Below are 60,948 nucleotides of genomic sequence, written 5' to 3' on the forward strand. Positions count from 1 at the left end.
CATTGCGCTGGGTGATGAAGAGAGGGTGAGGACCATCCTAACCACCTAGAGAGAGTGAGGCCAATTATCCTATCTTATATCTCCCAATGACAGGGCCAACACTTCGACAGCTGCGCCACTCAGAAGCCTTTACTCACAGTCTCTTAATTGAGTACAGGTCAGACCTCTGCCACCTTTCTGCCAATTTTCTGATGACTCTGGTGGTTGGGTGCATGAGGGATGTACAGGAAGGAGAAAAAAGAAACCTTGTGGAAATCTTTGTTGAGTGGTGTGCGAGGAACCACCTGCTCCTCAATGTGACCAAGACCAAATATATAGTGGTGGATTTTAGTAGGAAGAGGACCACAATCAGTCCCGTTACCTTAATGGGTCACAACATCGAGCAGGCAGACACCCACAAATACCTGGGTGTCCTGCTTGACAACAAACTGGACTGGAGGGCTGTGTACAAAGGGGGAATGAGCAGACTCTACTTTCTGAGTAGGCTCAGGTCTTTTAATGTGTGTAGCAATATGGTGGCAATCTTCTACCAGTCTGTTGTTGCGGGTGCTGTCTTCTTTGCAGCAGTCTGCTGGGGAGGCAGCATCAGAGGGGGAAATGCAAAAAAGCTCACCAAACTGATTAAGAAGGCTGGCTGAGTCTTAGGCTGCTCACTGGATGGTTTTGTGGTGGTGGTGGAAAGGAGATCACTTAATAAACTCACTGCTATCCTGGACAATACATCGCACCCCTCCATGACCTACCAGTCCAGGGATTGGGAACATGCAGCTCTTTTACTGCCCTGTTGTGGCTCCACAGCAGAATTAGATTAGTAGGTAAAAATAAAATAATCCTCCTTTACAGTAAAATAAAGCTCTGCTGATCGTTCAACACAGTTTTAACAATAAATGATCTTAAACACTGCAGTTAATGTAGAACTGCAACTCAACAGTTTCGCCTTGCTAGCAGCTAACAAAAAGGCAAACAGAAAGAAAGATTTATGAACATGGTAAAATGCATATAAAATGTTCTGGTTCTCAAGGTAGTTTGATGTTTGTTGCAAGGACAAAATGGCTCTTCTCAACATTTGGGTTCCCGACCCCTGAGACAGCGGAGCACCTTTAGCAACAGACCCATTCAGCTGCTTCTAGTATGGAACGGTACCGGAAATAGTTTGTACAGCACCTCATCACTGTGCTGGGACATTATTGTATGCTGAGCACCAGCTGGACATTATATCTTTCGACTTATATTACTATGCACTGTCATTTTGTTAATACATTTATATATATTTCTTATTGTACTACCACTTTGTTTATACAAAAATAAATATTGTAATATATTGTAGCCATAGTCTGTCTGTCTGTCTATCTATCTATCTATCTATCTATCTATCTATCTATCTATCTATCTATCTGTCTGTCGTGCCAGTAGGATCTTATAGATTCAATATGCATTATCCAGCACATGTTATGAATAGTTATGAAAAGGTTACAATTAGGTGAAATAGGTGAGCAGTTTTTGTGTTTGAAAGTGCTTTTGCTTCATATGAATTCTTTCGGGTAGATACTACAGGGGTCCGTCTTATTGCCGGCCTTGAAACCCATGATATCAGCTTCAGGCATCTACATAATCTGGTGTCCTGCTGTGCAGAGGCATTGAGCACTGAGAGTAAACAACATGATGTGCGAAGCTTCAGACACATCTAAAGGTTCTGCACTTTATTTTTATTGGAAGGAGACAGGTTATCAAAAATCTGCTAACAGTTTCTCTTATCATAAATCTGTCTATGTGTCTTATCAGTCCACTGCAGCTACTCAGAGCTGTTACTTACATCATAGAACCTGTCCAGTGGACAGCACTATGTACCTTACAGAATCATATATGAAATAAAATATTAAAAACATCACACCAGTGATTAGCCTTAAGCTAATGAGGAATGTGTAATTCAAAACTGAGGAATGTGTAATTCAAATAGACACTATCCTGATCATCTGGAGGGTGGTGCTGTTTTTATTTCATTTCCAAAGCTGAAAAGGTTTTGGAAGGTTCGGGGAAGCCCAATCACAGCTCAGAGTCAAAGCAATTAACAGGCAGATTTAGGCTGGTTGTAAGGTGAGCCAAACTTTATCTGGGTTACTGTACTTGCTGACAGTCATTTTAATAAGATATATTATGATAAATAACATTAGACTATGAAACTTTCATGCAACTTTAGTTGCTTGGAGAGGGGTATGCGTCTGAATTCGGCAGGTAGCCTTTTCCGTCTGAGTGGAGAAAAAAAGAATATCCTCTGTCTCTAACAATTTCACAAAATAAGGTATAAGTTTTGCCATTGGTATTTGCTTTTTTAAGTTGACTTTTGACTTTTTCATTGGACCAAATTACAGTTAAATATTTTGTCTCCTCTCCTCATGTGCTTCCGTGGTTCATTTTTACTTCTCTCCTGGTTCTTTTTCTTCTTCTATTGTTTAATGGGTGGCGATAGCCTGCCTCAACTTCCTGTAACTGGTCCAAAAGTCCGATCCATCCAAAAAAAAGTGTCTTCATACTGCAAATGAACTGAACCATGGTTCAGTTTGATCCACACCAACACCACCTCTTTCGGTTGGACCAAATTTTGGTCCTTTGCTCCAGTCCATGGCCTGAGGCACCTTTTACAAGTGCTATTTTGGTTCAAAACCAAACTGTGAAACCACCTCTTCAGTTTGGTCCGAACCAAACAAGATAGGTGTGAAAGCACCAAGTATTTGAGTTGAGTCCTGCAGCTCATTTGAAACTCAACCGCAATAGTTGCATCTCAACTCTGTGAAGGTTTTACCAAAACACTAGCAATGCATCACGTAGAAAGACATGGTTTCAAACTGTTCTTCTCCAGCTTCATGGACAAAAAGATGGTGTATTAGATAGTTGATAAGGTGACCACTCTGCCCTTCTACTGACTCAACTTCAGTAGTTTTTCTTTGTCAGTTTCCTAAGCCATGACAACAAGTGTGAGTTTCTCAAAAGCTAATGTATCTGTAAGCCTCTGCGTTAACCAGCCAGCTAACGCAAGCAGCTTTATAAAGGAATGCTTGCGGCTGTGTTTATTTTTCTTAGTCAGCTGTTATCATGATCTGCATAGCTAGACTCGGGACTAGGGATGTGGGAAGGTGCTTTAAGTTGACGATGCTGAAATTTTAAGCAGCATATTCATGACGTGAACATCATACTAAATTAATAAACTTTTTCCATTTGAATTTTTTCCAATACTTTACATGAAACATACTGTGTCGAACTGCCCTAAAATGAGGTGAGAGATGAAAAAACGTACATATAACTCACCCATCAGACCGCTGACGCACATCCTTACTCTGCTCTCTCATTCTGGACAAACATCGGGAATGCTGCAGCCCCCTCAGCACCCCCTTCCTGCGACCCTGTTTTCTCCCATTTTTTCTCGTCAAGTCATCTCCATTTTTGCGATTTTTATTTTTCTGTGTAATTTGAGCTCAGCAGCTGTCCTTTACATTTTGTTAAAATTTTCATGATGATTGGATCAATTGAAACACTCCAAAATTGCTTTGAATAAAATATCTTTACATTAACTTTCATTATAAATAAATAAGGTCTTTGCCCTCTCCTGTAAAGTTACCGTTTTGAAGATACTTGTTTTAATTTGGACAGCGATGATATAGTAAAAAACCCTAGATGGATAAGTAAAAGACAGACATAGAACCAAAGACTGACACCTGGAAAAAAATATACAAAGATAACAAGAATGCTTCAAATATATAAATTACACCTCAAGGATGACTTTATAGTGAGTCCCTTAAAAAAATATGAGCTGCTAATTTGGCTAACTAGTGGAGCAATTAAATGTATTTCAGGCAACTTTTTGATTGTTTTTGAATTGCTTTGTGAAGCTGTCAAGTTGAACAGAAATTATGTTGCAGGCAACTAGTTGTATGAAATGAAATGAATGTTTTCACTGTGTGAAGCCAGCCGTACAGCACAGATCAGTTAGCTAGTTAAGTTAGTTAACTTAGCTGTTGACAGTTTGATAAATGAGTTGGATTAAACACGACTGCATTCGTGATGAAAACCAAATGTTCCATCCTTTGCATTACTATCACTGAGTTTTTGCTAAAAGGCCTTGTGTAGTTTGTCCTCCTTATCATATAACATTGCACTGACTACCTTCAGTGTTATCTTTAGTGTTAGCTCATTAGAAGGGTCAACTCTGTCACTCAAACCTCCTCCTCAGTGTAAAGGCAGAGTAGTCATTCAGAGTGGTTTGGTGTGAAACGCTCTGTTTTAGAGAAACTTACCAAGTCAGAATTGCTCACAGTGGTGGTGATAGGAACCAGATGTCCACCTCTAAAAGCTCCCTCACAGAAAGTTACTACATGAAACGGTTATGAATTCACTGCCTGATACTTTATTTGATGATAGTTTTGAGAAGATTTTGGCTTTAAAATTATTATTTTTTAAAAAATCCATTCATGGCAGAAAGGTAAAGCAGGGTGTTAAAAGACAAATTAGTACATAAAAAAAACTTTTTTTTTAGTTTTATTTTACCATTTTTGACATGTAAAAAATGAAATTAATGGTTCACTGATGGTTTAGATGTTAAAAAAAATAGCTATATTTGTGTTGTTGTCATGGCAACCCCTGGTTCCTATCACCACCACAATATTTTTTGGTGTACTGCTTCTAAATTCTTTTTGTTTTTACTGAGGTTCAAAGTCCATTAGCACAAGTGCTATGTTTGCTACCAGGCCACTTTGTTCTGAGCTGCAGCTAAAAAAGACAGGACTTGTCTGAATGTGTGTAAGCATTTAATTACCAAGACTGGGCTAAAGGAGTATAGGCATGTCCAGTCATGGACAATCATCTGATGATGTGCATCTGCAGGTAGCCTGCTGGACTGGATGATGCCATCTATAAATAAGTGTTTGCTCAAGTGACCTCGAGCAGGCCTCAGGCCATGAAATGATAATGCATTCCTGCAGCCAAGAAAAGCAGTAGGGCACTAATGAGGGATAACCCAGGCTCATAAGGATGCATAGAAAGCTCTTCTCCTTCCTATGTATATTGTGTCCTTTTCCCTCAAGCATCACATCTGGATTAGCTGATCTTCTTTTGCTACTTTAGGCTACATTTCGTAGTTTGTCTTTTTCACATGTAGGTTAAAAACTCAGAGTGGATATGACAGTAATAGTGGAGTTTGGCTGCTTTCTGGTTGTCCAAGAAACCTGAGGAGCCTTCTTTGAGTGCCATTATCAGCCTAACTCATTCAGTCTATGCCCTCAACTGATAATTCTAGAAGAATAAACCCACTCTTACGCCAGCAATGTGGGCTGAAGGCTTCAATGGCCTTTTCAAAAGAAAACCTCACTGAGATCCAGTCCGTGAAGGCCAGCACACTGCTGAATCAAGTGTTTTCCTCAATTTAGCCACCATTTAAATAATATTCTCCACAGCTACTAGAGGCAACATTACGTTGCTTTGCAATTGTCATTCTGGAGGTGAAGCCACATTTTTATATTAGTTTTTATCTTTAATTTACGTAATTATTAGGATAATTCCTGAAGATTGTAAGCTTAGATTATCATGTTTTTTTTTCAACTTCAACCACCTTGCAGTGGTAAATGCTGGTTATCATACTGGACAGGGTTGCCAGGTTCAGCAAAAATCTCCCGTCCCAAGCTTGCTCAAAATCCGCTCAACAGAAGCTGAAATTTTACAGTTTTCTTACTCAACTGCATTTGCAAACTAGCCCAGTTTTGGTGGGAGGACCTGGCAACCCTGACAATAGGTATACACGCTGTACCAAAGACTCCACAGCAATGGAAAGCACTCGAGTATACATAATCATGGCTTCTATAGGTGCGCGTGCCTTGCCCTAATCGGAACCTTTTGTTTGTCATGATCTCCTGTAGTGTGTACATCTCACACGGATGGACGGAATAAAAATAACATTAATAGACATCAAGTCCTCAGCGATATCACGTTAGCACAAAAGGAATGGAAGGTGGGGGTGGACGTTTTACAAGGGGTGAGCATTTAAAGGGATGGCATCCCCTTACAACCCCCACTTAAATTAAGCACTCCTAGTATTGCGTTTCGTTGCCTTGTACTTGTACTGAGCAATGACAATAAAGTTATATCTATCTATCTATATCCACTTCAACACATACCCACAATAACACAGCAGTAATGAGAGCAAAAGTAGCTTATTCAGACTGAACTGGTGCCAACCACAACCTGTTTCCATTCCCTCTCAACAACCCATCCAATTTCCCTCATCTATACTGCGTTAGCTCTCAGAAATGCTGTAATAAGCCAAACCAATCCTCTATCTCTGCACAGCCAGCATACCCTCGAGCTACTCTCTAAACCTCCAGACCAGATTCAGCCTCTCTTGTGCCGTCATTAACATTTTTAGCTGTTTCTAGAGGATGATTGGACTATTTTTTCAGAGAGAATAAAATCATTACTATGCTGGCAGTGTCTGCAAGTCTGAGAGGTGTAATTTGACTTCTGTGCTCATTTTAGTCCATTTTTTTTAGGTAACTATGCTGAAGCACACACCCACATCTGTCAGAGAGCTTTAAATTGAACTGTCTTCAAATTGTTACTCTTTCCTGAGGCTATTTTTTCTTGTTTAGTGTCATAATTTGACACATCGTTGTTGTGTTTTTTTAATACTTTATTTATTGCTAACAATTTGGAAACATTCCTCTTTTTTCACATGCTCCAAATTGACAGACATTTTGGCCATTGACAAACAAATGAAAGGATATGATATCCATCTGCAATAATATATTTCATATATTGATATTTGTTTCATAGCTTTTAGAATGGTTACATATTCATTTCAAAACAGGATCATCAATATTTCCACCAAGAAAATGTCATGCGATGCAACCCCACATTCATAAAAGACATATTTTAATGTTATTTAAAACCACTGAAAATGTGTCTAACATAGTCTTTGTATTTGGACACTCATACAAATGTTGTCCTTCATTATACATACATTTTTATAATCATGCATTTTCATGATTTCCCTGTGGTCACACCACTGGACCTAACCAGGCTTCAAAGATGACAATGGGTTTTGAAGACTTGAATCGTTTTAAAGCTGCCTTATCTTGCAACGTGTTACGATGATAAACATTTCACACATAAATTATGCTAAAATGTATAAATTAGGATTTTATATGACTCAATTACCTAGTCAAAACAGCCATCAGGTAGTTATTCGTTTTTCAGTGGAAAACAGTAGAAAACACATATTTAACAGAAAATTACACAGAAGTCTCAACAACTGAATATACTATCACATTTTTCAATATTTAGTGTGTCCACACTTTGCTTTTATTACAGCTTCCATTCTGTTCTGCAGACTCGTGTTTAGTTTTTCAACCAAGGTTCAGTGTTAGAAGTTTGCATTTTTTGCTTTCTCCTCTCTCTCAAAGCTTTAAGTACTGTTTATCTGATGGGGATGGTTTTGGTGGTTGGTGGTTTGGTGGTTGCATTCAGCTCTGACAAACTATAATAAAAACAATCTCGTGTGTTACTCAAGTATTGCAACTATGGTAGCTGAGAAGGCCATTCTTGGCGTTCTTTTTGAAGAACATTTGGGGCCTAATCAATTGGGTTCCATTAAAGCAATAAGCCACAAGAGGCCATGCATTACTGCAATTTTAACACGGGAAGGGTGTCCTCAAAGCCCCAAAACTCACTTCTCTGTGATAAAATCGCAGTAACACACAGTGGCTTATTGCTTTTATAAAAAGGCAGCCAACATAAAATATGATAAAATACACACTTTTTTAGAAAATAATTAATTATTAATAATAATCAACATAAACAAAAACGGGTTCTTACTTCATCAGTACACTTGGTGGTCCCTGTGAGCAGCATGAGAATCAAAGATTATTCCATTAACAACACAAGGGTTGTTTTTGTGCCATGGAGTAATGATACACAATTCAGTTGTTGTGAGGCATCATAGAAGTGGGTAGTTAGTGGATGTTACAATGTATTCGAACATGGCTCAGCCAATCAGATTTTAGGACCGAAGCTATCTGTTTTATAATATGTGTTTAATATTACAAAAGACGTCTTCTAACATCTTCAATTGTTGCGTACACCAAGCTGCAGCGGTCACATTTCACATCCTTCCTGCGCGCTGCCTTTTTTATACCTTGGGGTTTATAAACAGGTTGATTGGGTAGCATGTCTGATGCCCATCAAGCAAGAGAAAACAGACCTCAACAACCCTTGAGATTGACCATGTCCCAGGCCTTCAGGTGGTTGTTAGGAGTCCCGTTTCTCTGTATATCTGCTTTGAACTCTTTTATTTTGCTTTCCCTTCCTTACAAAAGTGAATTATCCTGTATTAAATCTCTTCAGAAATAATATAAAACTAAAATAACTTGTCTTTAATGGCCGTTGTCATGGTTTCCCTTTGTTCCTGTGTCTGTTTTGTAGCCATGTGCTTTCTGCCATGTGCTTGTGTTTTTGTTTTGGTTCTTGTGCTCCGTCCGTTATTAAAGTCTGCTCGCACTTCTATTCAGCCTCCCTGCTCATTCCATACATGACAGCCGTGTTGACTGGAAATTAAATAAATGAAGGACAGTCAGTTCTGTAAATGGTTGGAGGTTTTAGACTTTGCCAAAGATTAATTTTATTCTGAGGCACTGAAAAAGTATTCACGAGAAAGAATTGTATTGTAAAATGTATTGAAAGTAAATTATTGAATTATTGATTGTAGAATAAAGCATTTATTAAACCACACTAGAAAATAATGGACTTAAACGTCCTATTATCGACCCGTTTGGCGTTAGTATTAAAATAGTGGTGAACTCTTACACGTTGCTCATCTTGTTTAGAGCTGACTCAATTAACAGCATGACCCCTCCCATTATTTATTAGCGTTTCCATGGTGACGGCTGGCTCCTCCTCCACGCGCGTGACTGTTGGCGCCAAAGCTCTGATTTCTCTCAGGGAGCAGTGAAGCACGCGCTCTCTCTCAGAGCCGTTAGCTCCTCAGAGCTGAGGGAGGAATAAACTGAAGAAAACGATACAGAAGGACGACAAAACAACGATATTTTTTCACCGACTCCTCTTCAAAAAAGACAGTTCTGTGTCAGTTCTTCTTCTTTTTTCTCTCAGGGTGAATGAAAAGGGAGTTATTTTCGCCGAGGAGCTCAAAGTAAGTGGCTTTAATCGATAACAGCGTCTGAGAGAAAGTTGAGTCGTGTTTCTCTGAAAACTCGAGCATAAAGTTGCTAAAATGGCTGAAATACGTCTGGATAAAAGGATAAAACTTCACTTCTCATGTGTATTTTTACTGCTGTCTACCAGCCACTCTTTGTGTTAGTCAGTTTAGTCAGGAATTCGCCTTTTTGTGATAAAAACCCAACAAATAATACTAATTAGAGCGAGATTTTATCTTTTTGCACTTTGTTTGAGTGACATAGTATAAAGACATTGTGCACTGTGAACTACCTTGTTTCAACACTCATTGCCTATTTTATCAGCTCCACTTACCATACACTCTGAAAAAAGATGGTTCTTCAAGGGTTCTTTAGTAAAGAAAATGGTTCTATATAGAGCAGTGAACACTCCGAGAACCCTTTGGCATGATTAAAGCGTTCTTCTGATTGACCCCTTGTGTTAATTGAGATAAAACACATTTGCCGTCAATCTGAAGAACCTTTTAAGGATGCAACGAACCCTTTAATCATACAAAGAGTTCTTTGAGAGTTCATGGTTCTGTATAGAATCATTTTCTTTACTAAAGAACTCTTAAAGAACCATCTTTTAAGAGTGTACACCTACTTTGTTTCCACACTCATTGTCCATTATATCAGCTCCATTTACTATACACTCTTGAAAAAGATGGTTATTCAAGGGTTCTTTAGTAAGGAAAATGGTTCTATATAGAACCGTGAACACGCAAATAACTAGTTGCATGATTAAAGTGTTCTTCAGATTGATGGAGAATATGCTCTGTTTTGAAAAGGGTTCTTCTGTTGTTACGATGTCAAGCCTGTAACAATAGAAGAACCCTTTTGATGCTATACAGAACCCTTTTCAAAAACGTACTGTATTGAACCATATAAACACATTCTCCATTAGTCTGAAGAATGCTTTAAGGATGCAGAGAGCCCTTTAATCATGCAAAGGGTTCTGTGAGTGTACATGGTTCTATATAGAACCCTTGAAGAACCATCTTTTTAAATGTGTACACCTGCCCTTGTTTCTACACTCTGTCCATTTTATCAGCTCGACTTACCGTACACTGTTGAAAAAGATGGTTCTTCAAGGGTTCTTTAGTAAAGAAAATGGTTCTATATAGAACAATGAACACTCATAGAACCCTTTGCATGATCAAACCGTTCTTGAGATTGACCCCTTGTGTTGATTAATATAAAACACATTTGCCATCAATCTGAAGAAACTGTTACGGACGCAAAGAACCCTTTAATCATGCAGAGAGTTCTTTAAGAGTTCATGGTTCTGTATAGAATCATTTTCTTTACTAAAGAACCTTTTCAGTCTTTTAAGTGTGTAAATGTTTTTTCCGCACTCATTGTCCATTATATCAGCTCCACTTACCATACACTCTTAAAAAAGATGGTTCTTCAAGGGTTCTTTAGTAAGGAAAATAGTTCTATATAGAACCATGAACACAAAGAACTAGTTGCATGATTAAGGGGTTCTTCAGATTGATGGAGAATATGCTGTGTTTTGAAAAGGGTTCTATAGCAGCAAAAAGGGTTCTATCATTAAGATGTCAAGCCTGTAACAATAGAAGAACTCTTTTGGTGCTATATAGAACCCTTTTCAAAAAAGGTTCTATTGAGAAATGTCCACAGCATATTCTCCATCAATCTGAAGAACGCTTTAATGACGTAAAGAACACTTTAGTCATACAAAAGCGTTCTTTTGAGTGTTTATATTTCTATATAGAACCATTTTCTGTACTAAAGAACCCTAGAAGAACCATCTTTTTTTAAGTGTGTATAGGAGCACTTTGTAGTTCTACAGTTACAGACTGTAGTCCATCTGTTTCTCTGCATGCTTTGCTGCCCTGTTCTTCAGTGGTCAGGACCCCCATGGACCCTCACAGAGCAGGTACTATTTGGGTGGTGGATCATTCTCAGCACTGCAGTTAATGAATAAGGTATAGAGGGCTTACAGAAACTGTAACTACAGTCAGTAATTGTAGAACTACACTCTTAAAAAAGATGGTTCTTTAAGGGTTCTTTAGTAAAGACAACGGTTCTACAAACAACCATGAGCTCCCAAATAACTTAAATGCTTAAATAGTTTGTTGCATGGCGAAATGTTTTTTTCAGATTGATGGAGAAGGTGTTGTATATGGTTCTCTGTAGAACCTTTTTGAAAATGGTACTATATAATACCAATAAGCATTCTGCTATTGGTACAAGCTTGGTTGCTAAAAGCTGAGCTGTAACATTTTGTATTTTGAAGTGCTGTTCTCTGGAATCGTTAAAGGAGTTGGAACAGAGAAGCAAGTAACTATTGTTCATAGCGACCCTGATCACTTTCCAGATAACGTTTACACTTTTAAACACTGCATCAACGCTTTAACGTCGAGGCCACCGGTGCGTTCAAATTCAGCGAACACAGGAGAGCGTTTCCAAACGCTGGCCACCACTCGCTAACAGTTTAGGTAGCTGGATAAAGGGTTACCGTTGAAATAAAGCGTTTACACAAAATCGTTCAAATTTAACTGTTCATAGAGAAGTTTGCCACAACATTCGCCACGTTATCATCTGCTCTATCAGAGCACATCTTCTCTGCTGAGGGGAGTATCTGCTCTCAGAGGAGAGCGAGTCTCTCACAGGAGCACGCAGAGATGCTGACTTTCCTTCGTTTCAGTAAAGACCTGTGATTGTAGAAGTTAGTTGCATTTAGTTTAGATAGACAGCAGAATGCACAGAGCACAGACTGCACTGTATAAATTTAACATTTAAATTTAGATTTTTTATTTACTTGATTAAAGAAAAACTGATTTTAGTTTTATTTTATTGCTGCTACTTTGCACATCTTTGGCTATAAATTTTGACAGGAAAAACACATTGGAGATTGATAGATTATTCGACTATCAAATTAATCGTTTGTTGCAGCCCTATTCTACTATGACAAGCTTGACATTGCAACAATAGCAGAACCTTTTTTTGGTGCTATATAGAACCCTTTTCAAAAAGGTTCTAAATGGAACCATCTACAGCACATTCACCATCAATCTGAAGAATCATTTCAGGGTGCAGTGAACCCTGTAATCGTGCAAGGAGTTCCTTGAGTGTTTATGGTTCTATATAGAACCATTTTCTTTACTAAAGAACCCTTGAAGAACTGTCTTTTTTAAGAGTGTAGGTGTACCTAATGAAGTGAGCAGTGAGTGTATTTACAATGCCAATATATGAGCTTTGTGAATGTAAAAAAAAGATCAGTAAATGAAAAATACGTTAGATTTGTAAGCTAAAACAGACTCCTAATTGCTTTTTAAATTTTATAATGTAGGCTCAGTCCCATTTCTTATTTTTACCTCATCCCCTTATTTTCAAGTGTCACCCTAACCCCTTTGAACTGAGTTACAGGGTAGTGGTTGAAATCTTCCCTCTGAAATGGGACCCTCAAATAAAAAGAGCATCACTTCATTAACAGCTACCAGCGCTGCTCTGTAGGCGACGCTGCCAGTCTGCAGTGACAGCAGAGGAGGGTAAAGTTCAGCTCCTCACTGCTGGGCTTTAGTTACATTTAGGGACTCATATGCCTTCAAAGAGGGGGGCAATTATTTATTATCACCCACCCCTAATTCTTCAGTGATATGAAGCTGAAGTCTGTTCCACCTTAAATGGAGCAGCAGTTACATTCTGGCGCCTCAGACTATTTAAGGTGGAACGGGAAATTTAGCTAACTAGCTACTGTAACATCAGCTACTAGTAATTTTTATGCTTGTTGTGAAGAAAAGGACCGTAATACATTGAAGTGACATTAAACTAAGATAATACAATGATTGTCATATTTTTAACGAGGAAAATTCTCACATCTGTGGGTTTCTTTGGTCGCTTGTTCAGCCGTCTTGCTGTTTTTCCTTTTTTTTCTCATAACGCTCTGTTTGGAGTCTCTGAAAAACCTCCGTTTGGAGGGTCATGTAGCCCTGACACTTTGCCCTCCCCCTCTATCTCAACAAGAATCAGGGCACCCTACCCCTAGACGTGAAGGGCTAAGTGGTAGGGGCGAGGGTTGAAATGGGATTGGGCCCTAGTGTACGTTAGTGTTTGGATCTTCTGCCCTCTATAATATTAAAATATAAGAGTTGATTAGCAATTAGTGTGATCAAAGCTGTCACATAGCCAAGATTGTCAGATTGTCATAGGTTTGGTTTCCCAGACCCAAATTAAGCCTAAGCCTGTGAAACACCACTGACATAGCAGTTTAGTCCAAGACTAGGCTGGAAACTGGACCATAGAGTTTATGTTATCAAACATTTTGCGATCAAAATACAAATTGTATGGTGCTGCAGGACTGAAGTATTGAAATAGTTTTTTTTTAGAAGAATATTTTAAATTTGTCTTCATGCATGTCATTAAACCGAAATACTGAGGTCAGTATCTGAGAGCATTAGTCACACAGAAGGAAGATGATGCCTCCAACTGGCTCAATTTGCATTCCCTACCTTTCAACAACCTTAATCCCTCAACTCAAATTCCCTAAACCCATTTCCCGCCTCTCCTCATCCAATATTCCCCAAAACTGTGCTTTATAGCTTCAGGTCTGAAAGTCAAATGTGTGATTTTTAAGTGTTGGATTGAAGGTGATTGGCAGCTGTGTCAGTACTGCAGTTTATGTCAGAGCGGCTAGAATTTTAAAAACTTTAACCAAACTCTTAAAAAGATGGTGCTTCAAGAGTTCTTTGGTAAAGAAAATGGTTCTAGATAGAGCCATGAACACTCAAAGAACGCTTTGCATAATTATGGTTCTATATAGCACCAAAAAGGATTGTTCTACTATGATAAGCTTGACATCGTAACAATAGAGAACCCTATTTGGTGCTGAAATAGAATCATATACAGCGCTTTCTCCATCAATCTGAAAAATTATTTCATGATGCAGTGAACCCTTTAATCATGCAAGGAGTTCATGTGTTCATGGAACAACCCTTGAAGCACCATCTTTTTTAAGTGTAGGGGTGCATGATCAGATTTGGCCATTGTTGCTCCAAACATGCAATCTGCAATCAGCCAATGTATTATTTTTTGATTTGAGCTGATCTGTGTTGTAGTTTTATAAGGTAAATAACTTGAGGCAGGTGATTACACTCACACGTACTTGCTGCTGCTACATCTGCGTCTTGTAGCATACATGACTCATTGCGCTAAATAGCCAGTCGCCTCCTGCTTTCAGTGTAGCACTTAATTTGTGTTTGTATTATTTAAATAGGCAACTGATTTTCCGTATATGAATTTGAAGCTGCAGTATCTTCAAATACGTGTTTTTTTTTGTTAAAACCAATAGAAGTAGGCGACATGGCCAACATATAACATCAGAATACTTCAGGAGGTTTTTACGATGCACAATATGTCATGATTAGGGATGGGCAGTGTCTACATAACTGGGAAAACAACGATGTCTACAATGGACAATTACATTGCTGGCTGGGAGGGTGATCTCACTAGGGGGCGTTTTACGAAAACTTCTAAAGTGTGAAATATTATTTTGTCTGCTCAGTCACCATGACAACTTTAGTTAGGACTGGATTCAGGACAGTAGCTATTATAGAACAACAGTTCTTAAATTCATAATCTTATCTATTACCTCCAGATAAGAAAACAGTGTTACAGAAACATCCTAACTAGATAAAACAACTCCAGAGCTGTCTTAACTTCTGTTTACCTTCTATTTCTGTCATTTCATGCAGTGACAGGTGGCACAGTTCTCTATGACTAACCTAGAATGATGATGTTACACTTATCTACATTGAAAATGGTGCTTTGACTTATGAGTTTTTTTCTAACTGCATTTCAAAGATCTTAGACGTGATCTCTCTTGATGAAAACTCATCAGATAAAATATTACAGTGATGGTGGTGAATAATGGGGAGACAGAGTTGAATGCATTGCTATTTATTAGGAGGAATAATGTTAGCGCACTCAGCTAAAGCGTTTGGGAAACTGAAACTGAAACTGCAGCGTTGCGATGCTCTGCTAAACAGCCCAAAGCGCGGTCATAGTATTCTAAACTTTAAGTTTATAGCGTTTGGTTTTGTTTGACCTGTTTTACATTAGTGACAGTAGTTAGTCTGGCTAACTAACTTCATTATATTGATCAAATGATTACAAATTTAGCTGTGCGTGTATGGTTGGTTGCTAGGCAACAGACATTAGTTGATTGTTGACTTCACTAGAGTAGGTTAAGATTTCCTAACTTGAGATAAGATGCTGTAAGATAAGATTTGCTTCTGTAATACAAATTTGTTAAATCTTAACTTGATCTCTCAGATCTCAAGTTAAGACAGAAAGATAGGAAGTTTCTGTAATATGGCTCCTGGTATTTCCTTTCTGTCTTTCCTCCATATCTGGCTTATTTGTCATGTGACCACTGTTTTGCGATTATGGCTGACATATTTCCGTTAGAGAAAGGAAGTGTTGCTCGTTACCGATTGTAGCAAAGTCAAAGAAAGTGTGTTTATTTTTTATTTTCTCCTATTAAAGGTCTCTGAGGCACCAAGCAAAAATGAAATTATAGCAAAAACAGCAATGTTACAAGCATAAACAGCACAGAGCTTTAGTAGACATGACACTGTGGCTTCATAGTGACTCAGTAACAAAGCTGTTAGTGTTGAAATTTGTGACTATTTAATGCAATTAGATGATGACCTTCCATCACTGTTTACACTGTTCAAACTTTACTGTTTATCCCTAACAGACTCGCTTTAACTTTTTTACCCATTATATTCTCTTTATAACTGGCTGTATTCTGCCCTCAATAACAGGCTGGACAGGCAGCAGAAAGCACTACAATAGGAAAAGACACCCTACAAGTTTAAGCCTGCAAATAAAATGTTTAAAAAAAGGAGACATGAAAGTAAACAATGTTATTTTTGAGCTAAAAATGTTAATATTTAAACTAGAGCTGTCATAAAAACCCATGATGCTGGCTCAACATTGTGATGTCTGTCAGATATTGATGAAGAACGATGGCATTATGGATTACATGCACTTAATAATCCGATAACTGCAGAAAATCAGATTTTGTCAGTAATCTGATCAACGCGTTTACATGCACTTGAGTAATCAGATATTGGAGAAACTCCAGGTCTACATGAGTCAGACATTAATCGGATTTCTGCTTTGAAACCGACCAACAAAAGTTGTGATGTAAACGTAACGTAAAACTCAATGCGGCTTTTGTTTTAATACATTGCGCCACTTTACCTGAAAATATGAACATACATCATCTAGAAGATGAAGAATATTTAAATCTTTCATTTAGTCAAGAATGTATTTGGTTTCAGCGTCGCTTCAAAAGTGCTGCCATCTACAGCACTGTTTTCACACATGCAGACTGAGAAATCTGAAAGAAAAGTTTACATGCACTGAGAAATCTTTCAGATTTCTAGAATCTATCAGATCTATCAGATTCTATCAGAATCTGATTCTATAGAATCTTTCAGAATCTATGAGATTTCTTAATCAGATTTCTAGACCTTACTTCGATCTAAGAAAAAAAGAGTGTGCTGTTTACATGACCGTTTGAATAATCAAAAAGCTGTAGAAATGCGATTGTGTTTGGATTATTGAGTGCATGTAAATGCACTCGGCCCAGCCCTAGTCATGATATTTATTTTTTCAGTTTTTTTTTATTTGATAACTTGGAGCAGACAAAGCAGTTCCACATTTTAAAAATGCTGTTATATATTTGGGGTGGGGGGAAAAATCGAGTCTTAGATGCATCACGATGCAGACGTGGACGATTCTGAATCGTTTCACAAATGAAAAAACAATTTTGTACATTTTTGTAAATTACGTAATGTTGACGGAACGCCAAAGGTGGAACTTAGAAGTGCGGAAGTGCAGCGCCCGGACAGTCTGTGGCGCACACTACATTAAAAGCTAGTGCAGGGGTCACAATCCAAATGTTTGTAAGAGTCATTTTGCCCTTTCATCAAAAATCAAACCACCTTGGGAGACACTACATTTTATGTCCATTTTACCATCTTAAGATTCGTTTCTCCAAACAAATAACTTTTGTTTTGTTCTTAACATTCAGTCAAGTTAATGTGTCAAGATTTTATTCATTTTGGACTTTGGAGAAATAAAGTAACAAAATAAAATTATTTATTAGTCAATTAATATAATACAAATAATATAGAAATATAGAAATAATAAGCATAATACAAATTAATGGACTTGTTAGTGTGTTCCATGCGTTCATTTAGCCAACACAGCGATAGCTTCGAGTTTAAATGGATAATAAAAATCGGCCATTGACCAATTTGACTGTCAAGAAATTGTCCATAGAAATTATTGATCTGTACACCTTTAGCTTTTTTTCTTAGTAGGGTTGTTTACATTTCTGGATAAATGCAATTATAGCATTATGAACCAAAGTGTTAATTATCCAGTTTGATGATACTGTTGTAGGGGTTAAGGGAGCGATTCCTAGTTCCCCCCCAGCTCTCCTGATCTAGTGTCTCTAACCATCAGGTGTATTAGAACAAAGAAAGAATTCAGCATTTGAGTCCAGAACAATACAACCAATTACTACAAAATTGTGAATAAAATAGTCAGTGGAGAATCTTTGGTATTAAAGCCCAGATTTAGTCGAGAGCTTTAATTCGTCTCTGGGAAACTGTTCACTGTGTGACGTGTACTGTGGGGTAAAAATGCTGTGCTCAAACAAACACCTAATGGTGCTTGAAAGCTCCCGAGAATACAGCCTCTTGTACAGCATAGCACACATGAGTCATGAGCCAATTTAGCCAAGTAGCACCACAGTGAGCTCAAGGGGACCAGTAGGATATTGCCTTAAGCCTTTCCTGCCATTTTGTTATTCCTACAGGTGTCTTATGGCTTTTTAGCAAGACCCTAAACATGGGGGGGATGTGCTGCCTCATTAAAGCAAAGATGCTTTGAGAAAGGCTTGTTTCTTCAGCTTTGCATTCACACTCATTGTGGTGGGTCTGCATTCAGAGATGAGCTTATCCTTCCAGTGTCTCAGCTTTCAGTTGCAGCTCTAAAGATGTTTTCAGCCCAGTTTATTCACAGCTCCAGCTACGCAAATCCATGCAAATGGAAAAACAAACGCGTGTTACAGTGTCACCTGTAAGTGAGGACGAAATCAGTCAGAGTGAACCCGACTGGTCTCGGGTCTTTCTTAACAGGCTGTCCTCCTTTTCAATTTGCATCTGATTTCATGGACGTGGGTCTTTTGTGGCAGTCATGCAAACTTCTTTAATTTAATTGGTTAAGCATAGAATCATGCTTGAGTGTTGGGCATGATGACCAAAGCTGTATTAAGACTCTGTCTGGAAAAGTGTCGGAACAGCAGTGGAAATTATATCAGTAATAAACCTTAGTGCCGTTTTCTTGTTCTGATTAGAGCTTGAATAATTAGTCGAACAATTAGTGAGTTTCCATCGATTGTAATTGTCAGTTTCATGCCAGTACAATTTACAATTTCAGTGCGCAATTTCAATGCCAGCTAGTGCTCTATGATTAACAATCAGGGCTTTAATATAAGAAAGGTAGTCATAATTTCATTTAATGTCTACTCCATGTTCTTAATCATCCCTGATACACTGTCTGTCCTCAGAACACTTTATAGCAGTGCGAGGCAGCACTTTTTAATTAGTCTTGCTTGTTAATTTAATGAAGTTGTGCTTCAGCTTTTCATATACAGAAAGCCTTCCTTCACAATACAGGGCACAATGGCATTAACAACTTGACAGTGATGGTGTGGTTACATCAAACTTAATAAAAACTAAGACAACAAGACAAAGCCTATTATTATTTGTGATAGAATAACAATAGTAGTAATAATAATAGTATGCTGCCCACAGTGGAAGTAGCATTTAGGCTTCTTTACACAGTGAGTTTCAGCCATTTGATGATTTTAACAAGGAATGATTTACAGGGTGTAAACATAAAATTTTTAAAGGAATTAAAATATTGATATCTTTTGATAGGTGGACTTGTTTAGAGTCTAAATTTTGCAAACAAATGCTAGAACTCAGTAGTCACCTAAATAGCCCAAATACATCACCAAAACTTCTCTCAACCTGCACCCAGGTCTTCATTAAGGCTTCACAGACTTGCTGATGTGGTTTAGAGCACAGTGTGACTTACTGTAAGCTGCTAAAATGAAGAAAACCTCTGTTACAGGCAGCCATTTCATACAACACCAGGGCTGATATCCACAAAGCAGGACTGATCTGGGATCAGATTCTTCTGTAATTATGACAGTCATTATTAAAAATACAGATTCTAGATCAGCACTCCTGCTCCTGAGGTGGTTTGTGAGTATATAGTCCCTGTTGTCTAAAGTGGCTGCCTACATTGTTATTAGGGGTCGACCGATATGGTTTTTCAGGGCCGATGCCAGCACCTTTTATTAGTAATCAAGGATACGGATAACCAGTATTTGGGGCTAATATTCATTTTCCATAAATTTGATGATGGCAGTGTGAAAATTTACAAGAAGGCAACTCTTAACCACAACTTACATGAATGAACATAATTAATTAATATTAGAACATTACATAAAATAAAGTGCTTTGAGCTTTAGGCAGTATAAGGTTTGCAAAAATATTTACTTTAATATTTAATAACTCTCTTAAAATAACAGAAATATCTTGCCTATGCATCAAGAATGGCAACCACTCTATCAGCATCTCCTCAGTAGATAAATTTGCATAAATTTACTTTTAAAGAAAAAAAAACTCAACTTCCAGTGTCAAATATCAGCACACATTCTCTGTACTTTGTGAGAATAGTCTTTTTTGCACCTGCATTTAAAATACATGCTGTTTGTCTTCAAATACAATTTTTGTACAAAAAAAAACTCAATCTTATAAGGAAATAAATATTTTTCTCTAATTGTGGGCCACAATTATTGGCACCCCTTTGTTTAATACTTTGTGCAGCCTCCCTTTGTAAAGAGAACATCTCTGAGACTCCTATAATGCTTAATGAGACTGGAGAACACATGGCAAATGACCTAAGACCATTCCTCCACACAGAACCTTTCCAGCTCCTGTAGATTTTGAGGTCAACACTGTGGACTATCCTCTGCAGCTCATCCCACAAGTTTTCTATGAGGGTTTAGGTCAGGGGGCTGGGATGGCCATGGGAATACCTTGATTCCGTGGTCACTGAGCCATTTTTGTGTTGATTTGGAGGTAGAGCTGGGTGATATGGCCAAAAATCTTATTACAATAAAAAAAAAGCAAAGTTATATCACTAATTATTACTATCATTTTATCACCCAGCCCTATTTGGAGGTGTGCTTTGGAACATTGTCCTGCTGGAAGATCCAGTTTAAGCTTCTTGGCTGAGATGGTCAGGTTTTGATTTTATTTAAGACTTCATTTAAAAACATATAAATGCAAATGTATTTCAGTTAGATTTCACTCTTAAGATTTTGTAGGGGTGCAAACAGTGTGGCACAGACAGATTTAAGAAGAATATTTCATGACAAGATTTGATTAATTTAATTATTTATATGAATTATTTAATTATACCTCAGATAAAGCTTGGATTTTTGTTAATATATTGCATGAAAGTTCAAAATGCTAAATAATAAAGAGATTCCAGGATTCCAGTATTTGCAGAAGGCACTCTCCAGTGGTGATGGACGTCCACGCAGCACGTTACAGCTATTCTACCCGTTTTCTTTAGTGATTTTATAACTTCGGTTTTGGTCTCGTAGAGACGGGGAGGATCGCTGTGTCAGTAAAGTATGTTTGAGATGGGACGTGTGCAACATAGCGCGAGAGCCCTGTTTCGCCACGACTGAGAACCGCCGTGCAGACTGCAGGTCACGTAGCAGCGATGCGTTATTCGCGTTTATAAGCAGCGCAGTTGGTTTCCTGGTACGTTAAATCTGCAACGAGAGACTGTCACACACTAAAAAGTGGCGAAGTTGAAGTCACTTCTCTTTCGAATTCTGCTGTTCCACCTTAAATGGTGCCGCATTTACATTCGGCGCTTCAGTTAGAATTTAAGGTGGAACGGGTAAACTCGAACAAGAAGCTGGAGAATAAGAAGCGACTTCAGCCTCATAAAGCAGTTGAACGATGAGAGACATTTAACCGATCTACTTCTGAGGAAAGGTTTTCTGGTGGAGATGGGAGGAAAGCGGCTAAAGCTGAGCTAAAGCTTGAAGCAGAGCGAAGTAAATCTGCGTTTTCGTTTATATTGTTTAGCCTAAACTAGGACATTAACACATACTGAGACATACTGGACATTAAACGTTGTGGCTCCCAAGGTGGTTTGATTTTTGTTGAAAGGACAAAATGGCTCTTCTTAACATTTGTGTTGAGACTCCTGACCTAACCTGGCTTTAATGCAGAGGGATTTCTCACTCATCCAGTAGTGTTTTGTTATGTGCCGCCACAGACTGTCCGGGTGCTGCACTTACCCACTTCCAAGTTCCGCCTTTTGCGTTCCGTCAACATTACGTTATAATTTAAATATTTAGAAAATCGATTTTTGACATTTGTGAATCGATTCAGAATCGTTCACGTCCGCATCGCGATGCATCTAAGAATCAATTTTTTTTTTTTCCCGCACGCCTAATACATATACATATATATGTATGATACAATGTGTTTAGTATGAGTCACTGATGTTGAAAGGCCACACATCAGGGGTGGACCTTGCCTTTTCAGTGTATGGGTGCAAGTAAAAAAGCCTAGATAGAGATTACAAAAATTATATAGCCTACACTAACCAAATAAGTAGAAATTTAATATTGGTATAAAAAAGTTACAGTAAACATCTGAGCAACAATGCAGTAAAAAAGTCCCTACTTTTATGTTGTCTTTCAACCAAAAATATATTTCATGTGATAACAAGGTTCTCAAAAATGTGCTGCATGATTCCATAGAACTGGTTTAGTGTAAGCCAGCGGTGTCCAAACTTTTTTCCAAGAGGGCCAGATTGCACTGTGTTAAAAAGGGCCGACATATTATTCACAAATGATTCAAAACATGAAGTTTTCAAAATATCTTTCTGTGAGCTACCCTGTTTCCTATTGCTGAATAAAAGATGCACGAGGCTTCTTTCATTGTTGTATTGCTCATTCAGAACAGTTTGGATCGATAAGCGCTTATAATAATTAACTGAACTGTAACTGAAGTTGTACCAATACAACTTGTCTAATGTATTAATCATGTTCCTATTCAAGTGTTTAATTGTTGAAAAATAAAAGAAGAACTACAACATACTGCCTGGCAGGCCACTTATAATACACTGTACAATAGAAGCTGGGGGTCCATTAAAATCTGTCCGTAGGCTGCATTTGGCCCTGGGGTTTCGACTTTGGACACTCCTGGCCTAAGCAGAGTGCTAGAATCTTTGAAAGCAGTAAGTTAGCAGCTGCCTGTTGGTTTAACGAGTGAAAAAGAAATGTAAATGACCAGAAATTGTGGTTCACTTATTTAAATGTAAAACGATAAGTTATGGCTTTCTAGAAGCTTGATTGCACAGTTGGCCATAAGTACACGGCACCCTTTGAAGCTCCATTACAGGCACACATACTCTGAATGCGTTCAACCTAAAGAAGCAGTATGGATCTGCATGTGTTTGCTCCCATGCACAGAAACCTCACTCTCACCAAACAAATGCGATGTTTCAGGCAGGGCTCAAGCTGCAGGCACGACTCCTGTTTGTTTGGCTAGAGTGCACTTGTGCATTGGAACAAGTACTGTGTGAAAAGTATACTGACAGTCATCATCTCAAGGACTGTGTGTGTGTGAGAGTAAGCGAGTGAAGTAAATGACTAAGTGATCCATTCGTACCAGCACAACACACACTAACACACCACCGCCACGTCGGTGTTACTGCAGTGCTGAGAATGATCCCCCACTCTAATAGTACCTGCTCTGTGAGGGTCCATGGGGGTCCTGACCACTGAAGAACAGGGTAAAAGGGGGCTAACAAAGTATCAGAGAAACAGATGGACTACAGTCTGTAACTGTAGAACTACAAAGTGCTCCTATATAGTAAGTGGAGCTGATAAAATGGACGATGAGTGTAGAAACAAGGAGGTGGTCATAATGTTATGCCTGATCAGTGTATAATCCCAGATTTTGCTAATCTCACTGCAATCCCAAACATATCGCTGTTGTCGGAACAAAACCTTGTATCTCCAAAATGGTAACTTTACAGGAGAAGGAAAAAACTTTACTTTTCAGTCAATGGAACCAGACTTTTTTATTAGTCATTTTGGGCCATTTCTTATGTCAAAAACTAAAAAAAGTCAAAAATGGAGATACAAGATTTTCCTCCAACAACAGTGATGTGCAGAAAAGTGTCAAAAGAATCGGCGTTACAAACAGCACAATAAGGTCTGGGAACCGTGCCCATTTTGTGTCTTAATTATGGTGTGGATTAGGCTCTATGTATACATTTAAAATCAATTAATTGATGAGCGAGATTCTTCCAGGTAACAATCAGGTTAGACCATATCCGATCCCACATAGGACGTAATCCAAGCTGGTTCAGTTCCCTTTCCCACTTAAATGTTATTTCTAATGTAGAATAAGATTTATCTAATATAGCGCTGTAGATAGGTGATACTAATCTCTGTTTACAAACTTGATGGTTAAACCATTCAGACATGAGGTAATTTAACTGTCCCAGGGTACTCGGTACACCTTCAGGGCAGATCTGAGTCTAAGATACAGAAAGTAAGAAGTGATGGAGATAAATTTTTCTTTTACCTTTCCTTTTGCTTTTTGAAGCGAATGCAGGTTCTGCTTCATTCCCACATTTCTCACAAACACCGGAAAGTACGTTTGACTGGATTTACTCGACATATCGTCCACATTTCTGCCACATTTCTAGCGCTGCTGGTGGGATGTAGAAACAGACTACTGTGTGGATGCATCTTCCACAGTGCAAGTAATCCCAGTAGTGCTGTGGGTGGGACATTGGGCCAGAGTACAGAAGTGTGGTTGCGTCATATATGCACATACATAACAAAAAAGGCTTTTATCGGCAAGGAAACAAGTTCAAGTGCCGATTCTGAACATCAAAAAGGCTTAATGTTGGTTCTGATTATTGGTCAGGCTGATAAACGATTTTTATAGTTCAAAGTAAGTCACAGTAATTGAGTCACAGTGTTCTCTGAACCACATTGACCAGTCTGCCATGTCCTCAATCAGCCCTGATATGTTGTCTGGCTTCTGAGCGCTCTGTAGCAGTGCAAAGCAGCACTTTTTAATTTGCTTGATTAACTAATATACATCACGAACACTTCTCTTTATTATTGACTTCTAATGTTTGTTACACCCGTAATTCCAGTTTAAACTAAAGAAAGAAAATCCAGACTCATGTCTAGGCTGATATACTACATCTAGTGAAAGTGGAAAACTGTGTAAGTACCACTTTAAAATAAGTCTACCCTTATAAGTGGTTCATTAGTGGTTTAAAATGAGTTTATTAATGGTTATTAATTAGGTCATAAACGTCCATAAAAGTCATTAGTAAACAGTTGTAACACATTAATAAAGGAAAAAACATGAGCTGTTATATCTGATGAAGCTGACAGTTTTAATGCTGACTGATGGAGAAGACAGTCAGATAAGCAACCAGCAAGAGTTGCGGCTTAATTGCACACTTAAAAATGATGGTTCTCCAAGGTTCTTTAGTAAAGAAAATGGTTCGACATATAACCTTGAACACTCAAAGAACCCTTTGCATGATTAAAAGATTCTTTGCATCATATAATGGTTCTTTAGATTGATGGAGAAAATAACCTTTTTGAAAAGGGTTCTATATAGCACCAAAAAAAGAGTTTACTGTAACAAGCCTGACATCATAACAATAGAGGAACCTATTTTGGTGCTAGGTAGAACCCTTTTCAAAAAGCTTCTATATAGAACCAGCACATTCTCCGTCCATCTGAAGAACTCTTTCACAATGCAATGAACCCTTTAATCATGCAAAGGGTTCTGTGAGTGTTCATGGTTCTATATAGAACCATTTTCTTTATTAAAGAACCCTTGAAGAACCATCATTTTAAGTGTATATAAATTAATGTGGATTTACTATTAGGCAAATAACATCACTGTTACCCTTTTTATTTGTGTGTTATAACTGCATATTAATGATTTTTAAGGTGTTTATGGCCTAATGAATATCCATTAACAAGCTCATAAACACTTTATAAGGGTAGTCTTATTCTAAAGTGGTACCCTGTGTAAAGTTTATTTTGTGTTAAACTATTCTTTAAAATCTACAGCAAGTACTACCGAAACATACTACAAGCTACCAAACTGTTAAAAAAAAAATCTTTAATCATGCAAAAGGTTCTTTGAATGTTCATGGTTCTAAATAAAACCTTTTTTTTCTACTGAAAAACCTTTTGAAGAACCATCCTTTTTGGGAGTGTATCATTAGGGGTAAGAAAAAAATCAATATGCTATAAAATAGCAATATTCCTTTCCTTATGTTTTCCATATTTTCTAATGTTTCCATCTGTATGTAACCCACCCTGACAAACCAATTCTTTGAATTTGCAGGTGTTGGTAAAGCGCCGTCAAGATGAATTGTGAGATACAACCTCTAAGCTGTTCAATGTCCGTCCTTCATATTTTCACCTGGACTTGGAATGAGTAAATCATTACATCTCCACACCAAAGTTTTCAACCAAAGAGGCGTCAGTCTCTGCAAACATGAATCTTACCTCTCAGCTCCTAGACCTGATGCTGGAGGCATCTAACCTCTCTCGGTGGCAGTTCATCCAGCAGTACTCCATCCCTCCTCTCGTGGCAGTGCCCAGGCTCCCAGGGACCTTGCTGCCAGTATTTGGCCTGCTCTATGTGCTCATCTTTGGCCTTGCTGTGGTGGGAAACGGGGCTGTGCTGGTTATTCTGTGCCGTAAGAAGGCTCTGCAGTCCCCCAGCACTTTCTTCATCTGCTCCTTGGCACTCAGCGACCTCCTTATTGCCATTGTGTGTGTGCCTGCCTCCATGCTGCAGCACTTCTTCACCAACTGGCTGGCAGGTAAGCTGAGCTGCCAGAACATAAACATAAACTGCAATTATAAGATACTATAACATATTAGCTGTCATGGCATGATTAGTCAGCATGTGTTTTCATGGCGTAGACCAACATGAACAAACACAAAAGCTAACCCCTTTATGCAGATCCAAGTTTAAGCCAATTTTCAAACAGTTTGTACTACTACAGTAGTTGTCTTAAGTTGTGCAAATAGCACTGATCATTCAGGGCTTAAATTGAAGTAGACTTTTGGGCCAAGGCATTCATTCACCTCCAGGCTTTTATTTCCATCATTCAGGTTCCATTTGAGAACATCAAATCCAGAAGAGAACTTCACATTACGTGGTTGCTAAGAGCTTGAATATTACTTACCGATTACTATGGAAATGAAAGCATGTTTTGTAAAAAGGGGTGAGCAAGCAAATAAACTTTACTGACATTTCACATGCTGTTCAACAGTTTCATGCAGTTGCTTGGATGGTATGTGAACTTTCTATGACAAAATCTGAAGTTATCTTACATCCTAAGCATATTTTTAAAAGGAGTGTTTGGGGAAGCGTGCTCCACGTGTAAACAGTTAGGAAAGACAGGGTGTGTTCAGTATGAGATTTCTGGTGAACGGTTACATGAATATGGCTGAAAATTGGTATGTGGGTAGTTAAACTAATTCTGAGAAATTTGAGTTGGTGTGTTGGACAGTGTTTTAAGAATATTCAATGCTATCAGATTCTCTGTTAGATAGCTAGAACAGGCCTGACGGGCACTTCTGCACAAACAGGTCAACCCACAAATGAGTTAATGAAGATACATGAAACCCTTGAGGTTGGAAAGTTGTGGTTGTCGCAATGTGTATTAAGGCTAGTAGACCAAAAGTGGCACAGTACAGAATAATATTGCAATATGTTAGGTTTAAAATTAGTATCAATACACAGAGGCTCAAGTATCAATATTAAATGATTTAATTATTAAATATATTAAAATGTGTAAAGCCCATTGTTAGAATAATAGATCAAAATGCATTTCTGTCTTAATCCACAAAATGGTTTCTTTCTGGTGAGACCAAGGTTCCTGTCACTGGCTGTGTTTACATGCAAAGATTTTGGCCAATCTGATTGAATTCATTCCGATTATAGATTAAGACGGAGGTGTTTATATTCTCACTCTACTCAACAGTCTGATGAGAATCTCTGTTTACATGCTCACTACAAGTAATCAGATCCAAAACTATGCGCATGCATAGAGAACCACTTAGTGTAGACGTTACCATGACAACCAGCATCATGTGAGTCCAGTCAGAGTGAGATGAGCAGCAGTGAGCAGCGCTTGTGTTTTTAATTACTTTAAAATGATGTCAGACTCAGTAAAACGTCCTTCACATGTCCTTATTAAAGAAGGCCGAGAGAAAGACGTCGTGTTCTGAGACACATAAGCTGGACGTCCGTCCCACCGCCGTCTTTTAAAGATCAGAGCATGAACTTCGTCTCCTCTGCAGACCAGTTTCTGCTCCGCCATGTTGAACGGTATAAACTTTCACTATGACACGACGCACATGATCAGAACGTACTTAAACTTAATCAGATACAGGCGTTTACACGGATATTATTCTTCTATTTAACTGATTATTTACAGGATTACCCACCTCGTACAGTCGGATAGAAACTGTATTCTGAATGGCCTCAATCAGACTAGACTATTCTGATCGAGGTGTGTAAATGGACGTATTCCATTCTGATTGAGCTATTAGTCAAGTTATTAACGGATTATTAGGCTGCATGTAAACATGGCTTATGTAGTAATAACGAGCAGTTAGGTAGTGTAGTGGATGCTCACCTCACATACGCAAGAAGGAGCTTCAACTCCACTGTAGAAACAGGAATCATAAACACTACTGTAAAATACCAATGACAGTCATTAGTGTAATGTGTGAAACCTTGAATAAAAAACCAATGCGCGCATTATTTCGGATAGCAGTGTTTAAATATGGTACTACTAGAGTTTTTTTGTCATTTATCAGAAAAGCATTGTGATGTTTTATGAAAATGTCTTCAAGTATTGCAATATTATGTTTGCCATATCGCCCATCTCTACGGTAGCACACAGAAAGCTCCACATGTTGTACCTTTTACTATGTGCAGTCTAAAAATGCCCGCGTCATATCTTTTTACAATGGCAATTCATTCGTGGTTCTTCACTTTAGTCCAAGACTAGGCTTAATCCATGCCTGGAACACCAGCCCTGTATGTAGATCCACACTTAAACTCTCCTAACATAACTCACATATTGGTTTCATAGTATTTTCTTTTAGAATATTAATATTGAGATTGATAACAGAATAATAAGCCTTTAGGGTTCAAGTCTCAGGCTCAGAGTTTTAATAACAATACTCTCCGAACTTTTCTGCTATTGGACAGACTTCAGACTTGTTTTCTATTAGAAATACGAGGATGGACAGCTGTACACTGGGTTGTTTGTGCAAAAACAGTCATCAGTCACCAGTCAACCAATCATCCTTTTTTTAGGTCCAACATTCATTTCTTTCTTCATTACTTTTCTGTAAGTTGTCTACTCACTAAAACCTCTGACAGAAAAACAAAACTCAGTGCCTGTTACCAACATTATCCTTCAGTTGTTAGTGTGTATTTACAGTAATTATTGTAACTTTTTGTTTAGTACATTGCCCCGGTACATGTGATCTTGAGCCATTAGCATTACTTTGTTATTTTCCTATGCCTATTTTCCCTGCCTGACATTTTGCTCTCATACAAACTCAAGATCTCTACTTTAATAGTGTATTTGTTGGAGTCTGCAGTAGGGCTGGGCGATAAAACGATAACGATAAGTACTGCAATATAACTTTTCCTTGATAGAGCGATAAGACAGGTTCGATAAATGTTCGATATAAAACACCATTCTCACACTTCCACGTTTTAGCGAAAGCCCTGGTGGCGTTTTCTAGTGCAAGGAAAGCGACACTACTCTGCTGTTGCCAGGAGAGGGCGCACTTCCCAGTTTTTCGACTTGATTAGAGCGGGAGGGGGCCCTAAAAAAAGGGTCGCCAAATATACTTTAGAAACGGCTGAAACGCGGATTTATACAGTCCCTGTTTGAGCGGAGCGACCGGCGATCTGTTCTCCTGTGACCGAGTGTGAGTGACGAGGTCAGTGGTGTAACTGTACTGTCCTACAGCGAACTCACCTCTTTCCGTGCCTCCTAACACCTTTAGCGGTGTTAAATCACGTCTGCAGCGCCGTGTTACAGCGCCAAACCGTCATATTTTAGTATTAGTGCGTTCTCGAGCAACGAAAGTGAAAGAAAGAGGTGGGTTCATGTTTGAAAGTAAACTGAGGAAGCTGTGAGGCATTGGAGAGCAGGAGAGCGCTGTCTTTCCAGGCTAGCTGTTTTTAGCTGCTGGCTAACTTGAATCAGCGCTTCGGCACAACACGGAGAGCTGATGATACGGTAGATCAAACAAGACACAAAATCACCGCTTTCTGTTTAAACATGCCTAAAAGGAGGACTCTGTGACTGGTGTGAGAGATTCACACTGCAGATAATGCTTTTACACAGCAAACGTCAGATATACTGCGGTTCACCCCTTAAACTACTACGGTAGCATAGAGAAAACCAGTCGTCTAGCTGGTGTCTGAGTACTGTGATCTGCTCTGACATGGATGTGGTAGGAGTGACCGCAGTGACCTACCGAACCGAGTTGACGATGTTGAGAAACTAAAGAGTTTAGCCCTGTTGTTGGCCACTTGTTTAGCATTTGTAGCGGGGTAGCCGAGCGCTCGTCACCAGACAGATAAAATAATCTGTTTTTTTTCTTAAATCATGACTATTACAAAAATTGCAGCTGTGCTTTTCAAGCTGATAAAAACAGCTCAGAAACTTTCTCCAACTCTTCCATGACAGATTAGTGAAATGTTCCACTGTTTACCAAGTGTTTGTCATGATCGGACCATAAGTGATAGTTTAAAACCACAATTAACCACCCAGGAGCAAAATCAGCCTTCAAACGTGAAAGAAATCATGATTTGACATTTACCGCGATATGTATCGATATCGAACAATATGAATTTTGTTTATCGTGATAACGTTTTTGGCCATATCGCCCAGCTCTACTTGAGCCATTAGCATTACTTTATTTTCCCATCGCTATTTTCCCTGCTTGACATTTTGCTCTCATACAAACTCAGGATCACCACTTTAATAGTGTATTTGTTGGAGTCTGCAGCCATAATTACCCTTGAAGCTCTATTGAGTATTCGGCATCATATTGCCTTGTTTTTTAAGGTTTGTGATTTTGTGTGTGTGTGTTTTGAAGGTATGGCAGAAAAAAATAATCAATCAATTTGAAAGACTACAATTTATTTTAGAAATTCTTCACAGAAAAAGAGCAAAGGACAAGGAATCTGAGGTTGAAATAATATCACAATTTTTTTCTGTAGGTAAACATTGAAAATGGGTCCCACAGACTCGAACACCACACACGGGTTATTGCGTGTTTTGCTTTTTTAGCATCATCTGCTATGATGATACTGAATTCTATTCATTTGCTATTTGTTTAGCTTCTAACCATAGTTAAAGAATACCTCTTTTTTTCGTGAACCAGGACTAAGGTCACTATTGATTACATGTGAAGTTGTTATTCCAGGTCCAACATGAATTTTAAATAAACACAAACTAAAAGACCTCACTTAATTCAAATTCATCTGAGCTGGATTAGCACAATAGGATGCATGGCAGCGTCATGGTGAAAGACACTTAACATACATTGAAATCTCATTATTTGCTGCATGCTTCTTGAGCTGAAGTAGCTGTTTTACCTGGGAAATAATGCGCAGGAACACTGTTGTATGTGATGCTGCTTTAATGACCTGGTCTACCAGTCTTGGAATAACGTGAAATTCTGAAGTGCAATTATAGAATAACAGATAATTGAAGGAGTTCTTTTCTTTCTCTCCAGTATGGCAAAGAGCAATAACAGTAGATGGTTGTGACGCACATGTATTAACAAGGTTATTAGATTATGAAGATTGTCTCATATCTGCTCCATATACAAAATATGTTCATGATTCAAGTGCTGTTCATCTCATCACTTTATGAAGAACGAAATGGAGATTAGAAAACCACTAAATGAAACGTGACATTTTCCATTGTGACATTTTTATATCTACCCTTTAAAAGTGTGCAAAGCGAACTTGTTTCATCTGAAATTTAAACAGCTGGTCTCCAACTGCTAGTTGACAGTTTAAATGCTAATGTCTTGGGGCTGCTTTTCAACAGAAGCAAACGTTCTCAAACTCTTACATGACGGCATTTAAGTTCACTCAGTGTACTTTATCTACGTACTGTTTGGCTTGACTTTGTGTGTGAGACTTTTCTTGTCTGCCAACCTCTCTTAGCAGCGAACAGTGAAAGTGCAAGAACAGCATGGGCCTTTGCATGAATTGATAAAACATTTCAGTTAGTCAAATCAATTAGTTGCCTGATATTTCATGTAACTACCATAATAAGACAAGTGATTGACAAATTGTGCCATGCCCTGATTACATTATTGCTACTATTATCAGGACGACAAAGCCTTCGCAAGCCTGCCAGCTGAAATCACATGACTTATGGTATTTCGAAGTTCATCCTTTCATTTGACATTTAAAAGGTCATCTGACCTTTTCCTGTAATGACCCAGACTGAGCCAAACACCTAATTTGTGCTTCATTTTCATCAGTAAGAGAAGACTGTCCTTTGTGAAAAGCACTATAGAGCTCATGACTGATGGATGCTATGAATCACTAGGCTGGAAATGAGAAATTAGTACCAGTTGCTCTGAGTTCTGGGCTTTGAGCTGGTAGAGGTCAACGACTAAGTACAGCCCCATTTACAAAAACGTTGCAACGCTGTGCAAAATGTATATAAAAATGCAATGATGTGCAAATCATTTCAACCCTATATTTAATTGAAAATAGTACAAAGACAAAATATCAAATGTTGAAACTGAAAAATATATGGCCATTTTGAATTTGATGCCAACAACACGTTTCAAAAAAAGTTGGGACGGGGCAACAAAAGGCTGGTAAAGTTGTGTAATGCTAAAAACACCTGGTGGTTAATTGGCAACAGGTCAGCAACATTATTGGGTATAAAAGAGCATCTCAGAGAGGCGGAGTCTTTCAGAAGTAAAGATGAGGAGGGGCTCACCACTTCTGCTTTTCATCGTCTGTGTAGCATAATATCATTAAAACATTTAGAGAATCTGGAGAAATCTCTGTATGTGAGGGACAAGGCCAAAAACCAGTATTTGCTGGCCGTGATTTTTGGGCCCTCAGGCGACACTGCATTAAAAACAGTCATGATTCTGTAGTGGAAAATCACTGCATGGGCTCAGAAACACTTCTGAAAACCACTGTCTGTGAAAACAGTTCATCACTGCATCCACAAATGCAAGTTATAACTCTAAAACGCAAAGAAGAAAGTGTACATAAACAGGATCCAGAAGCGCTGCCACCTTCTCTGGGCCCGAGCTCATTTAAAATGGACTGAGGCGAAGTGGAAATCATGGACACTGTGTCCTCCGGGCTAAAAACCACTCAGCTTATTATCAGTTCACAGTTCAAAAGCCAGTATTCATGATGGTATAGGAGGCATTAGTGCACATGGCATGGGTGACGTGCACATCTGTGAAGGCACCATTAATGCTGAATGATATACATGTTTTGGCAACATATGCTGCCATCCAGACGACGTCTTTTTCAGGGAAGGCCTTGATTATTTCAGCAAGACAATGTAAAACCACATTCTGCATGTATTACAGCAGCATTGCTCCATATTAATAGAGTCCGGGTGCTAAACTGACCTGCCTGCAGTGCAGATCTGTCACCACTGATAACATGTGGTGAATCATGAAATTAAAAATACGACAAAGGAGACCCAGAACTGTTGAGCAGCTGAAATCCTGTGTCAAACAAGAATGGAAAACATTTCACTTTCAGAACTACAGCAGTGTCTCCTCAGTTCCCAAACAGAGTGTTGTTAAAGAAGAGGTGATGAAACACAGTGGTAAACAGGCCCCCGTCCCAACTTTTTGAAACGTGTTGTTGCCATCAAATTCAAAATGGGCAAATATTTTTCAAAAAACAATAAAATTTCTTAGTTTCAACATCTAATATGTTGTCTTTGTACTATTTTCAGTGAAATATAGGGTTTAAATGATTTGCACTTCATTGCAGTTTATTTTTATTTACGTTCCCAACTTTTTTGGAAATGGGATTGTTGGGAATATTGTTGTTGTGTGTTTTTTAGTATTTAGTGTGTCCATTCATTATCTTGATTACAGCTTCCAATCCCTTCAGCAGACTTGCTATCAGTTCTTCAAAGACACTTCCACACCTTCAAAGTTACATCTTAGAAATTGGAATACAGCTTTGTGCCATCAATGCCAGACTACAGTTTATTTAATTCTTTTTCTAAACCGTGCAACATTGGGTCATACCTTTTGGTTCTATCCCAAAATGTCTTCTTTTTGGGCTAACATATTTAGTTGATTTCTCCTGATCCAGTATTGGCTCTGATTGGTTGCTCAGATCCTTCACTTTCCTTACCATATAGACCAAACAGCAGGCATTAATGTTTGGCATGATTTTGACAAGAAGGATTATTCTTAGGGATTGGGAATCTGAATTTTCCGCCTCATTTAAAATATGGCTTTCTGAAATGGTTTCTTCTGTATACTTTGGAAATTATGGTGTACTAATACAGGTTCAATCTGGACCCTTTCATTGAACACCCTCAGTGCTGATGAATCAACTGTGACATCCCCCTTAGTAATTTAACTTCAATTTTTTCTCCTTCAAATTGCCAAAAATATAACACTTGCTATCATGTTTTATATTTCTATTTATTGTCTTTGTCTATTTTTTGGGCATGGGTTGCTGTATATGTACTGGATTTTCACTGGCCTTTTCATTTATTTTTTGTTATGGGGCTTTTTTTGGGGCAGGGTGCTGGAAGGGGGTTAAATTGTTCTTTTGTCATGCTACAAAAATCTAATAATATATATTTAAAAAAAAAGAAGCTGTTTTTGCATTGCCTACTTCTCACAATCCAAATAATCCCTTTTTTTTCTCAGTAAGGGTCTCTTGACAGCTGAACATCCTTTTAGACCCACAGCGTTGAACTGTTTTCTCACAGTGGAAAGACAGACAGAAACACTTGTGGATTCAAGAGTGTAGCTTGATTTTTCTCCTCTCTCTCTAAGATGAAACCTTTAAATACTGTTTATCTGACATGGACAATTTTTATGGTCTGCCACTTTTTTTCCTGTATCTTTTAATACATTTTTGAGCTCTTGTTTTGAAGCTGTTTTCACTGATTTTTCCTTTTCATTTCCCCTTCCTTATGCAAGGGGTTTGTCTTAAATATGTGTATTTATACAAGTTTTGTTGCATGTTGCAAGTATGTGTATCATTCTAATATGATGCTGCTGTGCTATAACATTACAGCTTTTAAATAATTTTATATCAAATTATTCTAAAATGATTGAGAACATTGAGAATGCTGTAGAACATTGAGAATCAAGTTAAAATAAAATTAACATCCAGAATGCCTTGTATTTGAAAAGTGAAGATCAAATCTTGAGGCAGATCATAGATCATCATCAAAGAACTATTGTAAATATGTAATTACACTATTATTTATGATATACAGTCAAAGTTTCTTGTTGTACACAGGAAAACTTACAAGGTTTCACCATTTTTTTAAAAAAAGCTTATAATGCGCACATCTAAAGGCTCAAGGCGGATAATCATTTTTTTTTCTTTTTACAATAAGAAAAAAATGTTAAATATCTGCAAACTGTTTTGACCTAGTTCATCAGATTTAGCCACTAAGACAAATGATGCATGGCCAGTTGTGGTGGTTCAGTCTTAGCTGATTCAGGCATATTTTCTTCTGCAGGAGACTTTTTGTGCAAGCTGGTACCGTTCCTTCAAGTGACTGCCATAGCAACCAGCATCCTCACCATGACATGCATTGCCGTGGAGCGTTTCCAGGGCATCCTGTATCCCCTGCATGTCCGCAACAGTTACGTCCTCCACAGCTCCATCAGGATGCTCGGTAAGCAAGTGAGAGGAACAAAGAGTGTTACTCTCATGTCTCACTGTCATGCCTCGCCAGCTGAGCAGTAATGAGTTGTCATAAATGGTTATGTTGTAGTTTTAAGTTTCTGACTTGGAGTGTGTCTCACATTAAGCCAAATGACATGGGTACATATGCCTAAAACACAACAGTACATCCATAAACAAACCTAAAACACAGATAAATCACTAAATCAACCTAAAACATGAAGATGAATCACTGAATCAGCCTAAAACACGAAGACAAATCACTCAATCAGCCTAAAACAGACAAATCACTAAATCAGCCTAAAACACAAAGTACAAAATCAGTCTAAAGCACAAAGACAAAGTACTAAATCAGTCTAAAACACGGAGATAAATCACTAAATCAGTCTAAAACACAGAGATAAATCACTAAATCAGCCTAAAACACAAAGACAAATGATTAAATGGGCCTAAAACACAAAGATAGATCACTAAATTGGCGTAAGTCTAAATCTAGCAGAGTGGACTACCGTGCTGGTCTCTTAACTGGACTTCCCAAAAAGACTATAAAACAGCTACGGCTCACAGTAAATCACTGTGTTAACCTAAAATACAAGTGTATATCATTAAACCAACCTAAAACACAAAGACAAATAACTAAGTCAACATTAACACAACAATAAATCACTAAACAAGCCTTAAATGCAAAATAAATCACTAAATTAACCTAAAACACAAAGATGAATCACTAAAAACAGTCACATATGGATAACCTCCTTTTCTAGCTGCATGGTTTTTTTATTGAATTTAATTGAGAATTCAGTAATCATATCCAAATATTATTTATTAAAAAAAAAATTAAATAGCAAAAATGGTTAAAATATCCGCTTCCTGCAAAACTACATAAACACATTTATTTGAGTTTTGAATATACACTCTTCATAAAGTCTGTTACCTTCATGGTCTGAGCTTAAACTGAACTTTGTGGTGTTATGTAACTGACATAATCGCTACATCAGTCCTGTATGTAGGTCAGCCTTAATTCATTGTAAATGTTTGCCAGCCAGTTTGCTGAACAAAACACCGTGTCAGTAGTCACTCCAACCACCTACACTCGCTCTCGTCGGCCACATGAATCAGCTAAAAGCTGTCTAGCAGTGTTGAGAGCATGCAGGGTGGTGGAGTGATGAAGCTCAGTTAAACAGTCAGGAATCTGCGGTCATATTGTATGAATAAAGCCCACAAAGAAGTATTTATATTCTAAAAAAGATTTAATTCAGCATTAGTAACCTGGCTGCTTTTTGATTTGAAGATTTTGATTTTATTGAACTTCAAATAATAAGTTAACAGAATAAAACAAACCAGTTGTTCCTCTGTTGACTTACTATTTAAATCAAAATCTTAAGGCTAGCAAGATACTTACTTAACCCTCTACTGCACACATTGTGAGGGCATTTTAAAAACTACACTTTCTTGCATAAAATGGTCCTTGATTATTAAATTATATAATTATATATAATGATTAAAAAATAATTTTAAAAAATAATGTGCGCAGGGGTCTTTTTGGAGTATGTTGCCTTGAGGCAACATTGTGAGACTATGGGAAGAAATAATGTAGAGCTGTGTTCCTTGAAGTGGTGAGACCTGGCTTGTGACTGGCTAAATCCATTCCACTCTCACACAATGTTGCTTCTAGGTAAAGTTATACGTTCGTATCGGTTTTACTAATAAAGAAATGCTCAGCCTCCCTGCCTCTCCTGGCACATCAGCACCAGCCTGTTATAGTATATGGAACGGCTGTGCAGGAAGCTGTTTATTTAGAAGAAAGAACCAGACGGACTCTGAGGAAACTGCCTGTTTTGTTGAAGGAGAACTCGCGGACAATGTTGTCTACAAGGCTATTGGTGGTTACACCTGACATCCTCTCTTCTTATATGCGGTGCTGGGCCCAAAATGAGCAGTCCACTGTGAACAAAATAACTCTGAATATAACCGCTTTTTATACATCATCCTTGTCCAAAGAAAAACACATGTATCTTCTTTTCTTTAGATTTTTACTTTTCTTCATCATTTGAACACAGCAGCTATCCTTCACATTGTCTGAAAATTTCAGCATGAACGGACCAATAGAAACACTCCAAAATAGCTTGGAATAAAAGCTCTTTACATTAACTTGCATTGAAAGTTAAGAACATTTTTGCCCTCTCGTGCCAAGTTACCATTTTAGAGATACACGTTTTGCTTTGGACAGTGGTCAACACCTGGGTGGAACTTCAGCCCAGATGGAATCATATGTGTTTGACAAGTTTACGTGTGTTTAATAAGCAGATTGTCTCTCTAACTAATCATTTTTTGGGCTTTGATTGTTGTCTGATATGATGTTTTTGACATTTATTGATGATTCTACCAAATTGATTCAAAGAACTTTTAACTGACTTGGACTTTAGACTAAAATCCTTTTGCTTTGAGTGACTCTATACTTTAATTATGTTTATATTATTAAATAAATGATTGAATATTCCGCCACTATCAAAACAATCATAACACTACCGAAACTTTATCAAATGTTTAAGCAGTGACAATTTTAGCTCATTTTGAGCAAACCTCAAAAACACTAGCCGGTACATGACCAGCAAACACAGCTTTGAACAGCTGTACACATATGAAATTATCATATTTTTCACTAAAGCACAAAAAAAATTAATTGCAGAAAATGTGTTTCGATAGTGACAATTCTTAATTTTATTTCAGACTTCGGGACACATTTACTTTAAAACAATGGGATCTAACTGCTCACCATGTGGCCTCTTTGTGTTTTGGTAGTGACATGAAAACATGGGACATCATTTTTTTCAAGGGAGCTAAAAAATCAAACTCATAAAAAATCTAAATCTTTCAGATTCACTTTAGGGTTTGAGACTCTTTCCAAAAGAAAGTACCTTATGAATATATTATTATTTTTTAGCTTATTAGAATCTCAATTAGTGCCTTGAGTTTAAGTAGATCATAATATTTTTAACAAAGGTCTGAATGTTGAATTAGCAAAACATGTAATATTGTGTAATGTAATATAGTAAGGTCAAACAATTAAAATGATGAATTGTATTTGTCTTAAATTTGACCCAAAAGAAAGAGATTTTTCATTTGAAAGCAGTGCGTTTTGTTATGCATTTAATAAATTTATGTTTGTTGTAAGTGGGCAAAATAAGCTTCATCAAAATTTTTTGCTTTCAGAAATTCACTAATTATTTTTTATTGTGTGAGTGCAGAGTTCACATGAACCTACACATGAAAATCACATTATTTCAACAGAGTGAGCACGGTTTTTAGTTTTTGTCACTGGCATCAAGTGAGAGTACATTACTTTGCAAGCCCAAGTTTGGGCACTCCTGGTCAAATGATGTTTTAAGAGAAAATAAGTTAACACACCCTCTACGAAGTGCTAATTTTAATGTACAATTACTATTCATTTGCCAAATTTCACATATTATGGGAAAAATAAAACATAAAATGTGGTCTGTGTAGAAGCTTGTTTCCTGTAGAGTTTTTTTCATGTCTGCTTCCCTTCTGACCTGAAGTCCTGCACAGGTGTTGACCACCTTTGAACAGGGGTCACTTCTGAAGTTACTTTGTTCACAGTGGATGGTCCATTATAGCATCGGCACAAAATGAATAACTGCTTACTCATATGTGTATAAGCAAGAGGACATTAAGTGTGGTTTGGATGAGAACACATGGTCAAATGATGCAGATCAGATAAACAAAAGTCTGTGACTTTGATTTTTTACTTTGTATAACTTTGATTAGTTCCTATACAATGATGATATTTTATTCCATATTATAATATTCAAACACTTTTTCAATCACTGTTAAAAAAACGTTTGTCAGTGCAAAAGAACAATGAAAAGAAATTTGGTTGGTTTAGATGGTTTAAATGAACAAAGTTAATGTTTTACATCCATTCAAACCTCAAAAACATGTCTTTTCTTCTTTTAACGGTGTTTACACGATCAAAGGATAAACTAATTACGAAACAAAACTACAGAACAAATTATTAACTACTTCATAGATTTGAATAAAATGGTGGATCTACCTTAATGTCAATTGTCAGTGTTTCTGAAGTGATTGTGCTCTTATTGACAAAGAATTCCTATTATAAGAACGCTAGCATTGACGTTTTAATGGACTGAGTTTATTTTGAGATGTTTCTGGTTTTTATAGCTGCAAAACCTTTAGGGTATAAAATGTAGTTGTACTGAGCTTCGTTTTTCTGCAGAGAGGTTTGTGAAGAGGTCTGAAATAATGAATATGGCCCTGAAAAATGCTTCTTAGTGATTGTAAAAACTAATAGTTTTGTAACAGTGTACCCAAGGACTTGTAAATTGACGTACAGAAATACACGGTTTGGTTGAAGGCTGAGGCTGAGTGAGCAATAAATGAAAGAATATTAGGAGTTGTGGTCACTGAATGCAGTTTGTATTCAAGCAAAGGAAAGAGACTGGTTTGGTCCGTATAGAGTGTGATTGTGCTAACTGTGTAATTGTAATACAGCCCTTTTTTCAAAAAAGTTGAGACGCTGTGCAAAATGTAAATAAAAAGAATGCAATCATGGGCAAATCGTTCAAACCCTATATTTAATTGAAAATAGTACAAACACAACATATTAAATGTTGAAACTGAGAAATGTCATTGTTTTTTGAAAATTTGATGCCCATTTTGAATTTGTTGCCAGCAATAAGTTTAAAAAAAGGTGGGACGGGGGCAATAAAAGGCCGATAAAGTTGTGTAATGCTAAAAAAAAAGCCACCTGGTGGAAAATCTCAACTAATTGGGTTAATTGGCAACTGATCATTAATGTGGTATAAAAGGGGCATCCCAGAGAGGTCTTTCTGCAGTAAAGAAGGTGAGGAGCTAAGTTCAGCATTCTGTGAAAGACTGCATGGGCAAATAGTCTAGTAATTCAAGAATAATGTTTCTCAATGTAAAATAGCAAAGAACTTTATCATCTAAAGCACATAAAAAGATTCAGAGAATCCTGAAAAAACTCTGACAAGGCCTAAAATCAATATTGGATAGCCGCGATCTTCAGGCCATGAGACGGCATAATAAAAAAAAAAAAAAAATTCTGTAGTGAAAATCATTGCATAGACTCAGGAACACTTTCCAAAACCTCTGTCTGTGAACACATTTCATTGCTGCGGCCACAAATGCAAGTTAAAACTCCACAATGCAAAGAAGAAACCATATATAAACAAGATCCAGAAACACCGCCACCTTCTCTGGGCTCAAGCTCATTTAAGATGGATGGAGACGAAGTGGAAAAGTGTTCTGTGGTCTAACAAATCAAAATGTAAAATTATTTTTGGAAATCATGGACACTGCATCTTCCAGGCTAAAGAGAAGAGGGACCATTCAGATTTTTATCAGCACAACCTTTCAAATGCCAGCATTCGTGATGGTATTAGGGTGCATAACCTGCACATGGCATGAATGACTTACACATCTGTGAAGGCACCATTAATGCTGAATGATATAAACATGTTTTGTAGCAACATATGCTGCCATCCTGATATCGTTTCAGAAAGACAATGCCAAACCACATTCTACACGTACTACAACAGTATGTTGTAGTAAAAGAGTCCAGGCTAAACTGGCCTCCCTGCAGTCCAGACCTGCCACTCTTTGAAAACATTTGGCGCATTATGGAGCAAAAAATAAGACAAAGGAGACCCCGAACTGTTGAGCAACTGAAATTCTATATCAAACAAGAATGGGGAAAAAGCTATACTTTTAAAACTATAGCAGTGTCTCCTCAGTTCCCAAACACTTACAGTGTTGTTAAAAAAGAAGGTGATGATTATATTTTTCCCAGTAGGTTGGAAAAAAAGATTGTTTACTAAAATTGGCAGTTTGACGTGTGATATATTCAGTTTCAGTCATATATATCATATATATGGTCAACGGTCCTCACTCCACCTCTTGCTTAGGTTAGAGTTTCATCTTTCATTTCTAACAAAGAGTAAAACATCTAGTAAAACCATCTGGAGATCGCACAGTTCAAGTGTGGAAATGAGTGGAGTGAGTCAAATTGGTTGCTCAGACCATAGGGGCAGGAGAGAGCTTCATTCAGAGCAGTAATCCATCTTAGTTCATTATTTCTGTTATATAATTTATCATAAAAAGGTCAGATTTGCCTACATAACAGACTCTCGCATGGTCACAGTAAGAATGTGGAGGATTAGGATGATTCCAAGAGCTCCAAAGAGACAGGCCCACAAAGATTGCCCTAGGCTTGCTGAGACACTTTATTTGTTATATCATAATTAAACACTAGTTTTAGAAAAAGTGCCAATGACAGTGTATTTTCCATTCTGTCACTCCTCCAGTGACCCCTGGTCTGTAACACAAGTGAGAGTTTCATTTTTAATTCAAATGAAGAGGCTGCCAAAAATGCAAGTCATGCTCTCAGAAATGCCAGGAAAAACTGATAATGAACAACAGCAAAAACTAAGAGCTTTTTCGGAGATAAAGGTGAGTTACCAAGATATATTGGTGCTATTAATAGGAAAAAAATCGTATGCTATAGTAACAGCATTTGTGAAGTGGAAATTATATGATAGAATCTAAACAAACCCCAGTAGCATTTCAAAATTAGAAATGAGGTGAAGTAAGGGGACTTCACATAAAGTTTTCAGGGGGTCCAAAATTCCTACCGGCGACTCTGGACTAGTATGGACAAATGTGGACAATTTATAACACTGGTCACTTTGCATTGCCGGAAGTAGCCTTAAAGCAGTAGTGAAAATCAAATGCACACAATTAAAAATAAATGTAGACACCACGTTCAGAAATTTAGTCTCTTAGGTTATACCCCACCAGTTGGCACCGAAAGCAAATCTATTAGGGATTACTTAGCAACCCTTGAGCTCTTGGTTAGTACAGTGCTAGTTTGTAGGGTAGAAACTTCCTTTATTTATTAGCTACATTATCCTTGGTGCTTCAGTGCTAAAACTAATGAAGCAAACTTCAGACCCCAGACTCTCGGGTGAAACTGATTATTTGCCAAACTGTTTTTTTTCAAACCCTCAGACCTGTTTGTCTTCTGGTCCAGTGCATCACTGAGCTGTCAAAAGTGCATTTGAAGTGAAGGCCTGTAATTTTATTCTAGTAGATCACATGCCTGTTAGCAGGCAAGGCATAGTGCTGTCAGATATGACACAGCTACCATTTAGCTGTGCTGATGGTATGTTACTGTATCCAAACAAGTTCTAGCTCACTTCATTTACTGAGATTTACCTTTTAGCCCAGGGTTAAGAACCAAAACATTTTTAGTGCACTGCCATTGTGGTGCTGCATAGGCCTCGTGTAACCTGCTGTGATATCATGAAAAAAACCACTGACCACACAAAAAAAGGCAGCCAGAGACCTATTAAATATTTATGCTCAGGGGCCGATAACTTGGTAGTTCAGGCCTGTATGCAGACCAATGGTCTGACAGCTTGGCTATTACAATTAAAGTTGCCTCAGTGCAAGCAGGTGTGTAGCAACTTGTGATATATCCAGAAGAGTTAATGAGCAGAGATTCAATTAACTGCAAGGAAGGAAAGAATAAATACAGTATCCAAAAATAAAACCCAGTATCCAAAAAAGTTGGAACATAATGTGAAATGCTCATGAAATTAGAAACATTTTATTAGTAAATTTTGTTTGACCTGTTGAATTGAATATGGTACAAAACACAATATTTGATGCTTTACCTTATGAACTTCACTGTATTTTTGGTGAATATTCGCTCATTCCAAATTTGATGCCTGCAACACATTCCAAAAAAGTTGGGACAGGAGCATGTTTACCACTGTGTTTCATCACTTTTCCTTTTAATAGCCCCTAATAAGTGTGCAGCTTATAAGGCCTTTGTTTTAGTATTTTCAGCTTATTATGACACGTTTTCAATGGGAGAAAGGTTAACAGCCATGCTGTTACAGCACATGCAGAATATGGTCTGGTGTTGTCATGTTGAAATAAGTATAAAAGACGGCATCTAGAAACGTCCACTATTTCCTTAAACAGTCGTCAGACCACAATCCACTGAGCATCAGTCCATTTCAGATGACCTTGAGCCCAGAGAACTCAGCAGTGTTTCTGGGTGTTGTTGACGAATGACTTCCGCTGTGCATAGCAGAGTCTTAACTTGCATTTGTGGATGCAGCAACATTGTGGCAGAGCTGTCTGAGGGGTCAAACATCATGGGCCTTTTCCGCTTTTGATGATGTTATGCACTGTAGAGGGTGAAATACCTAAGAACCATGCAATCCCTGGTTGAAGAACATTATTTTTTCACTGTTGCATTTTTTTTCTGATTCATTTTTGGCAAAGTGCTGAGCCTCGACCCAACCTTGCTCATAAAGATCGAGGCCTTTCTTGGATGTTTCTTTAATAGCCAAGCATGATTGCATCACTTGTTTAAGATTTTAAGTTTTCAAACATTTCACAGTGTTAATATTCTTAAATTGCTCCTGTCTCACCTTTTTTGGAACATGTTTGAGGCATTAATTTCAGAATGAGCGTACATTTACAAAAAAGCAATGAAGATGAACTTTGTTTCAGGTCAAAACAGATTAATGAAGTAACTGCTTTCTGTTTTCATTTTCATTTCCCAACTTTTTTTGGAATTGGGTTTGTAAATAAATAAAGACTTGGATTTATTGGCTGAAATTAACATACGGCTTAGCTTTTTAGGAGCTTGTACTGGTGTTAAAATTCAGTAGCACAAAAAAGTGAGCAATAGGCAGAAGAATACATTTTAAAATGTTTTAGAATTCACAGTCATCCAAGGGGAAATGTTTGTGAGCTGAGTGAGTAACGGAGGCTCCTCCTTCAAATAAGCTAATGAGAACACTGACAACAGCCTTATTCTGCTTTTTCTGTCAATCCTTGATGTTGCATCCTTTGTAACATGCTCACGTCGAGGCACTCGTGTTTTATAGCAGCAAAAATAATTTTCACACATACTATAAAATGGTCAAAGCAGCAGAGAAGCATAATCATATAGTAATTGTGCAGGTCTATTATATTTGAAAACACAAGCAACAGATCGAACTCAGTATCAGCTGATATAAAAGATCTTGGATCAGATTGGAGGGCAAAAAAAGATTGTATTAAAAACCATGGCAGTCTTATAATCTAAACTGACTGATGATGAAGGACTAGAGGACGGCAGAACTGACGTCAAACCCACTGAAAAGTCTGTGGAAGGTTAAAGCATATGTTTTTCTTCAGCCAATAGGTTTGAATAAAATAGATGTTTAATATGTGCCGTATCTGAGTCATGCGCTAGTCTTGAAAAGCATTGAAATTGATTTTTTTTAACTTTAAAGCAACCATGTAAATTAAAAAAAGCACCAGTGAGTCATAATATTTGATAAAAATGAATTTGAAGAAGGTGACAGGTTTAATGCTGACTGATGGAGAAAACAAAGTAAGATGAGTAATCAGCAAGATCTGAGGTTCAGCAGTATGGATGATGGTGGGCTCACTATTTGGCAAACAACAAGCCACTGCTGCCCTTTTAATTTATGTACAATAACTGATTATTAATTCTTCTTAAAGTGCTTATGTTAAGGTGATTATGAGCAAATTAATAATCATTATATAACTACCTTTAAACCATTCATAGACGCTTTTTAGTTGTATCGTTATTGTAAAGTGGTATCTATGCTGCTTCTGAGTAGTAAGACTTCAGACACTTTGTCGTGCTTAGATATCTAGACCTCTATCTCTATCTATAGACCTCTTTTTATGGTTGTGTGATGTTACAGTGGTAGAATGTTAATTTAGAAACCAGCTTGTTTTGATGATTTAGTAATACGCTGTCCACTGCTGCCAGTTTGTGAAGTTTGCCACAAGCTTTCCCTCTGATGTTTTCATGCTCTGATGCTTTTGTCCCTTATTCTTTATCAAAGCTTTGTGAGGCTTTGCTTGTGAAGTCGCTAATAATCTGTTAGTGCCAACTCTAAAGCACTGTGTAATAGGCCTGGGTGAAGGGGTGATGTAACTGGATATTGTTTTTGAACGAGAGAGGACTAATTTACTTTCAGTTTGCAAAATAATATTAATATGTGCACAATGTTTTATTCACTTTTATTGTTACAACATTTTATTATGGGTTAGTTTAGGACCTTAAAAAGTCATTTGACAACAGCAGAGTGTCTCTAGAAGGAGCTTGTGAATGCATGTTTGCTGTAACATCTTTTAAAATGACAAGTGTAGTAGTTTTTGAGATATTGGGTTACTCTGTATTATATTACAACCCGATTTCCAAAAAAGTTGGAACGCTGTGTAAAATGTAAATAAAAGCTAAATGCAATGATATGCTAATCATTTAAACTCTATATTTCATTTAAAGTGTTTCAAAGACAACATATCAAATGTTTAAACTGAGAGATTTTATTGTTTTTTTGTAAAATATATTCCAAAAAAGTTGGGATGGGGCAACAAAAGGCTGGTGAATTTGTGTAATGCTAAAAAATACATGAAGGTTAATTGGCAACAGACCAGTAACTGACCAATGATTGGGTATAAAGAGCATCTCAGAGAGGCGGAGTCTTTCAGAAGTAAAGATGAGAAGGGGCTCACCACTCTGTGAAAGACTGCATGATCAAATAGTACAACAATTCAAGAATAACGTTTCTCAACATAAAATAGCAAAGAACTTTTGCTTTTCATCATCTACGGTTCATAATATAATATTCATAATACGGTTCACTGCCACCTTCTCTGGGCCCGAGCTCATTTAAAATGGACAGAGGGGAAGTGGAAAAGTGTCCTGTGGTCCGACGAATCAACATTTGAAATTCTTTTTGGAAATCATGGACACTGGTCCTCTGGGCTAAAGACCACTTAGCTTGTTATCAGTGCACAGTTCAAAAGCCAGTATTCATGATGGTATAGGGGGCATTAGTGCACATGGCATGGGGGACTGGCACATCTGTGAAGGCACCATTAATGCTGAATGATATACATGTTTTGGCAACATATGCTGCCATCCAGACGACGTCTTTTTCAGGGAAGGCCTTGATTATTTACAACAGCATTGCTCTGTATTAAAAGAGTCTGGGTGCTAAACTGACCTGCCTGCAGTCCAGATCTGTCACCACTGATAACATTTAGCGCATTATGAAATGAAGACCCAAAACGAATGAGCAGCTGAAATCCTGTGTCAAACAAGAATGAGAAAACTTTCTAACTACAGCAGTGTCTCCTCAGTTCCCAAACACTTACAGAGTGTTAAAGAAGAGGTGATGAAGCACAGTGGTAAACAGGCCCCCGTCCCAACTTTTTTGATACCTGTTGTTGGCATCAAATTCAAAATAGGCATATATTTTTCAAAACACAATAAAATTTCAAAGTTCAAAGTTTCAACATTTGATATTTCGTCTTTGTACTATTTTCAGTGACATGTAGGGTTTAAATGATTTGCATTTTTTATTTGAATTTTGTTTTTATTTACATTTTGCACAGCGTCCCAACTTTTTTGGAAATGCTGTTGTATTTAATTCATTAAAACAGTTAATGTTTAAAAACAAGCACATACACTGCCAATAGAATAGAAAGCTAGTCTAAACCATCTAATCATCTGCGATTTTTAAACTAAAAAAAAATGTCGTGCTAAATATTTGTATATATTGCCCAGGTGTACTGTGTGACCTGTGTACGTCTTGTTTGTCTTACAGTGTTTGTGTGGCTGGTTGCTTTGGCAATAGCAGCACCCATGTGGTTTGTCCAGAAAGTAGAGGTAAGTGTCTATATAGTCATCGGGGATGAAGTTTGTTCACAGTCATTCAGATTCATCAGTGCTACACTGTGTTCTTTAGTTTGGGTTCAAGCGTCATTAAATGTCATTATCACTGTTGTGTTGACCCATATTTTTGCTATTTCTCTTTGTTTAAAACATATATGATTTGTCTAATTTCACCATATTACTATGTGAACAGTATGTGGCCCATTTGGCTTCATCTTTATATCATATTAGAGAGTGTGAGAGAGAGAGAGAGAGAGAGAGAGAGAGAGAGAGAGATTGAAACAGTGCATATATCCAGTACTTTTCTTTCAAGGGTTCTTCAAACCCATTATGATCACATGATCTGAATTAACTAACAGTTGCATTACAGTTCTCAAGGGCTGGGATTTTGTCCTACTGTTCATAAAGGTTGTAAAAAAAAACCTTTGATGGATATGGATATTCATATTTTCTTCCATAAAGGCTGGTCAGTCTGAGTGCATCTAAACACGATGCCACTTTGTAGCTCTACTCACAGTCTTCTGTAGTGGCTATTTTTCTGAGAAAAATGAAAAGGAAAATTCCACATGGGGATCATTAACACATTAGACATGCATTCGTTGACTACTGAGTGTTCGTTAAGATCCTTTTCTTAAAGAACGTCAACAAGAACAGAGAAGGACAGTAGGAGACTTTTGATGACTGATGATGAGTTTCTGATTAATGACACCATAGAGACACAACCAAGAGACTGACAATATGAGATTGTTTACTTTCCATAGCAGCAAAATAGATTCTACAAAAATAGTGACTTAATGAGGAAAAATAACAAAACCTAGAAGTAAAAAGTATATGGCCACAAGTAGGTGGACACTTGACCATCACACCTGTATGATTTGTTGGACATCTTGTTCCAGAACCACAGGCATTAATATGGAGTTGCCCCTTTGCAGCTGTAACAGCCTCCACTTTTCTGGGAAGCTTCCCACGAGAGTTTGGAGTGTGTCTGTGGGAATTTGTGCCCATTCAGTCTAAAGAACATTTGTGAAGTCAGACACTGATGTTGGACGAGAGGGCCTGACTCACAATGGACGTCCCAGTTCATCCCAAAGGTGTTCATTGGGGTTGATGTCAGGACTCTGTGCAGGCCACTGGAGTTCCTCCACACCAACCTCCTCACACCATGTATTTATGGAGCTGCTTTGTGCACAGGGGCTCAGTCATGCTGTGTGGTAAGGGCCTTCCCCAAACTGCTGCCTGAACTGTTGCTACGAAGTTGGAGGCATATGATTGTCTAAAATGTCAGAAGTTCCTGAAGCAAAATTACACGTTGTCACATCACTGTTTTCTCACAGTATGTGTTTATGCAGTGTTTGAATATCTGTTTCCTGTCCATTTCATTTTTTTTTATTTGAAATAATCCTTATTTTTCATTTCTTTAAAAATAAAATATTAAATAAAGTAGAATGTAAAAATTGTATTATTTGTAATAAATGCAACAATGTGTGTACATAGAGGATGATTGAAAATCCTCTTCTGCGTAATTCCATATTTGGATCATCCAAACATACATGGGATAAGAAGATAAATTTGCAACCCTTCTGCATAGATTACCCAGATTTGAGTTACTGGTTGAACTTCACATTGAGCTTGACACTTCAATCAGAGCCAGTTTAAGTGGAGACTGGCCGCTTCCTATTTCCCCAATTATACCAAATAAACACTGCATAACGCTATAGGGGCGGCCGCAAGAGAGTCCTCAGCGAATAGGGGTGAAGGGAGCCAAATGGCTTAAAACAAAAAATTCTTCTGGCCGAAAAGGTTCTGGCCATTTTTTGTGTTTCATGTGGTAGTCATGTTTATGTCATAGTTTATGTGGGTACTTTCTTTAATTTTGGTTTTAGGCAGTAGGACCCTGGCATTACTGCTTCTGACAGCTAATTAGTTGGCATTACTGCCAATTGGTTGGTGAGCTGATCACCTCATAGGCTGAATAAAGTGGTTTGAACTTACTGACGTCATGAATGTACATAAGACACTGTTAGAAAGACCTACAGCTGAAGTTTTATTTATGGTTATTATTTTGGTCATACATGGGACAACTAGCAGTGGAACCGTGTTTGAACTGGAGTTCAAAAGCACTCCTAATATAAGAGCAGTGTTGAAATAAGCTTTTCTGTGTTGAGCAAATTGCATTTATCTGTGTAAAAGTGATTAAGCATTTATAAAAGTTCTGTAGGAAAGCCATTCATTGCTCAGTAGTGCCCTCTAGCGTCTAACAAACCCAGAAGACATTATTAAGTGTCAGTTCTCACTATAAATTCTCTGCTTTAAACCTACAGGTAAAATATGACTTCCTGTTTGATGTTCATCACACCTGTTGCCTGGAGGTGTGGCCAAACCCCCAGCAGAGACGTGGCTACACCGCCTGCCTCTCTGTGCTGGTCTTTCTGGTTCCCATGTTGACCATGGCGGTTCTGTATGGGAAGATTATGAGAGAGCTATGGGGAAAGCACAGAGTGCATGAGGCCATGTTCCAGACCCTGCCAGGCTCCGAAATCAACAAGATCACCAGGTCAGGAATGTGTAATATCTGTAATGAGGAATTGTATATCAGCTAAGTGGCAGAGCTGAGTTTTCTAAAGAAGGAAAATGTTTCTAAAGAAAAGGAGCTGTAAATGCAAGAATCGATGTATGACGCAAAGAATAAGATTCAAACTCTGCCCAGTAGTTTTTTATGATGTTTTTGGAGTGTTGGAGTAAAATCTGCAATATTGTGCTCACAATGGGCTTTATGAGAAACGCCTTTATTTTCCTTTATCCTGTAACCTTGGTCATTGCTTACACATCATGGGTTTTAGGTCAAGAGCTTCGTAAAGTAGCTCTTTGGCAGCAGCTATTGTGAAAGCAGCTGTTGATTTGAATAGACCTTGTGCTCTAAACTGGAAAAATCAGTCTACTTTGGATGGTTGATTAGGCAAGCTGTTTGACATGGAAAATTTAAGAGCTAGAACAAGCAAAATCATTTTTGCCCTCATTTCCAATAATGATGGGCGAAGAGTGATAGATAAACTGGTGACAGTGTGCCAACATTGCACGAGGGTCAAATACCCATCCCAATACCCTAACTATTCTAACTCATTTGTGAAGACCACCCAAATGTGTCAGCTGATGACAATTCCAGAATGTAATAAATTCTCTGACTCGTCAAACCTTGCATCAAACAGCAGCTCAGGATCAGAAAATGAAGCTGACTGAAGGCTATACAGGAAGGCTATTAAGAGCTTGTATGTTGGCCAGAAAGACAAAGCAAAACCCAATATGACAGCAAAGGACCTGCAGGAATGTTTAGAAGATACAGTTAAGTCAAATTTATATATAACAGATGTCACAAAGCAGCTTTACAGAAAATCTGGGTCCAAGCCCCAGTGAGCAAGCCAAAGGACACAGTGGCAAGGAAAAACCTCCCAAGAGCAAGAGGAAGAAACCTTAAGAGGAACCAAGACTCAAAAGGGGAACCCATCCTTCTATGGTCGACACCGGAGAGCAAAACAATAACACAACGAGAGCAATATGAAAAAAAAAAGACCAGGAGCCAGAAGTGGTGGTGCACCGTTCTACTCTACAGCATTGCTTGCACAAACATGATCTGCATGGAAGAGTAATCAGTAAGGAAACACTCACCTTCGACCTCATCACAAAAAAGTCAACATCTGCTGTATGCAAAACAGAGGCATTTTGGAAAAAAGTGCTGTAACCTGACATAGTTAAATAAAACTCTTTGGCCAAAATCACCAAAGGTGTATTTAGAGGAAAGAAAAACAGCATTTAATGAAAAGAACACCGTGCCAACTGTTAAGCGTGGGGTGGATCTGTTAAGCTTGGGGTTTGTGTGGCAGCCAGAAACTGATGCTGAAAAGAGGCTGGCTTCTACAACAGGAACGCAAGAAATGCAGATTGAAGCTTTTGGAATGGCCATCACAGTCACCAGACTCGAACATTAATTAAAATTGGTGGGTAAATATAATATAAGAATATTGTAGAACTAGAAGCATCCTGCAATGAACGGTGGATAAAAAAATTTCTAAGACAAGAGGAGAAAGACCCATAGCTGGCTATAAAAACATTTGCATGCTGTGATATCTGTCAAAAAGGGTGCTAGTCAGTACTAAATTAGCAGGGCATCCGAACATTGGCAATTTACGGTTTCTTTTTGATTTTTAAGTTGATCAAATGTGAAGTAACTGACGTTTGCAGCAATATTTTGCATACAGCTGTATGCGATTAACATTTTGCCATGGTGACTGGGTCATGTACAGGAGGAAGAAGAGGGCAGTGAGGATGATGGCCACGGTGGTGCTGTTGTTCGGCGCGTGCTGGGCTCCATTTCACCTCGTCTCACTGCTGTTGGACTATGGTAACACAAACACACACACACACACACACACACACACACACACACACACACACACACCTGGCATTCTGCCCAACCACAGTAACACATTCACATCACACTTCACTTCATCTTGCCTCTGCTTCACAAACACCCCCCCTCTTGCCTCACTCACTTCACTATGGCAACAAAATCACCTTCCACAGTCACAAACATATTTAGTGTCCAAATCCCTTCCAGCTTCTGTCTCTCCTGCTTGATGCACATTCTACATTTTAATTTGTTTCATGACTTACACACACCTGGAGTTCCTTCTGCTTGTAGGCCTGTCACAATTATTGCATTTCAACGATTGACAATGTCTATTTTTTTTTGTTTGTTTTCTAAGCAGTTTTGCTAGTTCTACCTGGCTAGGTCTCCCCCAGTCACATGACGATATCATGCTGAGAGGGTCTATCAGTCTTGCAGGTGGTTGTTAGGAGTCCCATAATCTCTACAACTTCTAATAATTGAACTCCGCTTTTGGAAACTCCTGTTTTTCGCTTACTCTTCTTTGACTTTCCCTTATCCTAATGCACGTGGATTATCTTATATATAGGTGTAAATCAGCATCTGCTTTTTGTTCTCATCCCTCTTTTCTTACCTGTCAGATATCTCACAACATTTTTCTCTCTCCACTTGATCACTCTTCACCAGTGTGAATGCTTTAGTAGTCTCGTGTTTCTTAGGGCGTACTGTATCACACACTCTGCTGGCTGATGCACCTTCTGCTTCACACTGATAAGGAACAGCTAATTCTTAAGGCTGGCTTATACTTCTGCAAAGGTGCATGTATACCAGGGGTCGGCAACATGTGTCTCTTCTACTGCCCTGTTGTGGCTCCACAGCAGAATTAGATTTGTAGGTAAAAATAAAATAATCCTCCTTTACAGTAAAATAAAGCTCTGCTGATCGTTCAACGCAGTTTAATACTAAATAGTCTTAAACACTGGAGTTAATGTAGAACTGCTAATTCACCCTTTAACCCTGAAGATCAGCACAGACTGCTGGTCACCATAGCAACACAGACAACAGTCTTGCCTAGCTAGTAGCTAACAACAAGGCAAAGAGAAAGATTTAATATGAACATAGATAATTTGGAGCTGAATGGACTTATCTGCATTTATAATCACTCCAGCTGGTTTCCTGATACGTTTAATCTGCAACAAGAAACTGTCAAACACTAAAAAGTCGCAAAGCTGAAGTCGATTCTCCAGCTTCTCGTTCGAGTTTTTCTGTTCCACCTTAAATGGTGCAGCAGTTACATTTTGGCGCCTCAGGCACCATTTAAGGTGGAGCGGGAAACTTTAGTCTCGTTAAAAAGTTAAATGTTGAGAGACATTTTACAAGAAACTATTCTACTTTTGCGGAAAAGTTTCCTGTGAGAAAAGCGCCCATAGCTGAGCTCAAGTTTTAAGCAGAGCAAAGTAAGTCTTTTGCTTTTTATTCTTTATCCTATACTAGTATATTAGCACATACTGAGACACATTAACAGCCAAGATGCTAAACGTTACTTCAATAAAATAGACATAAAATGTTGAGGCTCCCAAGGTGGTTTGATTTTTGTTGAAAGGACAGAATGGCTTTTCTTAACATTTGGGTTGCGACCCCTGATGTGTACCTATATGCATCAAGGTGCAGAGAAAGGGGTTCATCAAGCAAACACTGATTTGCAATCTAGGAGCATCAGGGGCAGGATGAGGCCCAAACACATCAGAAGTTGTGTGTCAGTAGATCATTTTTTGTTGATTTTATGGTGTGCTTTGAATCATTGTCCTGCTAGAAGATCCGACCGACTCAGATTTTGATATAATATTGGCTGGTACTTGATGGAATCCATGATACCATGTACCCAATCAAGTTGTCCAGGGCCTTTAAGCCCCACAACATCACAGATCCACCACCATACTTCACAGTGGGGATGAGATACTTCTCTGGGTGGCCATCTTTATGTCGACACCAGCCCCACCTCTAGTGTTTGTTGCAAAAAAGCTCTGTTTTGGTTTCATCTGACCACAGAATACCGTTCCACTGAAAATTCCTGCAATGGCAGGCAGACTGTAGGTGCTAATTAACAAGATTTGCATAAGATAATTGGTCCTTGAAAGCAGAGGCTTTCTTCTGGCAACTCTTCCAAACAACTTGTGGTTATGTAGGTGGTGTCTTATTGTAGTTTGAGAGAAGTTCTGACCCCAAGACCTGAATAATGCCTGCAACTGTTCCCCATCTGTGATCCTTGGAGATTCCTTAGCTAGTCAAACTATCCTCCTCGCTGTGTGTGGGGTCAGTATAAACATATGCATCAGTATAAACATCCTTGCATCATTTCTCCAATAGTGGAACTGGGCGTTTTCAACTGTTTAGCTGTTTTCTTTTAGCCATTTCCTGATTTTTGCAGCTCTACAGCCTTTAGTCGCACATCACTGCTGTATTTTCAGGTCTTTCTCATAGTGATGGATGACTAGGGGAGTTTAGCCTGTGTCTCACCTCATATTTATACCCCAGTGAAACAGAAAATCATGGCTGAACATCTAAGTGTTTCTAATCACTCAGTTAAATTTAAAAACATAAAATATGAATGTACTCCAGTTAGATTTCACTCATAAGAATTTCTAGATGTGCTAACAATTGTGGCACGCATAGATTTGAGATTTTATCAAACGTAGTTTTTTTTTCTTTAACTCACTGTATTTCAAATAAATGTTAAATTTGTAAACATTTTGAATGAAACATCAAAAGGATAATTAAATAAATATTTTTATGGCCTGTTTTCTCATGTCCACTCTTCATGTTTCTTTCACCTTCTTCACCTGTCTCTATCTTTTGAAAATTCCTCTGATCAAAACATCCTTACTGCACAACAGACCAAAACATCACTATTACACACATCACCAGCTCTCTCATCCACTTCACCTCTGCTCCTCATCCTTCCTGCTAAACCACAGGCCCCCAAAGCAATTCACCTGCTTTTATATAAAACATAGTGACCCGATTATCTCGAACAAAGCAACTGAAACCTTTTGCCCCATCTAAGCATTTAGGCTGAGGATTTTTTGTAGACACCTACACTATATGGGTATGTAGACACCTTTTCTAATTATTGCATTCATGTGTTTCAGCCACAACCTTTGCTATCAGGTGTATAAAATCAAGCACATAGCCTTGCAGTCTCCATAGACAAACACTGGCAGTAGAATGGGTCGCACTGAAGAGCTCACTGACTTTAAACAAGGCACTGTCAGCTCCCGAGTGGCGCAACCGTCCAAGCGTTGGTCTTATCATCAGGAGATGGCGAGTTCGATCCCTGGTGATGCTACAGCCGTCCGTAGCCGGGAGTCCAAGAGAGCACAACTGGCCTCGCTCTCTCTGGGTGGGTGGGATGGCTGCCCTTCTCCCCCATCACTCAGCGCGATGCTAGACAGCGCAGGTGTCTGTTAGCTGACGTTGCGTGAGCGGCAGTTCGAAAAGAAGCGGTGGTTGGCTTCACAGGTCTCGGAGGAAGCCTGTGTTAGCCTTCACCCTCCTAGCGTTGATAGCATCGTGTGACTGGGGGAGTCCTAACTAGCGGGTGGAATTGGAGACGACTAAATTGGGGAGAAAAAAATATAAAAAAAATCCATTTCATGAAATTTCTGCCCTGCAGGAAGCGCCCAGGTCAATTTAAGTGCCATTACTGAGACATGGGAGTGTCTATGAGCAAAAACAGCTCAGCTACGAAGCGGTAGACCATGCATACTAAGAGCTGGGTCGCAGAGTGCTGAATTGCGTAGCACATACAAATCGCCTGTTCTCTGTTGCATCACTCACTACAGAGCTCCAAACTGCCTCTAGAAGATGTATTAGCACAAGAGCTGTGAGGGGCTGGTGCTGTTTTTTAGGCTTTCCCCTTATTTCCAGTGAAGAGTAATAGTAATGCTACAGCACACGAAGACATTTTAGACAATTATATTCCTGCAACCTTGTGGCAGCAGTTTAGGCAGCATTTTAGGGAAGGCTCTACCACACAGCATGTGTGCCCATGTGTACAAAGTGAGCTCCATAAAGATATGGTTTGACAAGTTTGGTGTGGAGGAACTCCAGTGGCCTGCACAGAGCCCTTACTTCGATTGGAATGTTGATTGTGAGCCAGGCCTTCTCGTCCAATATCAGTGTCTGACCTCACAGATGCTCTCTTGACTGAATGGACACACATTCCCACAGACACACTCCAAAATCTTGTGGAAAGCTTCCCAGAAGCGTGGAGTCTGTTACAGCTGCAAATCGAGGGGGTGGGGGGGTGGGAGTCCATATTAATATCCATGGTTTTGGAATGAGATAATAGGATGCAAGCACATATAGATGTCAGGTGTCCACATACTTTGGGCCATATAGTGTATATTAACATATGAAAAACAAAACGCATTCTACATCAGTTTTTATAAAATATATATATATATATATATATATATATATATATGTGTGTGTGTGTGTGTGTGTGTGTGTGTGTGTGTATATGTATGTGTGTGTGTGTGTGTGTGTATATGTGTATATATATATATATATGTGTATATATATGTAGATAGATAGATAGTGTAGCATAGTTTTGGGAAGGTACAGAGCTACATCCAGGGCATTGCAAGTCAAAATATTCCCCAAAAAACTCACAGGTGGTTACGGATAATAAATAAAATGGATATATTTGCATTGTAGATGTTACGGTTCCTTTTAACACCACTGCAAATAATCTCAGTTGAAAAGTTTCAAAAATTTTTTGAATTTTCCTTTAAGCGTGTGCTTTTAGGTCACTAAAGATACATCCATTCGGGTGTGTCCAAACATTTGGCTGGAATTGTAGATATGTGATATTTTGCATAAATAGCATGACTGTGCAAAGCTTAGTCATAATTACATATAAAATGTGTGATTACTTATTGTACATTTCAGTTGGTGTTATTTTAAAAGCTTTGTTGTGTCAGTATGAGACCTGGCCTGTGTACTCTGGGGCTAAAATAACTCTCCTTCTGCGCAAACACACCATGGTGTATTTTCTTTTGTGTGACTTATTGGTGTGCTTTACATCTAAAAGATTTTAATAGATGGTGAGTCAAAACAGTACTTTCTAAAATGAGATGAAATTATACCCACGCTACTTACAGAGAAGCACTTTGTTGCTGTAGTAACTTTTCTACGTAAAAATGTCATGAATATGTAAATCAGAAAAGAACAGAGCGTGACTGAGGTGTCATAACCATAAACCCAACACTCAGTCCTGACACCCCAAAGCAGGGCTTTCAAAATTTGTGAATATTGACACCAATACAGATAATTTGACTTCAGTACGGAATGTAATTTGGACAGCCAGGCTAGATTATAAAAGAAATACACTTATCGGCTCACAGAAATGTACAACATTTTTGCCTCATCCCAAATGGAGTCAGCCAGCCAAGATATGCATAGCATCTGAAATGTGTCTTTAATTTTGTAATGGAAGCTTGCACCCCACCGCTTAGTATTGTGCTAACTTCATGACTACATTATCACATACTTGGCTTGAACCATGTCGAGTTGTTAAGTAATCTTGAACAGACTTGCTTATGTGGTTTTGTAGGAAACTAATTGAGATTTTGTGAAAATACTAAGCCATAAGTCAAAGCTGTCCTCTAGAAGAACAGTTTAAGGACATTCTTACTGGACAGTCCTCACTTTGGACATATGTTATCCAGCTTAATAAGATGAAATCCTGTTTTGGGAAATATACTATATGGACAAAAGTATTGGGACACCTACACATTACACGCTTTTATGATATCCCATTATAAATCCATCAGTGTTAATACGGAGTTGGTCCCCCTTTGCAGCTCTAACAGCTTCCACTCTTCTGGGAAGCTTTCTACAAGATTTTGGATAGTGAATGTGGGAGTTCACCGGTTAATGCCCATTCAGTCTAGTTCATCCCAAAGGTGTTTGATGGGGTTGAGGTCAGGGCTCTGTGAGGGACAGTCAAACTTTACAGCTGGCACAGTGCAGTCAGGCAGGTAATGTTCTCCTGGCATTCGCCAAACCCAGACTCGTCCATCAGACTGAAGCATGATTCATCACTCCACAGAATGCTTTTCCGCTGCTCCAGAGTCCAGTGGTGGCGTACTTTACACCATTCTCCCCTGATGCTTGGCTTTGTGCTTGGTGATGTGAGGCTTACATGCAGCTGCTCGGCCATGGAAACTCATGCCATGAAGCTCCTGGTGCACAATTTTTGTGCTGCTGTTAATGCCAGAGGAGGTTTGGAACGTGTTGGTGCTGGAGACTTTTATGCCTCAGCACTCTTTGACCAGCTCTGTAACTTTTTGTGGTCTGACACTTCATGGCTGAGTTGCTGTGATTCCTAAATGATTCTACATTTCAATAATACACTCACAGTTGATCGTGGAACATCTAGGAGGGAAGAAATTTAACAAACTGACTTGTTGCAGTGGTGGTGTCCTATTACAGCACCACACCCAATTTCAGTGAGCTCTTTAGAACGACCCATTCTTTCACTACTGTGTGTAAATGCAGGCTGCATGGCTAGGTGCTTGATTTTATACACCTATGGCAATGAGACTGAATAAAACACCTGAATTCAGTGATTAAGAGGTGTGTCCCAATACCTTTGCCCATATAATATACATGCCTCCTTCCCAGGGCTTTGAACATGTTTTTGTTAAAGTGTTTTTGTTGATGTAACAAAACTGCCTTCACTCAAGCTTTGCTTACTAAAGAACTGATGAGCTCAATCAGGTGTGTTAGAGCAGGTGATGCAGAAACAAAACAGGTGGTCAGGACTAGGACTGAGAGCCACTGGCCTTAACATTGTCCCCTTTAACCATCCCAAACAACTGTCCATCTACCTGTGACTTTGATGGATAAGCTCAATCTAAAGTGAAATGAACAGGTAATTTAGCTATAGCTGAATAAGAAAAATCCCATCTCCATTTGGGCAGATTTGCTGTTTGATATTTTTTAATGTAAACTGACTTTTCCATTTTGGTCCTCTGGGAAATTTATATACAAGTATTTTATGAGACGTGTACAACCATTTCTACATCAGAAATAAATTTATTCTTCTGGAAACTTTGGTTCTTCTGTGAAAACAGGCTGGTTTTCTAACTTTACATGATTATCAGGTTTGTGGACCCAAGACATGCAGAAAACGTTACAAATGTTGTTGCAAAAATGAAAATTTAGCACTAATATCAATAAGGATACAGTGTCATTGTTATGAGACACCACTCTTATAAAAGACACAAAAAGCTACTTGAGTGGTAATAGCGCCCCCATATGGAGAATCTTCAACCTACTGAATGGAATTGAGCGAGTGAGTTACAAATTTACAAACTTTAAGGCCCCAAAATAAACAACTTTTGGACATGTTGCATTTTCTGTGGTCTTGAATTTGTTGTGGCTGTCATTCACAAACATTTGAATTCCTTCTTGTGAGAAAACGTTGTGGGAGTGAGTTTTTGGAAAGTGGACTGGCCACTAAAATACGCTTGGACGGAAAGATATTGTGCTGCCCTGCCAAATGCAAACATAATTCATAACATAATAATGTAGCAAAATCGAAATGGCCCTTCTGACTGTTTACTAACAATAATCACAAAAGAATACCACAGTTACCTCCATTGTCTAACAACTCTATTTCCCACCTTCCAGGTAAATTGGATCTGGATCTGGACTCTGAGTTTTTGCTGGTCAGCCTGGTGCAGATCTTGGGCTTCAGTAACTCTGTATGCAACCCACTGGTCTACGCCGCCCTCAACACCAACTTCAAAAGGGACATGCTTGCCCTCCTGACCCAGGGGCGGAGTCCCGGAGACGGGTGCTGCTGCAGCCTGGACTCCATCTACCTGTGGAGAGGTCGGTCCCGGGTGGGCATCTCCTCTTTGGAACCAAGGACAACTACGGAGCGGACAGAGAGACGGTCTGGGCTGCGGCCCTGGAGCAAGGTGGCCTGGGAGGCCGAACACAATGGCACACCAGAGCCGGACAGGCTCACATCCCAGTCCTTTCCTCACATGAACCTGTTCAGTGCCATCCGGCTCAATAGGAGCTCAGCCACTGTGATCCTGAGCGTTACTGACCCGCCACACGTGCGCAGCGCCTTTGACTGAGAACAGCCGCTGACTGACATTCCCAGTAGATAAAGTGGCTATAAACAATGGCTATGAGAAGCTCTCACCAGTGCTCCCAGCACTAAGGTGGGACACGACAGCAGCTCCAGGGTCAAAGATCTAATGCAAAACGACATGGAGAGAATTGTAAAAGTGTCTGATAGAGGGCAGGTGGTCTTTCATTTGACAGAATCTGTCTTTTATAATGTAGCAATTTAGCGATGTAGCCTGAGAAGAACCCTACACTCTGCGTTTGAAGTTTTGAGTCTTGGATTCACAATATTGAGCAGATCATGGCAGAGATTGCATCTACATTTTTGAACCAGGTTTTTTTTTACATCTGTCTGGTCCCAGAATAGTGTTCATGGAGCTTCATAGCCCAGCACGGAACCAGATCAAACTTGCCAATATCATACCGTGTGCCTCATCAAGTGGTTCTCAATTCTGGTCCTCGAGTGAATACTTTTGTTGTTTTTTCTGCTCAAACAGATCCCAACTCACCAGTTAGTTCTAAAGTTGAAGGAAGTGCTTTGGAACTCAACAGTGCAGGATAGGGATAAGCCAGGACCACTGACCTAGTCCAAATTAACTCCTACCTGTTTGTTTTAGTGGCAGTTGAACAGCAGTCCAAATTTCAGTGGAATTCCCCACCTTAGGTATTTTTTCCATCAGTGGATTTACTGCCAGGTGCATTAATATAATGTAACAGTGTTGAGACGGACGCACTGCTCATGTGCTGACTGTGAATTACACATTGCAAATGCCATGTAAGACATTTTAACTCCTTGTTTCTGGAGCTTAAATGTATCAAATATCCTTCACAAATGCTGCCACTTCGTCATTGTAGCCTTACTGTAGCAAAACACTATTTTGGATGCAGCTTGGATGAACTGATAGACTAGTTAGACCAGTCAAAAGCAAACCAACATCAGTGTGTTGTGTACCGTCTGGCAGTCTGTCACACTGCGTCCAGCATTGAAGCCTCAAGTCAAGTCAAAGTTTATTTATAAAGTGCTTTTTACAACAGCGTTGTCACAAAGCAGCTTTACAGGAAAAAATCCAGGTCCGAGCCCTCGTGAGCGTCGCCAAAGGTGAACAGTGGCAAAGAAAAACTCCAACAGCAAGAGGAAGAAGCTCTGAGAGGAACCAAGACTCAAAAGGGCAACCAACCTCCTCTGGTCGACACAGGATAGTCAGAAAAAATGACCAAAGTAACAGGCATGGACCTTAATTTGTGGAACTCAAAAGCCATTTAAATCAGTCACAA

The 60,948-nt window shown here is 38.5% G+C and overlaps 1 protein-coding gene across 1 annotated transcript; it reads left to right on the forward strand.

Moving 5' to 3' along the window:
• Positions 1 to 25,915: 25,915 nt before the first annotated feature.
• Positions 25,916 to 59,681, forward strand: LOC118820287 (pyroglutamylated RF-amide peptide receptor). The gene is made up of 6 exons (XM_036588571.1): positions 25,916 to 26,246; positions 35,196 to 35,354; positions 47,074 to 47,135; positions 49,463 to 49,695; positions 51,440 to 51,537; positions 59,224 to 59,681. The coding sequence occupies exons 1-6, from the start codon at positions 25,916 to 25,918 to the stop codon at positions 59,679 to 59,681; spliced, it is 1,341 nt and encodes a 446-aa protein (XP_036444464.1).
• Positions 59,682 to 60,948: the final 1,267 nt, after the last annotated feature.

This window comes from Colossoma macropomum, unplaced genomic scaffold, assembly GCF_904425465.1.
Source record: "Colossoma macropomum unplaced genomic scaffold, Colossoma_macropomum, whole genome shotgun sequence".
Taxonomy (NCBI): Eukaryota; Metazoa; Chordata; class Actinopteri; order Characiformes; family Serrasalmidae; genus Colossoma; species Colossoma macropomum.

What these genes read in the sequence shown, in the direction of transcription:
- LOC118820287 (XM_036588571.1), top strand. Translation starts at nt 25,916, where the DNA reads ATGAATCTTACCTCTCAGCTCCTAGACCTGATGCTGGAGGCATCTAAC. An exon ending in CAGCTCCATCAGGATGCTCG is followed by an intron (nt 35,355 to 47,073) that starts GTAAGCAAGTGA and finishes TTTGTCTTACAG; the next exon opens with TGTTTGTGTGGCTGGTTGCT. An exon ending in GAAATCAACAAGATCACCAG is followed by an intron (nt 49,696 to 51,439) that starts GTCAGGAATGTG and finishes GGTCATGTACAG; the next exon opens with GAGGAAGAAGAGGGCAGTGA.